Source organism: Leptinotarsa decemlineata, unplaced genomic scaffold (genome assembly GCF_025532065.1).
Source record: "Leptinotarsa decemlineata unplaced genomic scaffold, Ldec_3_MD MMD2_P_RNA_scaffold_5, whole genome shotgun sequence".
In the NCBI taxonomy this organism is placed as follows: domain Eukaryota; kingdom Metazoa; phylum Arthropoda; class Insecta; order Coleoptera; family Chrysomelidae; genus Leptinotarsa; species Leptinotarsa decemlineata.
This window is the reverse complement of record NW_027412532.1, coordinates 8,172,545-8,238,743: the sequence shown is the minus strand read 5'-3', so window position 1 is coordinate 8,238,743 and position 66,199 is coordinate 8,172,545. Positions and strand designations below refer to the sequence as shown.

Here is a 66,199-nt window from a genome sequence, read left to right as displayed (position 1 = left end):
TGTAAATTTGTTTGGCCAAAAACAGCCATCGTGTTCGCCAGATTTAGCTCCCTTCGACTTTTTCCTGTTCACACGATTGAAGAGACCCATGAAAGAACGGCGGCTGAGACGATTGTGGAGATAAAACCCGAATCGCTGAGGGAGCTCAAGGACATATCAAAAAGTGCATATCAGAACTGTTTCGAAAATTGGAAAAAAGTTGGCATAAGTGTATTATATCTGGGAGGGACTACTTTGAAGGGGAAAAAATATGAATCGATGAATAAATATTTTTTCAGGACAATTAAAATTCACCTTATTTTTTGAACAGATCTCGTCCAGTTCACTTTTCGTTATCATGTAGGCGAGTGTGTTTTGGCATTGAACAGTCGACTTATGGTTTATACTAATTTTATAAATTAAGGGAATATGCGTAATTTCTCAACGCGTATGAATTACACACGAACATTTTTAAGACATTTTCTGAAGAAATGAAAAGATTTTTTTCGAATTCCGCTCGAAGGAATCGATTGTTCAAAAAGTCATATATATATATATATATATATATATATATATATATATATATATATATATATATAACAGATTTTAAACAGATTTTTAAACAGTTAGTTCTATGTGCAATATTATTTTCGAGTGAATCAAAGCTGTTGTTATAAATATAATCAAATATTAAAAAATTTTAATTAGTCAAACCACTCACTACAGTTGCATTTTTTATCAAGACCTAAAAATATCAAAACCAATAAAAAGTTATTCAGTGTTCACAAGATTGAACTAGCTGCATTCCTAACTATGAAAATAACTTAAGAAATCCAACTCCAATATTTTGAAGGGCTGTGGAACCACAGATAGCTAGGTACGGTCCTGGCTAAGCTACGAATAAACTCCAAAATTCAACCTCTCCAACCAAAAATAATGATGTCATTTGCATTTTGGGATATTTTATTTGATACAACTAAATATTCATTAAAAAAAAACTGGGAAATATTTAATTTAGATGTGCTTAAGAGCCACCAATAGAGTCTCATATTGTAAATCACTGTCATATCCACTAATTTGAAAAATATGCTCTACTTTTGAAACACATGGTATATTATCATATCTACATCCTCAATTTCAATTTAGGCAAAATAATATAGCCCACTTCAGGTACAAACAATTCTTCCATCAAATCACATTAACTGGAAATTTGCTAGATTTGTCATGTTTACCTAACCCCGAAAATTAATCCCTTTTCAATGCAGATAAGGCCCCCTTTTTCCGAAATCCCACAACAGGTACCAATTCGAACGTTACCGCCAATAGGGACAGCTGCAGTAGATACCCGGGAGCACCCGAGAAGGGGGCCGGCGCAAGTCTTCGCATTCGCCCTCAGTTTGTCTCAGTACTCGTTTGTCGGCTGTGCCCCACGTAGTGACACTCGTTGCCAGGTTGATACATTCAACAAAGCACTGGTAATCATTTAATTTGGTTCGTGGCGTTTTCAAATTCTCATGATCGCGATGGAACCTTGGAGGACTTATGCAACGATATGTCGGTTGTGTTTGCAAAAGGACGGGTACATGTTGGGCATCTTTAACCACATTCAAGGAAAAGACAGGAGCATTCACAAGAAAATAATCGATTGTACGGCACTACAGGTAAGACAGCTTTTTGACGTTTGGCGTGATTTGTAAAATGAAATTTGTTTACCTATTTGTTCGTGAACGGAGCATACGTTGAACAGTTCCGTTGGAACACGGTGGTAAGGCTCCATTTTGTCATATAATTTTATTATCAGAACAGAATGTTGGTTATTCATTCATCTATACAGTTTCCCGCTTTACCGACAAATTGTCATGTCATTCATGTCATATACGCGTCACCTGTCTGTATTTTAAACATCATTGTCAGATTTATTTTCCAAATTTCTTTCATTTCAACTCACGATCAGGATGTTGGCCATCGAAAGTGCATTTATTAATAATAAATCCGAACATAAGCAACAATTTGATCTTCCATTGTCCTAGGTCTCTTTTTTTACCAATTTCATGGAGTCAGGATTGAACTAGCCATGAAATTGGGAAATATTCGGCAACATCGTAACGTGTAGTTATACTGAATATTGAAAAACTAATTTTCCATAATATAATGTACCAACAAAACTTATTCTTATCTGCATCTAATTTTCTACTTCCGAGTTGTGGTTGAACGTGTAAGTAACGGCTTCCGGCTTCCCAAATATATCACAAAAACCGATCTTAAACATTGTTTATAAAGCTTTTCAGAAAATAGATTTTTCAGAGGTTCGGCGTGACTACGAATCCGCTAGGCTTGCACTAAAAGCCTTTAGATTACAAAAGAGAATAAAAACTTGAGATGTAACGAGTTTTACCATTTTCGATAACTGGTTTATAAACTACTGTCTTAGAAATGTAGCATACATTAAAATTTTCTTTAACATTGAACTGAAAAAGTGTAGCTAATAATGATTGCTTTTTTCCGAAAATTTTTGAAAATAATTCATGTTCTTATGTATCTACAAGTAAAACAATATGTGAAATTGACGTGATACGAGTGTTTTTATTATGCATGTAAAGAAAAAAATTGTTTCATAGGTTTAAGTATAGCAGAACTGTTTTAAGTAACGAACAAAAGTACTCAAGTATTAGATACCAGTTAGTACTTCATATACATATTTAAGAAATACTCCATATGTCAGAAATGCCAAAAAATACTCGGCCTTTATTTACTCAAGTATTCAGTACTAAATATTGATTAACAAGATTTGAAGTATCTACTTAAGTATTGAAATTTAAAATGCCCAATACTCTGGGTATATTGTGCTCAAATGTGTAATATACAGTTTTAACTTGAGTATAAACTAATCAACCAAGTTGATATTCAAGTCCAATAATCAACAATTTGAATGTTGTAAATCATATTAATAATCATATACATCCGACTGACATGAATGTCTGTCAAATGTAATTCAATATCCAGTGTGATATTAGCCGGAGATATAGGTAGTTGGGAGAGATAAATACCTCTACATTTCATTTTGAAATATTTATTTTCTAATGATAACACTTGAGGCTGTTGTACAATGAAACACGTGTTGCGGTTTTGTGAACTATCCAGAAAGTCTTACAATAAAGTGTTACTTGAATAACATATAAATAATATTGAAACTTCAATTATATCACTGTTTGAAACACAACAGATTTTCATATACAAATTCTAATTTATAATGCATCAAATGACAAAAAAATGTAATTCAACTTCTAATGAATGAAACTATGGGGCCTTCTTGAATTATACAGTTTCACTGAAAATATGACTACAAGTCATCGAATACTATTAGAGAAAGTTGATTTCACATGTGAATTAATAAAAATTCTTCTGTAAGGTAATATTCAATTCATGAATAATTCTAAAATGCATGATTAAAATACATAGTTATAAATAGTCAGATTTTAATGTGTTTGGAAGTTTTCAATAAATTGACAAGAATAATGAAAAATCTATAAAACAATTTTCTTGAAACCTCAAAGAAACTTTCCTAGTTCATTAGGTGAATTCTCATATTCTCAAAAAACTGTTATTCATTTTTACTAACATTTGTTAACTCTTGTTTAAAATTACATATTTGTTTCAGATTTCTCAAGGAGACGGACTTCCCAACGTTATCTGTCATCGATGTCTCTACAAAATCGAATTCTGTCTGGAATTTAGACAACTATGTTTTATGTCAGATGCGACACTTCGGCAGATAGCTGGTGTTGCTAACAAAGAAAATGGTTCTGACGCAACAAACAACTCGCATCTACCCCTGTATAGACAGTTGGAAGCAGCAGGTAATTAATTCATAATATTCAGTATCTATTGGAAAAATGAGGGAATCTTCCAAAGAAGGGAAGGAAGCAATTAATTTCAAAAGAAACCTTTCACAAAGATGTGTAGATAATGCAAAGAAGTAACTTTCAGACACAAACTGGAAGAAAAATTCCTTCTGAAACAGCTACTTTCATATAAATATTGCATTACAAAAAAAATACTTTAAATAAATACTTTCATATGAACATGAATTATACTTCACCATACATGCCTGGTTACCAGATATTTGTCATCCATCAAAATTGGCATTGTCTCTGAAAAATCAAAAATTAGTGTTTGAAAACCTGTTCGTTTTGCAATTTCATGATCAAATATAAAATTTCATCAAGTAAGAACAAATTCTAGTTATTTTGGAATGTTAGTCAAAGAAAATGTTTATTTGTAAATAAATATGTAATGGATTTAAATTAAAATATTATGGCTTTCGTTCCTCATTCTTTGAGGCTTTTGTATAGGTCATTTTCAATTTTACAACTTGCAGTCATGTTATGTTTATAACAGACAACTGATAACTAGCGGTTATAACTAGCAGTACGAAGTTTGCCAGGTCAGCTAGATTATTCATATTTTTATGAATAACTCCAGTTGAAAAACATGGTGCATCTACCTTTCAGAATATTAACATTTGAAAACATTGGAACTTGAAAATTAAAGTTTAATTTTAGTTATAAAAGTTACGTAGTATTATCAGCTGGGACTAAGGTATTCTCAGGGATAATAAATGTGATATAAATCATCACGAGGATTATGTCATCAAAATGGGGTTGAAGCCCCATATTGCAAATGTTACTTCTAGAGCACTAAAAATATTAGGTTTCACTCTTTCTTTCTTCCTTAAAAATCATATATTGCTCAATTGTTAGACCAATAATAGAATACAACTCCACAATTTGGAGCCCTTCATATAATGTGCTATTGTTCCTTGAAAGTGTTCCAAACAAGTTTATATGGTACTATGCATACAAACTGGGATATCATATCGGTGAATATAACTATAAAACTATATTAGACATTCCTAACTTGAATAGAAGATTAGAATCTGATCTGACAGTAATTCACAAACTAATCAATAGTAGCATTAATTCCCCATAACTTGTTGAACTTATAACTTTAAATGTGAATTCAAAGAGAACAAGAAATACAGAAATCATACTAACTATGGTCAGAATGAGTCTATAGGTAGAATTTTAAGACTTGCTAACACTTACAATGTAGATTTTAAACTTTTAACTTCTTTTTTGGAATCATTTAAAAAGACTGTCAAAAGATTGTGATTGATTGGCTTGTTTTTGCCTTTGTTATTTCTTTAATAAATTATCCTTATATTTATCTGATAGTTATAGTACAGATGTGTAAGACAAATTGCAGTTTTATGGTACCCGTGGCTCTGCATTGAATTAGGTTGGATTGTAGTCAGCTGGTCTGTGAATGGAATGAATTCTGAAAGAAAATGTATATCAAGAGGGGTACCTCGAGGCTCTGTTTTGGGACCCCTTTTATTTTTGGTTTTTATAAATGATCTTCCGAAATTTTGTTCAAAAGCTTTCATTACTGTTATTTTTGTGGACAACACTAACATCTTGGTATCTGTGGGAACAATGTCCGAAGTAATTGTCAAAGGTAATGAAGTAACTCATCAAATTTCTGAGTGGTGTTCTATAAATGGCCAGCTGCTAAATTCAACAAAATCTCAAATGTTCAACTTTGTTACTAAAAATACAACAATTGATAAAACTATTTGGTTAGATTCAATAATGAAATTTTACATCAAGTTAATTGTACTAAATTGTTATGTGTTGATTTTGATAATAATATCACCTGGAAGTTCCATGTTGATGGTGTCAAACTAAAGCTAAGTAAACATATATATTTACTTCGTCGGTTAAAACAGTCTCTCTTGATGTTCTCAAGCTTTTATACCACAGTTTAATTCAGTCAGTGATTTCCTATGGTCTTGAATAGTGGGGATTAACAGCTGAAGCTGATGAAGTTTTTGTTATTTAGAAAAATCTAATCAGAATTCTGGCTGGTGCATCTTCAAGCGCACACTGCAGGTCATTATTCATTCATTATAGTTTATTAACAATGCCTAGTTTGTATATCTACTATATATATATATATATATATATATATATATATATATATATATATATATATATATATATATAAAACAATATTTCAATTATTCCTAGAAATGAGCAAATCCATGAACATTTCATCAGAAATAACTATAACTTCATCAACCTTATAGTAGATTGACAGTATCAAAGAATCACCCCATGTGCTGTGGGGTTAAGCTATATAATAAGCTTAGTGAGGACGTTAAATCCTCAAATATCAATGTCTTATGTTTGTTTGACCTGTTGAATCAGCCAGTATTTTATGATGATGTTATGTTTTTTTGTCTAATGTGATTGTGAAGGAAAACTGATTCAGTAAATGTTTGATTGATTAATTGTGCGAATTTGTTAATAATTTTTTTTAAATAGGCAATGCCGTAAATAAATAAATAAATAAACTGACATAATCCACTGCATCAAAGATATTACAAGAATCAGCATATATTCAATCTACCTCAGAGCAACCTTATCACGTACACTTGGATGAATTTCTCAGCTGGAAAACTCATTGTGGAACATTTATATCAAAATTGAACTCCATGAATTATCTTCTGAGAAACCTTCGTAATATTTTAGACCAGAAACAGTTGATTATGCTGTATCATGCTCAAGTTGAATCGCGTCTTCGGTATGGTATTACTTTCTGGGGAGCTTCCTCTTCATGCAAAGATGATTTTGTCGCCCAGAAAAATATTATAAGATGTATTGCAGGAGTCTCAAGGAATACAAGTTGTAAAAGCATTTTTTTTAATTTTGAAATACTAACATTGCCATGTCTGTATATATTCGAATTATGTGTTTTTATATATGATAACCGTAACTGTTTCATAAGAAATAAAAATGTGCATTCTATTGATACCAGGAACAAGACAGACTTTCATATGCCATATTGTAAAAATGCACTGACTTACAATTCCCCCAATGTAATAGGGCTCAGATTATTTAATCTGTTACCACTTGAACTGAAAAACTCTAGTACTATCCACAGCTTCAAAATTACACTTAAGTCTTTTCTACTAGAGAAAACCTATTACTTCCTTCAGGAAATTATTGAATAATAAAATGAAAATTTCAATGAATGCATTACTCTTAGTAAATTGTATTATTTTTAGTTATACTTTTAAGCTCTTTTCTGACTAATCCTACACAATGTACCTTTTTGATTGTCTTACAGGATAATAAAAATTATTATTATTATTATTATTGAATCTATTTTTTTCAGCCGGCGACGATGAAAATGTCATCATGGTCGTCGATCCCAACGCGTTAGATTACGAATCAGACTATGAGTCTGAGAAGGAACCCCAGAGTGATAATGAAAACTGTGAAACAAATGATATCGAACCGGAAGGCAGAGGTGTCTCCATGTGCAAGTTTTGTGACCACGCTTTCACAGACAGCAGCGAATGTGCCAGCCATGAAATGTCAGTCCACAGCAGCGACACCCCGTACACTTGCAAAAGCTGTCTGATGAGTTTTGCCGATCGAGTGCTTTACTCTGCTCACCTGAAGAGCGTCCACAAAAACGACAAGCCCTATAACTGCCCCCAATGCGATAGGACCTTCGCCAGGCGGTCTGATCTAAGGAAGCACACCATAGTGCACACAGGGGTGAAGCCCTTCACGTGCACGGTGTGCTTCAAGTCCTTCTCGAGGAACACCAATCTATCCAAGCACATGCGTATACACTCTGGAACCAAACCGTTCGTTTGCCCAAAGTGCCCCAAGACCTTCACATCTAAGGCGGATCTTTCCCGTCATGCCATTATTCATTCGGGACAGAGACCATTCAACTGCAACTACTGCCATCTGAGCTTCGGTAGGAAAGATAAGTTGCAGAGGCACGAGAAGAAGCATTTCCCGCAAGAGAATTCGGAGGACAAGTCGCAAGAGTTGCAGATGCTGAGAGAGAACCTTTCCATTTACTCGAACGCTAATGACAATAAAGAAGAAGAGGATGGTAAACATTATGGTAAGGATTCTTATATAATCTAGGAATAGTTGTAAGTAAGTACTGAGAAAACTTAATTAACTTGAATCAAGTGTTCAGAAAGAGATTGAAGAGCATGTACAAAACATTTGAAATACAAAGAGATGCAACAAATGGCATGCTCAAAATACAAACAATTTATATATTATAAGCGTTGAATTGATAACTGTTCACATGACACAAGAAAAATGCAGCACTTTTTCAAAACTCTAATTAAGGCAAATGGGGCGATATGGGATATTGATATGATGAGAAATGAAAATATTTTGATTTCATGGCTGACAAAACTTTGGATTTGAAAAAACACTTCCAATACAACTGCAATACAATTTATAATTTTTTTTTCACACAGATCAGTAGTCATTCAGTATACGATTCTTAATTTAACTTTGCAGTAGTTTGCAGTATTCACAAAACTATTCAAAGTGATCTTTTTCTATTCCTAGAGCATCTTCTGCAGAAGGACTTTCGGATCAATATATCCAATCAAGTATTGCGAAGGTATTAAGTCTCTGGCAAGCTAATTGTGTTGATTCCTCATTTGTTATATAGGTTAGGTTAGGTTAGGTGTTATATAGGTTAGGTTAGGCTCACTATCCGAGCGTATGGTTTTAATTTGACTATTTATTTCCTCTTTGGTAAAAAGCATGAAATCAAGTTTAATGGCATACCTCTTATGCCGTAACTCCCCAATATCTTCATCAATTTCTGATGCTTCACACAATCAAAGGCCTTACTCAATCCGCATCATCGTGAAACTTGTAACTAGTTTTTCACAGCATGTACTAGGTTAGGTTGGGTTAGGTCGTAAGTCAGTGGGTCTATCCGATTCTCCACCACAACCCGCAATGATTTACTGTGGCTTACACCTATTCACAATCGACCAAATAAACCCAGCCTCTTGACAGAACCAATTAGTTTAGAAAGATTTGATCTTTTTCTCGAAAAATAATTTAAAACATTTCGATTTTTTTTCGGATTTTCCATTAATTTATTGATCACTTGCTAGCTAAAACAAGAAATTTCATTCTAGGTTCTGAAAATATGGTGATAACGCTGGATCCCTTTAATCACGACAGCTATCCAACAGAAGCAACTCCACAGAGAGGGGAAGAATCAGAAAACGAACTTCAAATCGAACATGATAGACCCCTCCCGGAGGATGTCCAAGAAGATGACATTAAAGAACAAAAACCGGTTCTGGAATCTTCGCCGGAAAACATGGACGGGACCGACAATGGTCTGGACAGACTGGAAAGATTCTGTTGCAGTCAGTGTCCAAAGAGGTTCTCGAAGGAGGAGAGCTTGATTAAGCATCAAGCGATTCATTCGACTCACTCAGGCAATAGACCTTTCAGCTGCCATATCTGCACCAAGGCTTTCATTCGAAAAAGGGAACTCGATAGGCACATTGTGACCCATACTGGTATGAAACCATTCAAGTGTCCTAGGTGAGTTTTTGTTTTTTTTTATGCAGATGAACTGGAAAGAAATTTTATTCTAGTCATCATTTACTTCATCTTTCATAGAATCAAAGTCAAACCACAATAAATAATTTTGCTTGGTCATTTTAACTTCAACAATGGAATCGAGTTAATATAAATAAAAATACACAATTCCAAAGATAGACACGGTTCATTTTTGTTATTTTTATGGTTTTTGGTTCCTCTTCCTGTTGCTTCTTGTCATACTCGCTCAATTGACTGAGGAATATGAAATCAAAGATTATTTGTAGAAATGAAAACGGATATCCGGTAACTATCCGGTGGCCTAAATACTATCCGGCCGAATACCGCATTTACTAAAAAAAATTATCAGGTAATTGATTGCCTTATTTGGTTAGTATTACTTGAGAAATACAATCAGTAATCACACAATAATTCTACAGCTTAGGAAATGAATTAGTACTCATACTGCACTAAAGGCAAATTATAGTGAATGAATACTAACTTCTCTGCATTGAGAGGTAGCATGAGGTTTTGCTTTCTTCATAAATAAGGCCAGCAAAAAAGTTAAAAGTTGTACACACTGCTGCACAATTGTGATCAATTCACACTACCTGGCTATTGTTTCCATTTGCTGCCTCATCAAAGCAATCCCTAAACCTTTGAGAGATACAGCTGACTCTGTCTCTTCCTCCCAAGCACCTCTAAGTACTCTGTTTTGAATCGCGAGTCTAGGTAAGTTGCAATCAAGTAGATCCAAATAGTATCGAGTCCACTCTATCGTTCGCGCGCCGCCTTTGTAAGCAGCCGGCTAATATCCGCCAGATATTAGCTGGCCAAAAATCCGGCTGCAAAGTTGGCTGAACATTCAGTATCCGGCTAAACTGATATCTATTTCATTTCTAATTATCTGTCCTAATGATTGTCAAAATTGTTCATTCTATTCCGTGTTAGGAATCACACTTTAAAAGATAAGACCTCGTTAATCCTTAGCTCGCACACGTTTCGACTTCTGAGGGTTGTCGTTCGTAGGGATGCGACAGCTGGTTAACGGAAAAACAGATTTGTGTTATTCGTGACTTTTTTTAGAATAACTAATTCTAGCTATTCTACCAATGCATTTTGGATACAGCTACCATGTAGTGAAACGCATTCTTGATAAAATTCATTGCTAAAAATTCTATATTAATTATAATAGATAGTGTTATTGATTTTGAACAAGTAAAGGGACAAGAGTATTCATATTAGAAATATCACTTGGTAACTGAAATCTGGAACACTCCGTATATGGTTTTTTTTTCAGTCACTTATTCAGCAACGTCACTATTTATTTACAATTCCTAAGAGTATGCCTTTTCTTAATGATATGGTCCTTTCATCTCCAGATTATAATGCTGATAAATCATTTCAGGTGTAGCAAAAGCTTTGGACGTAAGGATAAGATGATAAGGCACATGCGTATTCATGATATCAATAAGAGCTTCAACTGTAATATATGTGGAAGTACTTTCAACAGGAGAGATGGTTTGCAGACCCATCTGAAGACTCACGCACCCAAGGAGACTGAAGACACAAATAATTTAGAATAGTTGAGCATGATATTTTGTTTTGTGAATTTAATTGTTGATACTGAGAGCTTTGTAGTATAACTTTTGATAAAATTTTGTAGTTTTGTTTTTGTTCAGGTTTTGAGAAGAAATAAAAGGTTGAATGTACAACAAGTGCACGCACTTGTTGTTTTGGATAGCTGTAAGTGTTTCCTTAGGTTGTTTTACAAGTTTTATCTGTTTCATGAGTCTTTTTTGAACTGTAATATCTTGGTGAATAGATATTCAATCTAATTGAAATGAGCACCATTTAATCAGTGCACTTTTGCCAATGTAACACAATTTTATTAATTCCGTTAGCATAAAAATGGTGTACTCGAGATTCGATGAAGTCGAAGAAGGCAGTTTTTGCCTGGTCCTGATTGGGGAAGGTTCTACCGGTGAGAAAGTTATCGAAGTGCTTGAAAAGATGATAGTCAGTTGGTGTGTGGTGAGACAGAACTTCGAAACCAAATTTATTTAATTTTCGGATGGTGATTTGTGAAACGTGCGGACGGGTGTTGTCGCGCATTACCCATAAACCGGGGATCAAATCTCTGGATTTGGTTCTTTATGAAATGTGTATTCACCAACCTATCTTAAGTTTCTGCCAACCACAGTTTCTTGATCACTTCTGAGCACAGCTTTGATCAGAGAATCATTCATACTAGAAATAGTGCTACTGATACCATTCATGCAGGCATCCTTTTTTAGATGAAACAACAACTATTTTATGTTTGATAAACATTGGACTACCCTGTTCATAAATTACATATTACTGACATTTTTTATTCCGCTGAGGCCAGGAGGTGTTGGTACCTAGTTTGCCTCCGCTGACTTCTCTCAACAATAGTTTAATTTATTTTCCTCTCCATTGTGGTCATTTTCAATGGGAAAAGCTGAAGAGAAATCTGTTCGATTAGAACATTTAGATATATTGGACAAATTTGATTTGATGCAGTTTATCCTTTCGGAATTGCAATGCTGATTCATTGTATTAAAATTGATCTTGATCTTGAATCCCCTGTTACTGTAATTAGTTTTTGACCAATATCTCTCAGTAGAAATAAACCTTCGGTTCCTTGACTTCCGACTTCCAAGTGGTACAAACTGTTCACAGAAGGTCGAGACGATGTGAATGATGACGCTCGGCCTAGATGCCCCAACACATCAACAACCGATGAAAATGTTGTGAAAGTGAAGACAATTCTTCATCGACCTTTTTGGGGTATTTTTACTTTCCACAATCTGAAAAATATAAAAATTATAATGGAGAACTTTATATAATGTGTAGAAAGAGCAAACATTTTAGTTTGTTCTATTTATCAGTAATAATACTTTATTTTCCATGTAGGCAATATACATTGTATAGGAATAGTCAATAAAAGAAGTAAAAATTAAGACAGAGTATAAGAAACATACAAGTAGAAAACATCACCTTAAAACTAAAATACCCTACTTATCTAATCTAAAAATTCATTCAATGAATGAAAACATTGTTCAATTGAAAAACTCTTCAAATTTCTCTCAAACATCAGAAAATTATGTTCTTCCCTTAAATGATCGGGCAGTTTGTCGAATATTTTTATTCCAATGTATTCTGGTGTATGGTGATGAACATTTTTATTCATTTTGAAATGTGTTTTGTTTTTGGATATGTAAATGCATATTACAAATATATAAACTGATATAAGTGTCAAGATGTGATAATTTAGGAAAGATTCTCTGCAAGATTCTCTCCTTGAGACATTTGCAATACACCGTATAATGCGTTTTTGAGCAATGAATACATTATGAGTCATGGATGACCCGCCCCAGAAGCAAAACACCATACCTCAGTCTTGAATCAACTTGAGCATAATAAATGCTCATTAGTTGAGTGGTAGTTAAAACTGTTCGCAGATTTATGAATAGAAATTTTATTGAGTTGAGCTTAGAAATTAGATGTTGGCAATGAGCATTCCAGTTCAAGTTTTCGTCAAGAAGAATACCCAGGAATTTAACACTTTTATTCGATTTTGAGTATGTCGCATTATCAGCACTGAAACTGAAGTCTTCTATCCTGTTTTGCTTATTATGAAAACGAATAATATTTGTTTTATCCGAATTGCATGATAATTGAATAAATCTGATATTTGTTCAACTGCAGAAGCACATTTGTCTTTCAATATTTCGTCATATGGTGCTGAGTTGATCATAGAAATGTCGTCAGCATAAGCTGTATAATGAACTTCAGAAACAACAGAGTCTATATTGTTTACATAAAGGATAAGAAGGATTGGGCCCAGAATGGACCCTTGAGGTACACTCATACCTACGCTTAAAGGCTCAGAATTAATACTCTGGATTTTATTATTGACCGTACTCTGGAGAGATACATGTTAACTCCTACCTTCAAGGAATGAGAATATCCATCAGTTGAGAGAGGAATCTCTTAGCCCATACGTTTCCAATTTCAGTAAAAGTTTTTGGTGATTGACGCAGTCGCGTATTTAATAATTGTCGTATTTAATAATTTTCTTGAAAAAAGGTTGGTTGGATAACATGATCAATTTCTTCTTAAAAAAAACTTGTTTTCTTGCTGACATTTCGAATTTATTTAAATTCTTCTTCAGGGCTCTGTAACAATGGTTGGGAATGGGTAATTGTATGTCACCCATTTGTGCAGACTTGGTCATGGCAGAACTACAAAATATGTGCATAAAAATGTTGTCATTTTCATTGCCTTTTTTCAAAAGATATGTTGACGATATTGTTACTTCCATTCCAAAAAATAAACAAACTGAAATATTAGACATTTTTCATAGTTTTCATCCAAAACTAAAATTTACTCTAGAAATGGAAGAAAACAATTCGTAAGCATTTTTAGATACTAAAATAAAAAAAGATACAAATTTTAAAGGTAGACTGATATCATCAACCAACTTTTTTCTGAGAGATTTTTAAATTATTTTTCGAAACATAATTTTTAGAGTAAAATCAACATTATAAGGAATTTGAAATCAAGAGCAATTGCCATTTCCAATTTTGAATTCCATAAAAAAATTTCAATTAATTGAGACTTACTTATAGTAAAAAATAATTTTCCTAGCGCCCTCATTAGATAAAATATTGAAAACAAAGTTTCTCCTCCCAAAATACAGGAGTGAAACCAAAATATCACAAAATTCTATTTGTAGAAAATTTATCTGATAAACTTGGAATGCTACTCAGTACCGAACAAATCAAAGTGACCTTTTCAAATGAAAATACAGTTGGAAAGCATTTTTTCTGGAGAAAAAAAAAACAAAAACACATCAAGAAATACAATCCAATATAGTGTACAAATTGAACTGTGGAAGCTTTCATGAATGGTATGTTGGTCAAACCGGACGGTATGTTAAAACACGAGTTTCAGAACACACAAGAGACTCTAAGAAACTGAATATAAAAAACCCCACAGCTCTCGTTGATTTTGATCATCCAACTATTCTAGATGTTTAACCATATCTATCCAAAAAACTTTTGAGCGAAATGATACATATCCACAAACGCGATATTGTTAACACTAGAAGAGATGTCGATGGCTTTAATACTGCATATTTCAATTTGATAAGTAAAATACCGGAATAATTTACCCTTTTTTCATTTTGCAATTGATTAAAAAACAGACACCACCTTATCAGAATCACAGATGAAGCCATTCGTTTCTTTCATGTCGTTCTGTGTTGGTGCTACCTCGGAAATTTGAGTTGTTTTGCAATGTTTTTTATTTTTTCAAATATGTATAATATGTCTGATGGTTTTCAAAATAGTAATATTATGAACACGAAAAAACTACTTCTCGGTGAGTAATTTGATTAAGAACCCATTATTTCTTGTGAAATTGAATAAAAATGAAATTGAATATAAGTTTTGTGGAAGGTATGTTGATGAAAATTCATAGTTACAGAGCCCTGAAGAAGAATTTAATTACATTGAAAATAATTATTTTTTTTAAGGAAAAATTGATCGTGTTACCCAACTAACCTTTTTCAGAAAAATTAATGGATCACTAAACTAGTTAACTTAATTCAACAATATTGCCTATGAAAAAAATTTCTAAGAAATAATACAAGACTTATCTTTACGTTTCGGAAGCCAAAACTCCTTTGACATCTGTCGAAGAAGTTGAGAAATGAATAGTCAGCAAAGGAATAACTACAAATATCTTTGAATTTTTTTGTCCATTTCTGAAGACGGAGACAGATTTTGGCCTCCGAAACGTAAAGATAAAAGTATTGTATTATTTCTAAGCAATTTTTTTTGATAGGCAAGATTGTTAAAAACGACAAGTTACTGATAAATAGAACATTTTTCTTTGTTTAAAAAATACTTCGATTTTACGGGGGGTTAAACTGAAAGTTTGCCCGTCCTACACTTGTTAAAAATTCTCCATTATAATTTTTATATTTATCAGATTGTGGAAGGTAAAAATACCCAAAATAGGTCGATGAAAAACTGATTTTTCTCCACAAAAAAAACTCGTTGAATATTGAAAGAAATTGTTATGGAGAATCGTCGAACTACTATTAGAGGAGTTGCTGATGATGCCATGAATTTTTTTTTCGTAAATTTTAGGCATGAAGTGTGTGACAGCGAAATTTGTTTCGAAATTGCTGAATTTTGACCAAAAAACCGTCGCATGAGCATCGCTCAGGAATTGTTGAATGACGCAAACGGCAATCCAGATTTACTTAAAATGATCATAACTGGTAACTGATAGTAGGTATATGGTTATGACATCGCAACCAAAGTCCAATCGTAACAATGAAAGAGCCAAAACCAAAAAAACTACGTCAAATACAATCGAATGTCAAGGTTTTGCTCACTGTTTTTTTTTAGATTACTGTGGCGTAGTGCATCAGGAGTATTATCTTGAAGGTATGCGCCGTCCGAAATTGTGGAAAAAGAATTCATAACTTTTGCTTCGCGCTAATGCTTCTGCTCACTTGTCATTGCTTGTTTGTAATTCTTTGGCCAAAAACAATACTGTAATCATGCCTCAGCCACCCTATTCACCAGATTTACCTGCCTATGACTTTTTTATGTTCCCAAGATTGAAGAGACCCGTGAAAGGAGGGGGTTTTGCGACGATTTAGGATATAAAAACCGAATCGGTGAGAGAACTCAAGGACATACAAAAAATTGTTTCGAGGATTAGAAAAAAGCTAGCACAAGTGTACTATATCTGAGTGGCACTACTTCGAAAGGGGACAAAATAGAAATTGATGGATGAATAAATTCATGGATGTAGCCATTACTACGTGGTAGGAGATAATAATGAAAAGATTCATGAAAATATCTGTTTTTTACCACTTCAAATTATAACTAAGGTAACAGGTTGGTTACAATTAACTAATTAATTATTTAATAATTAATTAATTATTTTAATTTATTTTTGTTCAATTGTTCTATTTTACTTGTATTTTATTTCACTATTATTTCATTTCAGGTTTATTTTGCTTAATATAATTGTTATTTTCAGCTATTCATCTTTAATTCTTCTTTTTTAGTTATTTCAGGGATTTCAAATCATTTTATATAGTAGACAATGGAAGTCCGAACTAGTGAAAATGATAACTAATTTGAAAGATGAAGCTTCAACAAGATGGCCATTATCCATTCCAACCAGAAGTCCCGGTTGGAAAGCCCTAAATAATATTATCATTAGAGGAAAGACAAAACAGAATTAGCAATATTTTATTCGCCACTTGGCGAATCCCACCCTGAACATATAGTATGAACCCCACAGTCCGCGGATGGTGCAGCATTACCACAACTCGTTATTTTTTCAAATTTTTCGCAAACTATACATCTGTTATAATTTTCATCCCCCACATTCATTTCGTCATCACTGTCATCATCGCAAAGGTGCTCTTCATCTTTACTTTCTGAAGAACTTTCTTTCTCTTTCTCTAGAATAATTTTCAGATTATATGGTAGCATGTTGTTTTCGCGTTTTTTGACCTGGCTTATAAGATTTTTTTGGTCCCTTGAGAGCTTCTGACTTGTCCATTTAGTACAAGTTTCCAGAAAACACTGCAACCTCTTGGACTTATTGCATTTATTCTCCCATCTTCTCATGACACCCATCCCATCAGTCTCTTTCCCTGTACTAGTTTGTATAGGTTCCGTGTTGGATGTTCGTCATATTCTTCTGAACGTAATTTTGTACATCCATATATTGCCTGCCTCCTATGATTCAGTGCCTTACATTCGCTTCGTTACATTCCCTTCGTTGCATAATCTGCAGCTGAGGTCTCCGTTGTACAGCCCATTTTATTGAGGTGTCCTCTAAGCGGACAATGACCGGTTAGTAACCCTGTAATTATTTTGAGCCGATCCCTGCTATATTGAAGTAGTTATTCGGTTATTTTCTCGGACGGTTCCCTAATGAAGGTTCTACTGTATTTGTTGCCAGGTATTTTTGTCCAGTACTCTGTGTGCTTCTTATTGGTCTATGTCCTGATCTGGTTTCGTACCGATGATTTTGGTACCCCCAGAGCTGGTTCAGGACCTATATATGAAGTTGATGATCCGTGTCTAGCGCATTTATCAGCTTTATCATTACTTGTGATTCCTGAATACCGTGGCACCCAGTACAAAGTTAATTTGTTCCTGTTCGCAATTTCATTCAGTTCTTCATGGCATTCCCAGGCCAGTTTTGATGTCACCTTCAGGTCTGTCAGAGCCCCTAGTGTGCTCTTGCTATCTGTTGAAATATTGATCCACTCTTTGAGGTCTCAATTTAATAAGCCATGCACACTGCAAGATAGCATACACTTCCGCCTGAAAGACGGATGTGTATAGTCCTAGCGGATAACTGTAGTTTAAATTTCTATACGCTCGGTATATTCCAGCTCCCGTTCAATGTTTGGTCTTCGATCCATCTGTATACCAGGTATTTTTTCCAAACATGTTTTCGGGATGACTAATGGCTTATGATTTCGGCCGTGTAGTTTCTAAAGTGTACTTTCAGGAGTGTATCCAATGGAGCTGTTGGGGTAGTTCTCATTGTTCCCGTTATTCCCAAACATACAAGTCTTTGCATCTTGCCTAGTTTGTTGATAGCGGTCGCCTGCTTCATCTTTGGCCATCAGACCAGAGATGCGTATGTTATCATGGCTTTAACCACCATGATATGTGTAGCCAATATACCATGTCTGGTTTTAGCCCCCATGTTTTTCCACAGGTGCGTCTCGCGAGCATCAGTGCTACCTCCGCTTAGAAGATGGTGCAATAGTTGGTGTGTTGCTCTATCAGGAAAGTTCTTTGCTCATCAACAAGTTCTTGGTTACAAGCAACTGCCAAAACAGATTCAGAGCATTGATCCTTATTTGATGGACCTGTCAAAAGAGATGCATCTGCTGAATTTATGACCATACTATCATGCTGCGCATCTTCAAAATTTGGGACATTTGAGTCTTGTGTTTCAGTTATCGACAAAAATTGTCACGTGTCGAGGTCTGTTCTTTTTTGCTTTTGTGCAACCAAAACGATCCTTTTTTTGGATCGGATCGTCACGTGTGTTGAAAAGTTGAACCTCTTTGACAACAAAAGACCTGCAAAAAAGACCATGGTTACTGTATTCGCTATAACTTTCTGATACCGGGCCAAACCATCTGAGGTAGCAGTCCTATTGTGAGGAAACCGAAAATTGTTTCACGACACTAAAATTAAACTAATTGAGCGTCGATAACTTTCTCATCAGTAAAACCTACGCCAATCAGGACCAGACAGGAACGGCCTCCGTCAACTACATCGAATCCCGAGCACACAATTTTAATGCTAACGGAAACAATCAACTTGTCTTACGTTGGCAAAGGGACACTGATTCAAGTGGCGTTTATTTCGATTACATTGAATTAGTATTTACTTTGAAGTCCATAAAAATGGACAAAGCTTTCTAAACAATCTTATATATCATTTGAAATTTCAGCAATTTTCTTGATTTACGTTTCTTCAAATATAACAATTTCTACTACAATGTTTTCGTTCAATAGCAAAAATCTGCTCGTCATCAATAAAATATAAATACCGCAAATTTGTAAACGTAGAATAAATATCTCAGTTTTCAACTAGATCAATTGTATTCAAATTATTTGTGAAGCATTTTTTTCCATTATAACATGGAAAATATGAAAATCACTATTGTTTATTTGACCTCCGAATACCTTCTGTGAAATTAAATTTGATGTTAGATACGAAAAATTTAAAGCTTTCCCAGAGGGTGAGGATAAAGTGACCTACAGGCGGACGATATCATTGCACAATATTAAGTGTTTGCAATACAATTGAACGTGTGTTTCTCGTAGTGAAAGCTTGTGCAATGTATTGCACGAAATCAAAACGTTTTGAAATACAGTGCACTTCTTTAATGCTCCCCACCCCCTTTTATATTTTGAACGGATCAACTCGAAAAATTGAAATTTGGAATAATGAAATTAATGCAGGAATACTTTATTTTGAAGTGAAATTGACAGATGAAACTTTCAAGATGGCGACTGGGCGCCATGTGGAAAAAAATTTGATGGAAAAGGGGGTCTTGTGATACTTCATTTTGAAGCTCCTGAATATGAAGTCAATATCTTCACCTACTACAAAATGGCGGAACATTTAATAATTTCCTGAAGACAAACACATTAATATCGATATTTCTAGAAATATTCCTTTTTATCTGCCATATGGCAATTCCAACAACCCGATAAGATTTGTTTAGTTATTTTTTGTTTATAAAAACGACAAAAATTGTCAGTACGACAATGAACATCATTGTTCAGTTTTTGGTTTTACTAGTAGAAAGGTACCACGTCAACAATCTCTAAAATGGTCAATTCTCGTCCATTGGAAGGAAAAATTGAAGCGATTTTTATTGATGGTGCGATGCGTAACTTTCACGAGGCCGAAAGGATTTTCAATGAACCTTTTCCGAATCGTCCTATCTGTAAAAAATATTTGAGGGAACTTGTATCCAAATTCACTACTACCGGTAGTGTACCTATATAACAAAAACCCAAAGGCCATTCGTCCATTCTGAAAGAACAGCAAGTGCAAATAATTGGTGAGATGGTAATACATTCTGAACCAGTCTACTTATTCTGTCGCGAGTGTTTGTGAGTTGTCTCCTTCTATTTTGACGGAAACTATTGCAAGGCATCCTACCTATCTCCACAATATTTCTTTTAGTTACGAATGTACATTTTTTCGAACGGCAATGTTCACAGACAAAATTGCCGTTATTTGAGTGACACCAACCCTTAAGTTTTCCAGAAAACACATACCCAATATCCAGAAAAAACTAACATTTGGGCAGGAATATTGGGAAACCATATTGTAGGACCTCTATTTATTGATCAAAATTCAACAGGGGAACTGTATTTGAATATGCTGGAAAGTACTGTTGACCCTCTCATCACTGAAATCGTCGAAACGGATTCTAATGAATTCGATATGGATATTATATTCCAACAAGATGCAGCACCACCACATTACTCCAGACAAGTAAGAAACTATTTGGATACTACTTTTCCCGGTCGTTGAATTGGCCGTCGAGATCCTACAGAATGGCCAGCCCGCTCGCCAGATTTGACACCTTTGGACTTTTTTTTATAGAGCTATTCGAAGCAAAAGGTGCACGAAACTGAACCTGCTTCAATATTGAATATACGGCAGAGAATAATAAATATTTGTAGAGATATTGACGTTACTGTATTCGAAAATGTTTGGCGTGAAATATCGGATAGGCTGTTTATATATCATGAAGTATTCATGCATTTATTTCATTATCCCAAATTTAAATTTTTTGAGTTATCCCGTTCAAAAAATAAAAGTGGAGGGGACATTAAAGAAACGCACTGTATATTGCACAACCTGGAAAATATTGTACCATCTGAGGGTTATATAGTGCAATATTGCCTGTCGGTATCAACAAGTAGAGAATGTCTCAATAACAATTGTTATTGAGACTTCGAGATGTAACTTTAATCCTCATAATCAATGTATATAACAATGGTAATGTCTGCTATGGTATCAGCCGAAACGTTTGGTGCTTCATGTTCCACTCCACCACGGCCTACTAACCCGGATTTTGTTCTCTTCAATTGGAAATCCAATGTTCTTGAATAGGGAATGTTCCTCAATTTGGGTTATTACAGCAAATGCAAGTTTGAACAAAATAAAGTTGAGTTCAATTCATGAGTTTTTCAAATTCACTTCGAAAAGTATTGAAATTGATGTTTCAAATGTTGGGTTTTAATTTTCAGAGGGATTTGTTTCTAATTCACATATTGGTAACAGCGCCTATATCAAGTTGAAATAATTTATGCGTACCTAGATATTCTACTTCAAAAAAGGAAAATTATCTTTATAAATCAACAATTAAGGCAAAATATAAATTATAGTTCAATACCACCTCCACAAGCCACATAAAAAACAGTTGTTTTGTTATTTATTTATATAGAGGAAGATAGGTTAGGTGCACAAAATGTCATATGTCACAGAATGTCTCGGAACTCGGAACATAAGTAAACAACAGATTCATTGTCCTTTATTCCTCTTTTTTAAGTATTTAAATTATTTTTTAAAGAATAAGGTTGAAATGATAAGTTTAAAATGCGTCGTTTTAGAACTCTTGTATAAAAAGTTAATTTTGGAATTTACTGGAGTTAACTTCCGGCTTCCTTCAAATATACAAATCGCTCTGGAAAATGAAGGCAATGTGACATGCTAATTGAGAAATAACGAGCAGAATACTCGAATACCGACAAGTAATAAGGAGCCGAAACAGATTTTTTCTAAATAATTTTTGTTCTTAAGACTTACTGAACGAAATACCAACGGAAACTAATAATATAATGCGGATCAGCATATTATTAGTTCCCGTTGTTATTTCGTACAGTAAAACTGTAATCGTTATTGAGCAAAATATTGCACAATCGTCAATATATCGAAAAGGGTGTTTTTAGGAGAGACTCTATTTTGGAAATAAAGCTTCAGGCTTTCTACTTCTTTATACAAAAATTGTATATCCTAAGAACCGTGGAAACATATGGAAACATTTGTTTCCAGGAAGTTCATTCCACATAAACGCTGTTCTCCAAATGAAAGGATTCTTAAACAATGAAGTTCGAGGTGTACTGAGTTGAACCTCGAAACCGCTCTTGGTAGAATCAAATGTGCCAAGTCATTTGAACAGACTATCAAGGTTGCAAGTGATGTTCGTGTCTCCAATCAGGCGAATGGCTTTTTTCTGGATGAAATTCAGCACCTTGGAAGCGGAGCTCCATACATGAGAAGACTACTCCAAAGGTCCGATCTGATCTTTATAATGCATCAAAAGTTGCTGAGGTGTGTACAGTTTTCTGGTTCGGAACAGTGTTCCAAGCTTTTGGGAAGCAGTCTTTGCAATTCCAACGACATGATTGTGCCAAGACAAATTGCTGTCCATTTTAACCCCCAAGAAACTTATCGAAGTAGTAAGCGTAATTATCTGTCCTGAAATTATTATATCCGGTTCGGAGACATTTATCTTTCGCCGATCTCGTGGAATCCAAATGAAATGACAAGACAGGTGTATTGTCATCAGCAAAGCAAAATATGGAATTCTTGGTTTTTCTCCAATAAGTCGTTGATATACAATACATGTCCATAGACATCTGTGAAAATATTGTGCAGTAAAGAAGAATAGCTTATCATGGTATCTCCCGAAAGGAAATTTATCGACTGCTTGAAGTTTCTTGACCGGTGATACTTCGAATTCAAAGTCGTAACGTTGAGTTTGAAGTGAAACTTTCTAAATTAAAGTAGTAGTTGAAATTCACCAACCCATCAGACATGTAGACATGTAACAGGCCATATTTTGATGCCGGCCAAGTAATATAAAACTAGTATTGATCCGTTAAGTAGTTCCCCTCTTTTTACGTACTTATGGTGTTTGTTAAAACTCAAAGGGTGGAAAATTTTACAATGGTTTCTTGGTCAGAATCTCTCTTTAACAAGCGAACTTGACATGTTGGACTGTTGACTTGGATTGTTGTTAAAAGTTTTCTCTTTGGCACATATGATTTGTTCCACTCGCCATATTTTATGATAATGCTTTTCCATTTCAGATAATGCAGAACTGTTCATTAACATGTTTGTTCTCCATTTCTATAAACCTTCTTGAGACACTGAATATTAGTACTTCAGATCACTCCAATCACTCCGCCACTGATTTTCATACTTCAGCTTATCTCAAACATAACAAAAGCGTAATATTACATTACATCACGGACAGTGGCTCTAATGGTTCTTAAATCGAGACCAATAGTTTTCTTCATATAAAGTAAGGCCACGCCATGGTTTGACTCAGGCATTTTTCGCGAATTGAATCGTACTTTGGAGCTTCGCTAGTGAGAACGTTGCTGACAGACACACTGTCAGGACGGTTTGTGGTGCAGTGCAGTGTTTACTGGAATTCTAAGTGGTCATACGAAAATACATACAGTTTGCGCAGTTCTGTTTGAAAGTTGGTATTTTATAGCGGGTGTTGCGATTTAATGTTTGCTTTAATGTGAATTCTATTTTTGCTGGTGAGTAGCCTCAAAAACTAACCTCTTAATACTGTTGGTTCAGAATTTCAGAAATTTCTGAAGAATATGTTTAATAATTTTGAGACATGAACGCAATAAGGGCTCGGCTGAAATGTAATGTTACTCTGGTAAATTTTTGATTCATTGTATTTAATATATATGTTTAATATATTTCCAATAAGAAGAAAAATATAGAAGTGATTTGACAGAAGCTGTGTTTACGTTTGATACCTATTGTCAAAAATTACGAGTTTGAAATACAGGGTTGCCAAAAGTGGATTCAACCAAAGTTTTTTTCTGATTCATATTTTTTTCTTTTTACTGTGATCTCTGCAATCTTTCATCTTGATTATTTTATTTGTTTTATTATATTTTCATTTCAGGGTTTATAGCTTAATATAATTGATATTTTAGCTATTCATTCTAATTTTATGAGTTCTTCCATAGATTTCCAATAATATTGGAATACCCAGTGCGCGTTTTAGGACTGCCAGCGCCCTGGGCGAGATTTATACGGCGCCCTAAACTGCAATTCAAACCCAAATGAAAAAAGGAAAAAGATATAATGAAATTACCATTTATTAAAAAAAATAACCATTTATAAAAAAACCTAATGAAATTTGACTTTTCTAGCCTTTCAGTCAGCGAACTCTTTTATTATTTTATCAAAATCAAGGTTTCAGCAATTTCATTCTCGATTGACAAAGTTGCCAAGTTTGTCAATCGGGATTGACAAAGTTGTCAAGTTTGTTAGTCGGGATTGACAAAGTTGCCAAGTTTGTCAATCGGGATTGCGATATTGTCGATCGTAGCTTAAGCTTAGAAAAACTCCTCTTCCCTCTAGCACCGCGCGTTACAGGTACCTATATACAATAATATGCTCATCAAATTTTGTCTAAAATTGAATTAAGAGCAAAAAAACACTTGAAATGTTGACGCTGACATACGGTGATGGCATTGTGAGACAGAAAAATGTTTACAATTGGTATAGTCTATCCATTCCCAATTGGAACGGCAATAAAAATAAGAGTACAGTCATAAACATTTCTTGCCTGTGGCCCCTAGTCGCCCAGATAGTTAGTAAACGTGCTATCAAATGTAGTTGAGGAATAAAGGCTCGGCTACCTGGACTGGCTGAATACTAATTTTTTGTCCGTTTAACAATATTTTTTTATCAGTGCCGTGTGTTCCTGGGGTTAGGTGAGGTAATGAGTGGTTTTGTAAACCGATTTTTGAAAACTTTTTCTAGAGATCAATTACCCTAACACCAAACTGATATTTTTGACCTCGACGCGCGTTTCGCTAACAAGGTTAGCATCTTCAGAAGAAGCAAATTGATACTGAATCTAAAGACAAGGGTTAGCTGTTTATATACCTAAGTTAAATGATGATTATCCTAATTGATTTCTCGGTAATTAATTAGTGGAACCACTACCTGCAAATTAATTTGTCAACAGTAGATTAAAAAGCGGACATATTGATTGGCAGGTAGTGGTTCCACTAGTTAATTACCGAAAAATCATTTCGGATAATTATCATTTAACAAACAAAGTCCACATCGGACCAAAAAACTCTAGGTATATAAACAGCTAACCCTTGTCTTTAGATTCAGTATCAATTTGCTTCTCCTGAAGATGCTAACCTTGTTAGCGAAACGCGCGTCGAGTGTAAAAATATCAGTTTGGTGTTAGGGTAATTGATCTCTAGAAAAAGTTTTCAACTTTTACACCAAAGGTTCCAATCTCATCGTTTAAACCGATTTTTGTGAAAATCTTTATGTTTTTGGGTACTTTCATCCATATGGCTTTCTGGAGACCTTTTGAAATAAATGATAACATTAAGTGTGAGGAATCTGTGTCAATCAACAGGGATCCGGAATTTGAAAATAAGGACTTACATGTTCAAGTTCAGCGAGTAATTTTAAATATTCATTATTGCTTGAAGAAGGAAAACTGTCACACTTCACAGAATGCTATTGTGAATAGAATATGCGAGTTAACGAAACTATCTCGTTCGACAGTTCTTCAAGTCATTAAAATAGGGGATATCATTGACCATGCAATGAAACGAAAACAAATGAATAAAAAATTCGCAAACGTTGATGGTGCTACAAAAGATTTGATTCGGCGAACAATTTATGGTATATATCAAAAAAATGAAGTACCAACCTTGGAAATATGGTATAAATTACTCGAATATCCCGATTGAAATTACAAATCTTTAGAAACTCTATGAGGTGTCTTATTGTCTTGTGGTTTCAAATATAAAAAAATTGAACAATCGGATGGTTATAATGGAATCGACACGCATTGTTCAACTCCGACAAGAATATTTGAGGCGAATGAAAAGCTACCGAGAATCCAGCAGACATATAATCTACCTCGACGAAATTTGGTTTGACACCCATGATGTTGTCAAATATGGCTGGGTAGACGAAACCAAGTATTGTGCTTTGAACACACCTTCTTCAAGGGGAAAAGGTGTTATAATTTTGCATGCCGGGAATGAAAGTGGTTTCGTACCTAACGCTTTGCTTCTGTCGTCCAAAAATATAAAAGATTCGTCTGCTGATTACCACGAAGATATGACTGCGGCTTTATTCGAAACCTGTTTCAGTGAGTAGCTTCTCCCAAATATTCTTCCAAACTCGGTTATTGTTTCAGATATAACGCTTCGTATCATTGTCGGTTATTAACTTACCAAATAATAACACAAAAAAGCAGATATTGTTGATTTCATGCGAAATCATGACATAGAAATACCCGAAAAGATTCCCACGAAAAAGGTATTACTGGCGACCATAAACCAACGTAATTTCAAAAAAGAGTATATTATTGATTCGATGTGTGAAACACGTGGTCATATTCTCTTACGTTTGCCTCCATACTATTGTGTGTTCAATCCAATTGAAATGGTTTGGGCCACAATGAAAGAAAGCTTGCGAAAATGTTATCAGTCACCGACTTTGAATGCTGTAGTGCTTGACAATATAAGGCGAGTGGTGAATGAAGTGGATAATAGTGATGTGTGGAAGAACTGTGTGGCCCACGTTATAAAAGAAGAGAACAAATATTATGTGCAAAGTTCCATAAATCCGATCGTTATTCAACCCGATGATGATTCCACCTCATCCGAATATAGCGAAGAAGAATTTTGATTTTTCTAGCAATTTTGTTAGCCTCTATTATTTTGTAAATATATGTTTGACGGGAATTCGGTGTGATTATTTGTGTTTTCATTGTATTTTAGAGTTTTCAACTCGGAAATCAACTACCTTAAATTTGGAAGTTTTTCATAATATCCATGGTGGAAAAAGTCAATTGAGATAACTTTTTCATGGGGTGATCAATTGCTATGATTGTAAGAATAAGTAACTGAAAAAATACCACTGAAAATTAATATGCCGACGCCTATGTCGAGGCGGGAATTCCTTCTCTGTGCTGTTCCAATTGGTATTGGAAATACTATACAAGCTTTTCACAGAAGCTGAAGAAGATGCGGAAAAATTTTAATGAGGTCCAGAAAAAGCAACTGATAAAAATTAAGTGCCACCTGTGTATTATTTTAGTTTCAAATCAAATTCTGAATTATAAAACAAGGTTTAAAATTAGTGTGAGAAACTACTTCTACGGTCTTGAGCCAGTTTTTTGTAGTTTGGTTCTCGAGAGGGACGGCAAATTCGAAGTGTGTCTTCTAAGTGGGCTTCCTCAAAAAATTCTTCTTTTGGAAAGATATTTCACATACTTACGTATGCCGAGCCAAACAGTGTTTCTTGCAATTTTCATATTTTTCTGGGACATGTTTGGTCCAAAATTATTCAGTGGATACCGTTTTATATATTTGCAAAGACATATCTTCTTGCAAAACAATTATCTCTATTTGAAGTGATGGCTTTGATAGTTCAAACAACTTGGTAGCGGTCCATTCTGCCACTACATCAACTTCAATTGGCGATTTAAGAAACGGAGATAGCTTGCCCAGCTCTGCAATGTCTTGGAATTTTCTAGCAAATTCGTTTCTAAGATCGGCCAGAAATTAAAAAAAACTGCAATGTTTTCTTCAGAGTTTCTTATACTCAAGAATTGTCTGAAAATGAGTAAATTCTTTCAACTCCTCAATACAGTTTATTGTATGATTTTCACTATAAAGGGTTTTACAAAAACCGCGACACGTGTTTCGCTGTACAATAGCTTTCCCAAGCGTTAATAAACATTTAATGCTTGAGAATACACTGTATTAATGAGTTTAACTATGGATTTTCCATCGAATATCGGCCAGTTGTATTCAGCTTGCGACGGAAAGCAGACACGCTTTGTTCCATATCAATTTTATATTTTCTTTCAACTCTTCAATTTCAAAATATTATTTCAATTAATAAAGGTATGTTATACCTTACCTACGTATCAGTTTATACTTGGTATATAACACATTACAATATTTGACAATCCGAGGTTCAATCTTTCGCGGTCCGTAAACGGACCGCGGTCCGCCTGTTGCTGACCGTTGCCCCAGCATATCAACAACTGATGAGAAAATGAAGAAAATTGTAATGGAGCATGAGAACATAAGCATCGCTCAGGAATTGTTGGATGGCGTTCAACGCCGACCCAAATTTGCTTAAAAGAGTCATAAATAACTGGTGACAAATTAACGGGATATGGTTATGACATTGAAACCAAACTTCTATCGTCGCAATGGAAAAGCTTTGGAGAGCCAATACCAAAAAAAGCATGCCAAGTTCGATCAAATGTCAGGGGTTTGCTCATTGTTTTCTTCGATTATCTTGGCGTAGTGCATCAGGAGTTTTTGCTGCATGGTCTTACGGTCAATGAGGAGTATTATCTTGAAGTTACGCACCTCTTGTGAGAAGCAATACAAAGAAAACGTCCAGTAATGTGAATAAAACAATTTATGGCTTTTGCATCACGATAATGCACCTGCTCACTCGTCATTGCTTCATCATAACTTTTTGGGCAAAAACAACACCGTTATCATGCCTTAGCCACCGTGTTCACCATATTTGCCCCCCTGTGACTTTTTTCTGTTTCAAGATTGAAGTGACCCAAGAAAATACGAAGTTTTGCTAGGATTGAGGAGATAAAAATCAAATCGCCGGAAAAGCTTAAGGACATACCAAAAAGTGCATATCAAAACTGCTTCTAGGATTGGAAAAAACGCTGGCACAAGTGTATTATATATGAAGGGGACTACTTTTACTGGGACAAAATAGAAATTGATGAAAAAATGAATATTGTAAATGGATACAGATCTAATCCATTTGTGGTAACCTCGGGAGTCCCTCAAGGTTCACATCTGGGTCCGTTAATGTTTCTAGTATCTATAAATGAGTTGAAAGATTGCTTCAAGCGTTCACAAGTACTATTATATGCTGATGACTTAAAAATCTGCAGGAAAGTGTCGACGATTAGAGATTGCTCAAAGATTTAGGAAGACCTCAATGCTTTTTGGAGAACTGTTACCTCAATAAATTAAAACTTAATATTAATAAATGTGCATGTATATCTTTTTGCAGAAACAACATACCGATACATTTTCAATACTCCCTGGCCAATAATATCATTAACAGAGTAGACCAAATAAAAGATCTTGGAATCTATTTTGGTACAAAAATGACTTTCAATCCTCATTTGGATTATGTAATGAATTCCAGCAGCACAATCTTGGGTTTTTTCTGCAGATTATGCAAAGACTCCAACAACGAGACAGCAATCAAATCTACAAAATACAACTTCTAGAACAACGAACAATAATAACGGACTTAGTTTTTATTTATAAAATTATAACAAAATGTTATGACTCACCCAATCAATCATCAATTATTTTTTTTATCACGTTCCTCATAGGAACACTAGAAACAGAAAATTATTTGCCAGTCCGATTTCAACACAAATTTGGGCAAAAACTCCCGAATTACTAGAATGTGTTATTCTTTCAACAAATATTGTAGTAACGTAAATGTTTTCTCTATTACATTGAATTCCTTTAAAATAACTATGAACAGAATAATCATCACAAGGCAAAAATAATTCACAACACAACAAAGTTTTTGTTTCGGGGTTTTATGGTCACTTAACCATAAAAATTATATATTAGCTCTTGTTTTCAAGATATAGTATCATTATATTATATATATGTATATTGAGTTTTCAACAAATGAAATATTTCATCACCAACAGTTGGTACACATGTTTGTTTACATAACACCCCTCTCATCAGCTGTTCTTAAGTAGTAAACATAACCTATGTGAGTTTGTCAATTGTACGCACGTGGTTGCTATTGAAATTATCGTGTGAAGTTGATTTTTAAATTAATTTAAGTGCTGATCTGAAATGCCTCGAAAGTGTGTGAATTCTGTCGATAGCTTTTGCTATATATGTGGTGAAATAACATTTAAGGCTCAGAAACGTAAAATGACACCTATCGTTAAGACAGCCTATGAACATTATTTTGGTGTGAAAGTTGGGGACCAAGATAAATCATGGGCTCCTCATATATGTTGTAATTCTTGTTCCGTCATATTGCGAGAGTGGCTGAAAAATAAAAACCGGGCAAAGGCTTTTGCAGTACCTATGGTTTGGCGTGAGCCTACCAATCATACAGACGACTGTTATTTCTGCTTAACTCCTCCCATTAAGCAAGGTTTATCTATGAAGAAAAGAGGAACGGTTAAATACCCTAATCTCCCATCTGCTCTTCGGCCTGTACCACACTCAGACAATTTGCCAGTCCCTTCTCCACCCCAAAACTATGAAATTTTAGAGGAAGGTGATGAAGACTGTTTAGAAGGAGCAACCCATCCTTCTACATCCTATGACCCTGATTTTGAGGTAAGCGATAGGTCTAGTGATCCGCACAGAATTAGTCAAGCAGAGTTGAGTGACCTTATAAGAGATCTTCGCTTGTCTAAGGAAAAGGCTGAGCTGTTAGGGTCAAGACTATAACAGTGGAATCTTCTAAAACATGATGTGAAAATATCTCAGTACAGACAGCGACAAAAAGATTTGCTTCCTTTTTTTGAGAAAAAAGAAAACCTCGTAGTTTGTTCTGATGTTAATGGTTTGATGGACTGCTTGAATTTGGATCACACTCCATCTGAATGGAGACTGTTTATAGACTTCAAAACTAAGCTTAAAAGCTGTACTTCTGCATAATGGAAATCAGCTACCCTCTATTCCTATAGGTCATGCAGTTCACATGAAGGAAACGTATATAAATATGAAAACACTTCTCCAATCAATCAAATATGAACAACACAAGTGGCACCAAGTACTGTTGTTTTTTGTGTCTGTGGGACAGTCGGGATAGAAAATCTCACTATAGAAAATTTACTGGCCTACACGAGACCTAAACCCTAATGAGAAAAATGTAGTTTACGAGCCTCTTGTAGATCCTAAGGATGTTCTCCTTCCCCCATTACATATTAAGTTGGGACTAATGAAAAACTTTGTGAAGGCCATGGACCAGGAAGGACAAGCTTTTAAGTACTTGAGAGCAAAGTTTCCCAGGTTGATTGATGCTAAAGTCAAGGAAGGCATCTTTATTGGGCCTCAAATCCGTGAAATCGTAAATGATCCTGCTTTTGACATGATTTTAACAGGAAATGAAAAAAGAGCCTGGGAAGCCTTTAAGGGGGTTGTACATGGGTTTTTAGGTAACAAAAGAGATGATAACTTCACAGCATTGGTTAAAGAGCTTCCTCAAGCTTACCACCAACTTGGATGCAACATGTCCTTAAAAATTCATTTTCTTCACTCTCATCTTAATTTCTTTCCACAAAACTGTGGAGCTGTGAGTGACGAACATGGAGAAAGATTCCATCAAGACATTGCCTTAATGGAACAGAGATATCAGGGCCGTTGGAATGAAGCAATGCTTGCAGACTACTGCTGATCTGTGTGTAGGGATGCTCCAGAAGTGTTTCATAAAAGACAAGCTAAACGACAGCGATCTTACAATGAATCGGATGGACTTAATTGAAATTTGGTGGTACAAACTTCTTTTATTTGTCAAAACACTAAGAATAATGTTTTTTTTATTAATTTTGTACTTAAAATATTCTAAAAGAAACATAACAATATTGTTTTATGTACTTTCACTTTTCACGTATAGTATAACTACTCTTTAAGATTAAGTACTGTGTATCTCAAAAACCAGAGCTAATAAAAATTTTTCATTGTTATTTTCGTTTTTATCACCCCAAAATTAGTAGAAATTGACTAATTTAGTGTAGGAAACATTCAAAAAATATTTTTTTGTTGTGTTGTGTAATGAATAAATGATTAGTATGTACGAAATTTACTAATTAATTAATTTTTATTTTTTCTTGTATCTGTTGACACCGAATATATCTGTAACCAGTACTATCAGTGGATGCTTCTATGGGTATTTACCTGTTTGATTTCCCAAATTTTGAATAAATAAATAAATAAATTTTACGAGAAAAATGAAAAATCTTCTGCTCGGTAAACAAACATGCGCCTTTCAGAGCTTAGCTGCATGCAGTATAACATAGAGACTGTTCATCATGTTTTATGCGAATGTGAGGATCATGTTAGGTTATCAACTCATGGACAATCCAGAAGAAAGTGAAAACATTCAGATTCGCGAATCTGTTCAAATTAGTACAGACAACGGGCTTGTTGGAATAGATTAGGAAATATGGTGAGAAGACTCAGTAAACCAATGAGTCAGTGTTTAGTGAAGAATTGGAAAAAATGTTAGAAGATGGCTCCTACAATTTTTTTTTAAAACAGTTGAAACATTTTGAGACAATTGAACTGTGAACCTCTAACATTAAACAAAAAACATTGTCAAATACTATCACTTAGACATTATTGTATTCCACCTCAATTTAACTGGAGGTCACGAAGACCTTTGTCGTTTGGTGTATCAGCAAGTGTAGGTCATAATTATTAATCCAAGTATCGATATTCTTTTTGTTTTTTATCGAATTTTTTGCGAATTTATCCCATGCATTCAGCCAGTGATAAAGTCACCTTCAGGAAATAATAAATAAACAATATTTTGCTTACACGATATTCTTTATATACACGATAAGATAAGGTGAAGTCACACGTTTCAAGAAGCTAATAACGAATGTTATTTAAGTCACAAATTGGAAACCCTCACCGATACGATTTAAAACTTATGACTAGCTCATTGGCAGTTTTGCTGATTTGAGAGTGTGTTGCAGATATCAGATAAAGAATTACCCAATGAAAACGAAACATGTTACCAACCAGACTTAGTAATATATGTTGAAACACTATATTTCAAAAATAATCTAGAAATGAGATTTACTCTACATTAAAAACGGACGAGAAATAGTTTGAAATGTAGTTGTTGAACTTTCCTTAACTTTGAGACGAGGTTGATTTGGAATAAATGTTTAACAGTAAATATTTTATATTTTATATAGGTTTTTATATAGGCCATGAAATAATTCATAAAAATATTGCCGTTTGGTGCTCAATTCACATAAGAAATAAGACAGACACTGTAGTACTATCGAATGTCTGTTGTCACTGTCACCTGAGGATATTCACATTCTCAATTTATCTGAGGCCTAGGATATCACACGCAAAACAAGTCGATGTTGTTTATTTAGACTTTCAAAAAGCCTTCGATCAAATAGACCATTATGTTCTTCTCAGCAAATTGACAAAATTGGGACTCTCTAACCAACTGCTTACTCTAATTGAATCATATCTACTTAACAAAAACAATTCGTCGAATATGATTCTTTCAAATCGGCTCAGTGCGTAGTTACATCTGGGTACCACAAGGTTGTAATCTTGGACCTCTTTCATTTTTAATTTTTATTGATGACTTGGCAACCTCTTTGAATATTCCTAGCCTACTATTTGCAGACGATCTGAAACTATATTATGAAATAGAGGATATTACTGACTGCCAACGTGTAGAACATAAATTAGATGTAATCAAACTTTGGTGTGATAATAATCGTCTACAACTGAATGTATCCAAATGTAAAATAATATCATTTACAACAAAAAAGCGAACTTTAATGTACGATTATTCAATCAACAATACTACAATTAACTATGTACATGAATCAAAAGATCTTGATATAACATACGACAGTAAATTAACATTTACAACATATATAAGGAATATGACTGCTGATGCAAATAGGATGCTTGGATTCATTTACAGAAATGGCAAAAACTTCAAAAGTATTGCCACTTTAAAATTGCTATATTTTGCGTATGCCAGATCTAATTTGGAGTATGGCTCTGTGTTATGGAATCCAGTTTACGACTCCCAAAAACATCGACTGAGAGCGTGCAAAGGAAGTTCCTTAAATACTTATGTCTAAAAGTTGATGGACAATACCCCACGAGAGGCATCGATCAGAACATTTTGTTGACACGATTTGTTATCCTTGGTATAAAATTCTTGCATAAATTACTAAACAACAATATTGACAGTACGGTTCATTTACCCGAGATCGATTTCTTAGTACCGAGAAGTGAAGGTCGACACAATCTGAAATTCTGTTGCGAAGCATCACGCACAAACGTTATGCTACGATCACCATTGACTTTTATGTGCAGTAGCTTCAATAAAATCTGTGAACATTGCGAAATTCATTTCGACTCTCTGAACGCCTTGGTATCATGTATCCACAATCACTTTTAATAATACAATAAATAACATTTGTGTCAGTACTGCTACATTGCATGATTTGTAACTTTTTGTGTTATATACTCAATTTTTCATTCCTCTTTTGCAATTCTACGTATATGAATATTTTATATATACTTTGTTTTAGCATTTACTTCTATACATTTCTATATTCCTATATTTTCAATATTTATTTTATATATACTCTGTAATGATAGCATTTTTTGTAACTGGGTACTCCTGTTGGAAATAAATCGCTTTTTTTATATCACGAATTGGTTAGGAAAATTCATCACTCGGTGTGTGTAGAACCGAATTATTCTTGCAGGCACTAAAATTAAAGAAAAGAAATCATATTTTGGATAGAAAACTTTTTCATTTCAGATATATAAATTGTAATGATTATGGCTGCATTTTGTCAATGTCAATAACGATATAATGAATCATAAATGTAATGGTGAGCACAATGCTGGTTCTGAAACATCAAAAACCGCATAAGAGCTAATGTCAAGTTTTTCCGCCATCTCTCAGATATGGAGCTACGAGAACACATGACCTTATACCGGGTGTCCCAGAGCTTTTAGGCCAGCAGATATCTCAGTCACCTGCAGAAAAAAATTGAAAAAAAATATGTATATTATAGAAGACCACCAGCACTTTCATGTAGCAGAGCAAAATCCACCCCCTCGCGAGCAACCCCTGCGAAACCACCCCTAACTTTTGTTTTTCAAATGGCAACCCCATGTTGTTTGTCGTTCAACTGACAGCTCTTGTTATTTCTCAACCAACGATATATCATAATTGTTCGAGAAAATTGAATACGTTAGTGGGTACTATTAACTGGACTGATCGAATTGTTCTGCATTGTAGACACCAGAAAAAGTGGACGCTACGCAGAAAAAGAGGCGATAAAATGTTAGAACTTTTTGTGCTTCCTTTCATTCCTCTGATATCTGGATGACACATTGCCATCAGTCGTGATATTGTTGTTGTATATCAAAATGCCTTTTACCTTCACTCCCAACGAATACGTTGATATGCTTTTAATTTTTGGTGAATGCCGAAAGAATAAACGTGCTGCGGAGAGGCTGTATGGGCAGCGCTTTCCTGATCGTCGACAACCAGGTCGTAATACGTTTTCGTATGTAGAAAATACCATGCGAACGGGATCATTTCCAGGAAAAACAGATCAAGTACATCCTACTCCCGTGCGAACTGAGGAAAATTGCATAAATGTGTTGGCCTACGCCGAAGCATATCCTCATATTTCGGTTCGTGCATTGGCGGTAGAGATTGGGATCAGTAAGTCATCTGTGCAAAGAATTTTCAAACAGTACAAGTATCATCCCTTCAAAATTCATTTACACCAAGGACTCAGACCTACCGATTTCGAAAGACGAACGGCATTCATTGCTCACATTCAAGTTTTAGTCCATGACAATCCAAACATCCTCAATCAAATCTTGTGGAGTGACGAATCCCGCTTCCATAATAATGGTACTGTTAATCGACATAACATGCACTATTGGTCACAGGACAACCCTCACTGGATTAGAGAAACCAATTTCCAAACAATGTGGGGTGTGAACGTGTGGTGTGGTTTACATAATGGACGACTCATCGGGCCCCATTTTTTCCAAGACACTTTGACGGGCCACCGATATTTACATTTCTTGGAAAATTGTTTACCTGCCCTCCTGGAAGATATTCCACTTGAAGAACGACAACAAATGTGGTGGCAACAAGATGGTGCTCCTGCACATAACCATAATGTAGTTACTACATTCCTCAATGATACTTTTCGAGACCGTTGGATTGGAAATAGTGGACCTGGCGATGGCCTGCACGTTCTCCAGATCTCACGCCACTGGACTTTTTCCTGTGGGGATATCTGAAACGAGTTGCCTTCGAAACACAACCAATGAATATTGACGATTTAACCCAAAAAATTTTGGAGGCTTGTCATACCGTTACTCCGGAAATGATTAGGGCTTCCTGTACTCGCGCGCTGATTCGGCGACTTGAAGCATGTGTGGCAAGTGCTGGCCAACATTTTGAACATTTTCTGTAGTATCATGTATCAAAATACAGATGACCTTAAACATTAATATTTCATTTGTGTTTTTATTTTCTTTGATTCTGCATGTCATTCTACCTACCATGATACATCATTGACCGAGAAATGAAAAAGACTGTAAGTTGAACCAAAACAAACATGGGCGTGCCATTTGAAAAACAAAAGTTAGGGGTGGTTTTTTGGGGGTTGTTTACCAGGGGGTGGATTTTGCTATGCTGCATGAAAGTGCTTGTGTTCTCCTATGATACATATTTTTGTTTTAATTTTTGTTCTGCAGGTAACTGAGATATCTGCTGGCCTAAAAGCTCTGGGACACCCGGTATATGAGAGAGCATATTGTGTAGTAATCCTGTGAATGATATCTGATTCAATTCTATGACGAATGTTTGGGGTACAAACTGAATGGGAAAAAGTGTTTTGTATAGTTCAATGTCCGTATAAAAGTAGTTGTTTCAAAAGTATTTTTTCTTTCGTGTATTTCAATGTTTAAATGAAAGTAGTTGTTTCAGGAGGGTTTTTTCTCCCAGTTTGTGTCTGAAAGTTATTTCTTTGCATGATCTACATATTTTTGTGAAGAGTTTCCTAGTATTTTTTCTAACTTTCTAAAGTTAATTTTTCAAATTTTCAAATTTTTGCTTCAACTTTATTGAATTCTCATCCAGCATGATATTCAATGATATTCTGAAACTTCTTATTCTTAATAAAATATGAGACTGTCTGATGAAGTGAATCAACAGAGAATTAATAATTTCTTTCTCCAGATATGTTAGTAGGTAAATAAACATTATCATAATACTTTGAATTATTGACAGTTTACAGTCGTTCCTTATTGGTTCTCATGAATATTCGTGCTTTCTTCGATATTCATAATATTTACCTAACACATTTTTGAACATATTCCAACTGTTGATGACAAAAGCGAGTTTGTAATCGTATTGAAAATGAATTGAAATGAGAATCTTTTATTTGAAACCTCTTCACGATATCCGATCACTGTAGGTGATAAATATTTGTAATACAGTCTTCTGGTTTACTAGTATTGGCAGAAACTCAATAGAAGGAAAATTGTCAGACCTATTAGTGGTTTTCACTATATTTATGTAGGTACACTATGATTTCTCACTTCTAATAATATCTACGCCGCTATTCTCAGTCTGCAATAAAAATGACTCACTAAGTACATATCGCCGTGGTATTACAAAGTCTAAGTTAAGATAATGTGATGAAAGGGAAACGAATGTGTACGTTAAAGGAGATCTGATACCTTTCTGTTCATTTGGAATATTCATATCAAAGTAATAATAACAAATCATATGGTCAAAAGTACATCATCAGCAAGGCAAAAACTCTCGATACTGTTTCCATTCCATTGCAAACCTTAGAGGATATGGGTATAAGAGGTACAGTATACAATCTTATGAAATCATATTCAACTGGAAGAAAACAACAAGTGCGAAATGAAACCATATTAGCAAGGAACAAATGAAAGCATGTGGTGTACCACAAGGTACCGTGTTAGGGCCCATACTTTTTACTGTTTACCTGCACAGTCTCTTCATCACAGGAGCTGAATGTGAAATTATAAGTTTTGCGGACGACACTGTACTGTTCTATGGAAGTGCCACTTGGCAAGATAATAAAATGGCAGAATTATAGATTGCTGTCAATTAATTTCGGAAAAACCATTTACTTGCCTTTCAGCAGCAATGAAACATATTCACCGCACTTCAATCAAATGTCTATCGGTAATAACTTCACCATTACGTCAGCAGTATCAATCATTATACCAAGTATCTTGGTATATTGATTGATAAGCACTTCGAATGGAACTCACATATTGATTATCTAATAAAAAAACTATATAGATTCAAAAGAATAGCAGACATATTTGAAACCAGACAGCTCAAAATAAATTCTTTACCAAAGTTTGATAGAATCATATCTAAAATATGGAATAGTCGGATGGGGAGGGGTTTCCAAAACCAATTTGAAGACACTTGAAGTAACGCAAAAACGATTCCTGATAATGATACTTTTCAAAAACAACAGATACGCGAGTGATGCTCTCTATGAAGAGTCTGAGATTTTTGATTTCAGACAAATATTCTTTTATATCATCGCTACAACTCAGTTCTTCAATAAGACCGAACTTATTAAATCTTCTCATACCCATACTACGAGACAAAAAAATGATTATTTAGCACCTTTCGCTTCAAAATCACAATAATGCTGCATTTGTTGAATTATACTCTGTAATTATTTTTCTTGTATGAATAAATATTATTATTATTATCATTATTATTTGAAAGATAATCATGGGTTGGGATCGACAGTACTGCTCAACAATTCACCGAGACATGGAGAGTACACACAATCGGAAGTGAGGAAGGCTGGTGAGAAAACAATGAGGAGAAAACATGAGTTACTGTCCGCTCACGGGTAAAGAGAAATTCTTGCACGGAAAATGTATACACTTCACCATTGCACGGATATCTGTGCTCACATTGGAAATAATCATCGCAGAATAGCCAGTATAGGCAGTTCTCTCATTGATCAGACCAAAGCAGAAGGATCCAAGTGATAAACCCAAGAGATAGGTATGTCCAAAGTTAGTAGGTCTACTCAAACTAGTCTACCCGGTAACTGAGACGCTTACAGGTGAAATGATGTTACATTAAGGTTGAGGGTCAGTTGGGGTCAGTTGGGGTCGTTGAGTCGACATCCATTTTCTCTACAGACTCTACATTCTTCACTTACTTTAGGATCCACGAAGGGTACCCGTAGTAGCTAGGGAAAAAGGCCATCACAACAGAGCTGCGTTTGCTACCATGTGCCCACAGAACTGGCAACGAAACTTAAAAATAACAAGGTGTAATTGATTAAGTGAATGGCGGTGAAAGAGTAAACAAGTCGAGCATCAATAAGGTCCCAAATCAAATACTATAGTTAAAAAACGTCCATCTTTCTATACGAAGCCACAGATCATTTCGGCATGGACATACGCCTTAAGATAAAGCTATCTTTGGAATGTTATTCGGTTGGAAAATGACAGCACCACGAGTCATCTCGTTGTTCCCATATCCAGCAATGGAAACTGAAAGCCGGTAAATGAATTTGCTAACCATTTCACAACCCAAGCTGACGTACATGCAAAAAGTAAAGTGGTTCAAAAAGTGAGACAAAAGGGATAACATTACTGTTGTAATACCAATACGAACAAGACTAAATACGTTCAAAGGACAATACAAAAAATTGCATGAATCTCACTGCATCTATAGAAATGAGTACCAGCCTACTCACTTTAGGAACTTTTGTTAGATTTTGTCAGAATATGCTTATATTCCCTCCCCCTAAGTTACTGATACAAATTTCAACTTAAATTCAACAGGAGTATAGTTAATCTTTTATTTGTTCCAATTCTACCTATTGAAATTATTGACCTTGATTTCTTCCAGATTATTGAAATATTAAACCATCAATTAAATGGATTAACCCAAGGAGAAACCTATTCATTCTATTTGCTAGACTGAATATATTGAAGATATGCTTTGTAATAGAAAAACTATTTTACATGTAACTAAGTCTTGGGTCATCTATCTTTTACAATAGTTTTTGGATAAATCTAATATAATATCTAATCAGAATTTAAATGAATTTCGTAATTGTGCCCTCCCACTTGAGGATTATCCAAATATCTGCAGTATTACGCAATCAATCACATTATTGATAAATTGAAGAAAATATGAATTGTCCCAGAAGTACCTAGTAAAACATTTTAGGATAGGTTTTTTTGTTAATCGGTAATGATAATGAGAATGATTCTTGCGTAGATATCTTAAATGAAATGAATAAAAACACTTTTGTCTAATTTCCATTACTTATTTCATTTGTACTACCGGTTTCGTGTTTTACCCCATTATCAAGTATAATATTATACTTGACAAAGTGATCATAAATTTCCACAAAATAAACAAGTCATCAATCACACAGATATCATCGAATAGGTACTCCGAAACTAGCATAAATCCTATTTTATGAATTGAATGTTTTATTTTTGTTATGTTATCCGTATTTGCTACTGAAGAGTCAATAAGGCAAGTGTCTTACGGCAAAACATCGGATATCGACTAGTGAGGATGACTGTGATCCATGTACGTGAAATTTTACTTCTTTTATTTATTATATTGTGTAGGAATCCTGTGAATGATATCTGATTCGATTCCATTACGAATGTTCGTGTAATTCAATGTTTATATGAAAGTAGCTGTTTCGAGAGGGCTTTTTCTTTCAGTTTGTGTCTGAAAGTTACTTCTTTGCATGATCTTCACATCTTTGTATAGAGTTAATTTTTGAAACTGCTTCCTTCCTTTCTTTGGAAGATTCCAACATTTTTTGTATCAAGATGGAGTACAAAGCCAAAATCTTTCTTTCCCAGTTTTTCAGTTATTTTGAAGAGAAAGCACTTTTTTCAGTATTATAAAAATGCTTGAGTTGAAGGGGTTATTGTTTTAGGAGTGATTAATTTTTGGGAAAGAAAGTTTTTGGCTTTCTACTACTCCATCTTGATATAAAAAAAGGGATGAGGGATTCTTCCAAAGAAAGGAAGGAAGTAATCAATTTGAAAATAAGTAACTCTATACATGGATGTGTAGATCATGCAAAGAAGTAACTTTCAGACACCAACTGAAAGGAAGTCCTCCTGAAACAGCTACTTTCATATAAACATTGAATTACACGAAGGAAAAAATTCTTTCGAAACAAATACTTCTACATGAACACTGAATTATACAGAAGATACTTTCCTCTACTCAGTTTGTATTTTAAACATTCGTTGTGGAATAAAAATCAGATATCATTCACATGAGTGAATGATATCATTCACACAACGAATGTTTGAAATACAAACTGAGTTTTTTTAAAACTGAACATTTCAAACAAGTCATACTTCTAGCATATCTCAAGTATACGAATAAAATGAATTGTAAAGTGGTAAAAATTATTATTTTCAATTGGGGTAGTAATTAGAGAGTGATTTTTCCACTTTGTCGCCGAAAAAATAGGGGCCAGCATTATTTTTGTCATAACTTGCTCATTTTCATTCTGAGAACTTTTATAGGAACATAAATGAAGGGTTTCTCAATCACTTCAAGAGTTGCCCCAGAAAAATGCGTTGTTTTTTTGATTAAACTTTCAATTTAGGCATGCCAAATTCGGATAATTTGGAAGACTGAATAATTTTTCTTCTGGAACGTTTTTTCACTTTCTTCTGAACATCCCTGAGGATACCACAATCCTTACTTTTTCAGCAACAGATCTTTATATTTGACATGCTTTTGAAATGGATATGAAATTGTACTATCACTTGTCGCCTAATAAATCTATTTTGAACTCATCGTTAAGGTAATTACCACTTCTAAAGATTTTATTACATGTCAATGGAACGCAACCAGTTGTAATTGACGACTTGGTAATAGACCAAAGAAATCAGACCAAAGAAATCAGAACAAGGTCTATTATTTATATTTATCATTACTCATTCATTGAATTGTATCTATTATAACCTTTTTTTATTAAATTATTTCCATTTCAAAAGATTCGTAGACTTCACAAACTTTGACCGCCGGATATAACTGGACGAAGTAGTATATGCTAAAATGACTTAGAGAACACTGCGTCTGTTACCTCATCGCCGTTAATAATGTACACCGCAGTGGTGAACGAAACGGCAGGCTCAAAAACTTGCAGACCACCGCCAATAAACCCGGAAAATAGCTCAGACACACTTGACTAACTGTTCAATAGCAAAATCACTGTTCAAAGGGTACGTCGATAAATTTCACTATATCATCAAGAACACCACATTGGATATGATGTCAGTACAACCTGCCTAGGAACCTATGCGACTGTATTTCAAGCGGAAATCTACTCTATTGAATTGTGTGCGGAGAGACTGGAAGAATCCAATCTTATACACATGTCAATAAAAATATTCTCGGACAGTCAAGCGGCGTTGAAAGTTCTTGGATCCTACCGAGCAACGTCTAAATTGGTAGCAAATTGCCAAAAACGACTCTCCTCGATAGGAAGACTTAACAGATTGTCTCTGGTCTGGATTCCTGGCCATACTGGCCTGGAAGGCAATGCGGCTGCTGACTTCTTTGCAAAGGAGCTGCAAGCAGCTTCATTGGACCAGAACCTGTCATTGGCATCGCTTTAGGGTTTACCAAACAAACTTTGAACACCTGGATGGCAAGAAGATTTATGGACTTCTGGCAGAATCTTCCAGGATTGGCTCACTCCAAGGCGTTTATTCACCCTTCGAAGCTTGACACCAAACAGTTGTTGGACTACAGTAGGAATGAACTACGATGTCTAACAGATCTTCTTACACGTCACTGTCATTTGAATCATCATATGGAGAGACTTGGACTGTGGGAAGGCAGTGTGTGTCGCCTCTGTTAGGAAAATGATGAAACAGCAGAGTTCCTGCCCCGCTGTTGACCGAATCAGGTTTTTAGAGTTCGGCAGAGCCGTACTATTACCATCTGACCTGAAAGACCATTCACCATACAAACTAATCGGCTTCGTTAAAAAGCCGGGTTTATTTGGTCGAGTGTTAATATGTTTGAGCCACAGTAAACCCTTGCGGGGTGCAGTGGAGAATTGAATAGACCCACTGACGTTGGACCTTACCTAACCTAACTTAGTACATGTTGTGAAAAACTAGTTACAAGTTTCACGATGATGCGGCTTGAGTAAGTCTGGCCGTACACGAACCACATATTTGTAGTTGAGGCAACCACAACATTGTGGCCAAGTTGACTGCACTTCGCGGTCGACCCAACCACATTTTTGTGGTCGACTTGCGGCCATATAAACCGCACTTGCAGTTGAAGCGACTGACATCTATATTTTGTGGTGTCAGAGTTTAGTGCCAGTTTCAATATGGATTTCGAAGAAGAAGCACTACTACTTCTTATTTTGAGGAGAAGGAGAAGACGTAGAAGTGGATGTACCCAAAACGATCGTTTTGGGTACATCCACTTCTGATTGCGCGACAACAGGAAGGAAATTTTTATATTTTGTTTGGAGGTGGTTGACATATTTCGTGGTACATTTAATCAGTTTGGACTTACATTGTCTAATATGATATAAATTGATTTGAAATCCCTGACAGAATCTGTAAAGATTAGGTTAAAAAACAATTTTATTGTCGCAACTCAGTTCTCGCTTGGCTATTTACGAGAGGATTTTTATTTGCTGTTTCACCCATTCATTCATTCATCCAAAATAATGAAAAAACTCATTAAAAACTTAATTAAATATTTATTGTAACAGAAACGGAAAATATATTTTAGATTAACTCACACTCAAATGTTAATGAAAATAATACATTGAAACAATCAAAAACTTACATTATACTGCCACCCAGCAGGATCGAATAGAAGGAGGTGTGCTGCATTGCTGATGATTAATCGATACTCAAATGAATTCTGAATACTGTCTGTTGACTGTTAACTGTCTTGACCTCCCTCAATATTTATAAAGAATTATACGCTGACATTGCGACTTTGATCCGGTCACTGTACTGAGGTAAAATGCACAGCATACAATTTGTGCCAAGTTTGCGTATTTGGAGATTGTTGTATATTCCATATCCTGTGATCGGATCAATTTCGATGTCTATGAACTTGAAATATTAAAAGATGGAATCCTCAATACTGAGTGTTCTTGTGATAAAATATTGAAGTGAGGTTGGAATATCTTCCAATTCATATATTTACTCAAATGAATCTGAATTATTTCATGTTTATTTCCTATATTTGACACATCTCCCTCCACGTTAAAACTGGCCCCCAGCTTTTTGGGTGGTAATGAAAAACAAAAAAAAACGGCGCCTCCACCACGTGTCGCAACTCAGTTCTCGCTTGGCTATTTACGAGAGGATTTTTATTCGCTGTTTCACCCATTCATTCATTCATCCAAAATAATGAAAAAACTCATTTAAAACTTAATTAAATATAAATATATATAAAAAAATAAAATATATAAAAAATATATAAAATTATTAAGCAAAAAAGTGAAATTACAATGAAATAACATACAAGTAACAACTGGTAAACTCCGCGAAAAAGACGAAAAAAAAATGTAATTACTTCAGGATGTCCATTAGTTCTTTTGATGAATTTATTAGGATTTGGAATCAAAAATTGAATGCTGTGTGACCAATATGAGAAAAAGTACACGACAGTGTACGCGGTTGGGTAAGACTGCAAGTTTGTGGTTCGTGTACGGCGGATGCCGCGATGACATCTCGGCGGAGATCAGCAGCAAGTTGACAGCAGACGCCCGTTTTGACCTTTGTGAACGTCCGTGTACGTGTAGTACAGTATGTCTTATGGGCGGCTTGAGTTCGCTGAAAAGCGACTGCAATTGTGTGGTCGATCCGACCTCAAAATGTGGCTCGTGTACAGGCGCTCTAAGGCCTTTGATTGTGCGAAGCATCAAAAATTGATGAAGATATTGGGGAGTTACGGCATAAGAGGTATACCATTAAACTCGATTTCATCCTTTTTACCAAAGAGGAAACACATTTTAACACAATAGCCAAATTAAAGCCATACGCTCGGATAGTGAGAAAATCGAATTGGACGTTCCACAGGGATCACTCTTGGGTGTAGTTCTATTCATTTTTTATGAAAACCATCTTGATGCGAACATTTTAATAAAAAATAAATACAATATAATTTTTGCGCCTCGCTGTTAATCAAATGAACTGAATTTTTAACGGTTGACTAGTTCAGTTTGTTTCATGTAGTTTTCTGTTGGTGTTGTCTCGGAACTTCGGTTGTTACAATTTTTTTCTTATATGTATCTAATATGTCTGATGGTTTTTAAAATAGTAATATTATCAACACGAAGAAACTACTTCTCGAGCCCTGAAGAAGAGTTTATTTGAAATCGAATCGTCGGCAAGAAAAAATTGATCCGATTCTATCTTTCTTCAGATCCATTTTTAACATCGTTGGTAAAGGTGGATCATCTGTTGATATTATGTTGTTTCTGCACAATGAAAAAATCAGGTAAATATAGAATAGGATGTGGCGAGTGCTCTGCAGTATATACAGGCCAAACCGGTGGAAATTTTGACATAAGGCTGCGTGAACACCTCTGTTTGGACAAAAAATTTACAATGTACGAACATCTTCAAGAATAAAAACACAAGATAAATAAAGATAACCTCAATCCTATACATATGTAATAAAGGGAAGAAAATGAATTTGTTGGAAGCCATGGAAATTAACAAATCAATTAAAAACCAGAAATATATACCCCCAAATGAGCAACTCGAGTTTTCAAACTTCACATCTCAGTTTTATACTTGATAATGGGGTCAAACCCAAAACCGGTCGTATAAATAAAATCAACTATTGGTAATTAGACAATCGTGTATTATCTCGTTACGTTCATTAAAAACTAGGTGATTATTTTTTGTATTAAAATATTATTTTCTGTTATTGTTTGAAATTATAATGCAAATGTGTCGATAACTCTTATCTATTTAGCGTACTTTGATCGTTAGAACACGGATGGAACTCCTTGCGTTCATTAGATCGGAAACAGACGTACAAGTGTGGTTCAAAAGGTGTTATATTTGTTTCAGTTAAAAATGGGATTGCTGCTTTACTCACTTGCGTTGGTGACACTTTTGGTCATATTATGGAAAATAAGCTCTGCGGCGAGATATTGGATAAAATACACTATATTCTTCTTGGTGTGCATAATGAGCGCGTGTCTTCCAATTCCTTTGATGCTGCTAAAACCAAGAGATAGCAGAAATGCACTGTAAGTGAACGACCTATGATAATTATTATTTTCTTGAGAAACGATAACGTGAACATTTGCATTTCTGATGTAATGCGTTTCTTAAAATGATATATTTTTGATTTTGACGTTGCTTGAGGGCTTTCTGACCAGTGCAGTTCCTCCAAATCTCCAAAAAGCACTACAACTTCATAGGGTAACTGCATTGTTTCTCCAAATGTTTCTTCTATTGTTTCTCACATTGTTTCTTCCATTGTTTTTCACATTGTTCCTCCCGTTATTTCTCCATTGTTCCTCCATTGTTCTTTCCATTGTGCCTCCCAATGTTCCTTCTATTGTAAAGTTCCTCCATTGTTTTTCCCAATGCTCACTGCATTGCTCCTTCTAACTTTTCAGACACCCATTGCAACAATCTTCTTCTCGTACTAGTTTCGTACGTTCGCAGTCCAGAGCAGTTTTTGAAGTATATTCAATCAATATTACTGGAGTTTTTTCCAACACCAAACCGTTATTTTAACACCTCGACACGATCACCAAGTAATCGAAACACTCCTAACCGGTTATACTTTTTATTTTTAACAGATCCAGTTTCCATAAATTTGTTCAATAATTCCGAAACGTATTTGTGTCGTACATTTCTTCCTGGATGATTATCATTGAACATACGAGCAGCAGGTCTAGGAGTATTTCCATTCTGGTAGTACAAACTCACTATTTCAATTCGTTCTCGAAACGTATAAACCATTGCTTCTCATGAATTCACAAAAATAGAAACACCATTTGTAACTTCACCTGGTAGGTAGGTAATCGTTAGCGTACTGAGATATAGGTACGCTGTGTCCAAGATAAGAGTGAGCATCATGGAGATATCGAAAACTCTAAGTGATACGGGGTCGATTTAATTAGAAAAAAGTAGCGTATTTATGAGCCTAACAATATGCCATTTAGAAAGTTTTCAAATTCTGAGTAGTTTCGGAGATATCCGAGAAAAACCGAAATTTGAGAATTTCGTTTTTATTTTCTCCTAGCTTTATTTTAAAACCAAATGTAAAACAAATAGCAGAATTTATCTGCGACGTTTCGTCTTTTAGAAAACATCATCAACTTTGTATTTTGAAATGGGCCGGAACTGAAGTATACCCGGTATACGACTCCATTTTTCATTGTGAATACAGCAACATATCACTCTATATGATTTCTTAACCATTTCTCGCGCAAAATGAAAAGTGATTACATAACCTGCTTGTCTTCAATTTCAGATAGTACGCACTGAAAAAAATGTTATATTCTGATATATGAAGCAAATTGATTAGTTTGTTTGAAGGTGGTTGACAATGTTTCGTAGTGCATTTCATCAGTTCGGACTTCCATTGTCTAATATAATATAAATTGATTTGATAACCCTGAAAAAAAAATCAAAAAGATTTAACCGAAAATAACAATTTTATTAAACAAAAAACTGAAATTACAAATAAATAACATACAACAACAACCAAACAAATAAAATTGAAATATTAATAAAAGCTGACAAAATTGAAAAAAAAATAAAATATTATTAACAAAAAATGAAAAAATGAAAATTAAAAGATTTCAAACCAAGTTATGTCACAACGTTTCGATTTTTAGTATCATCAATCGTCTTCGGGTGATAACTGGACTTATTCCTCCGAGATCTGACTATTTATAGGTCATTCGAGTGCTTTCACCTATCCCCTCTTCCCTCTTTCCGCTTCATTGGTTTTGGCAGGAGATGACTGTTTGGCGGGAGTTGGTCGTTTTTCGCTTGATTAGAGGTTTCCATATGTTACGTATCTCTACGCTAGCTTGACTAAATGCGTTGTTGGACAACATATACGCGGCTTCTTTGAATTTTCTCCTAAACCAGTGTTCCTCTTTGTGGATGATTTCAGCTTGAGCCCACTTGATGTTGTGTTGTTGAGTCCAAACATGCTCTGCTATTTCAGATTTGCTGGTTTCCCCTCGCTGTGTGTGTTTCTTGTGCTCAGCAATGCGAACTTTCAATGGCCTCTTAGTTTCACCGATGGATGATTCTCCGCACTCGAAGGGTATCCGGTAAATGCAATTCTTGGAATCGCAGCCTGCGTTTGGTGGCCTATTTTTCGTGAGGCTGCTACGGATAGTGTTCCCAGATCTGAAGCGGGTCCTGATGAGTTCTTGCTGTCTTCTAGCTAAGGCCTATTCTTTGGAGTAACCATTCCGTTTAAGGTCATTTTTGATGATGCTTAGTTCCTTTTCGAGACCTTCCTTTGTATTACAGAGTCCAAAAGCACGGCCCAGTAGAGTCTTGATGATTCCTCTCTTAGTCGATTGATGGTGGTTGGATTTCTGGTTCAGATACTGTAATGTGTGAGTGAGTTTTCGATATACAGATGTTTCCCATTTTGTGTCAGTCCTTTTCACCAATACGTCTAAGAAAGGCAATTCATTGTGGATTTCCTTTTCCATTGTGAACGTGATGGAAGGCCTTACGTAGTTGTTGTGCTTCAGGAAAGTGTCTAGTTCTGCATTCCCATGGATCCATATTATGAAGGTGTCGTCTACGTATCTCAACCAGACTCGGGGCTTCTTCTGGGTTTCTTCAATGACCAAAGTTTCAAACCACTCCATATATAAATTGGCTATAACAGGTGAAAGTGGCGATCCCATTGGCAGTCTCTCATCTAGCATAAAGAATTCGTCCTTCAGTTGGAAGTAGCAGTTTCGTACACAGCATCCTAGTAATTCCATGATTACTTGTATCGGTAAGTTTGTTTTATCTTTCAGGTCCCCATCTCCGGATAGCTTCTGTATGATTTGAAGTGCTTCTTCGACAGGAACGTTGGTGTAGAGGCTTTCCACGTCGAAAGTGATCAGTTGATCCTGCTCTTTGACTTCGATTTCCCCTAGTAGTTCAACGAAATGCCTTGAATTTTTCACAAAAGATGATGTTTTACCTTGCAGTGGTTTAATTATTGGTAGTTAAAATCTGGTAGACTTCCTTTCAATTGATGCAGTAGGGTCTCTTACGGTCTTCGTGTATTTTCCTTTCTGAAGCACCTCTTCGATCTTCTGTTCATAGAGATCAGTGTCCATCACAACAGTAGCGTTTCCCTTATCTGCAGGTAAGATCTTGATGGTGTTGTCTCTACGTAGCCCGTTCTGGGCTCTTCGTTCTTCATTGCTGATGTTAGAAATTGGAACTGGTTCTCGATCTAGCTGTTCTCTGATTTTCCATCTGAATTCTTCTGCCTCGATCTGATCAATAAGGGAACTGGTGGATTCTACTGCAGTTATTATTTCCAAAGTGGGCCCAGATGTTGGTGCAATGGCGAAGTTTAGACCTTTCCTCAACAAAGATTTTTCTATGTTCGTGAGCGGGCGGGAACTCATGTTGATGACGTTGGCGGCTTCATTGTTGTCCTGCTGCAGATCTGGGAACACTATCCGTAGCAGCCTCACGAAAAATAGGCCACCAAACGCAGACTGCGATTCCAAGAATTGCATTTACCGGATACCCTGCGAGTGCGGAGAATCATACATCGGTGAAACTAAGAGGCCATTGAAAGTTCGCATTGCTGAGCACAAGAAACACACACAGCGAGGGGAAACCAGCAAATCAGGAATAGCAGAGCATGTTTGAACTCATCAACATAACATCAAGTGGGCTCAAGCTGAAATCATCCACAAAGAGGAACACTGGTTTAGGAGAAAATTCAAAGAAGCCGCGTATATGTTGTCCAACAACGCATTTAGTCAAGCTAGCATAGAGATACGTAACATATGGAAACCTCTGATCAAGCGAAAAATGACCAACTCCCGCCAAACGGTCATCTCCCGCCAAAACCAATGAAGCGGAAAGAGGGAAGAGGGTATAGGTGAAAGCACTCGAATGACATATAAATAGTCAGATCTGGGAGGAATAAGTCCAGTTATCACCCGAAGACGATTGTGGATACTAACAATCGAAACGTTGTGACATAACTTGGTTTGAAATCTTTTAATTTTTATTTTTTCATTTTTTGTTAATAATATTCTTAATTTTTTTTCAATTTTTTCAGCTTCTATTAATATTTCAATTTCATTTGTTTGGTTGTTGTTGTATGTTATTTCTCTGTAATTTCAGTTTTTTGTTTAATAAAATTGTTATTTTCGGTTAATCTTTTTGATTTTTTTCAGGTTTATCAAATCAATTTATGTTATATCAGACAATGGAAGTCCGAACTGATGAAATAAATTGATTAGCCTGGTTTATAATAAATTTCAAGTCACCACTTGCCGGAATTTTTGGGTTGTTGAATACAAAGATGAGTCGCAATATCAAAAGTTTAGTTTATAAAATGTAATCGTAATGTAAAAAACAAGATGCTAATATGTGTTATAAAAGGAAATGAATAGAAGCTTACAACAAGTGTTCAAATAACCCGCCGTTATTTTCTAAGCACAAGTACGCTCGTCTCACACACGAATTTAAAACTTGAGTTAACATATTCAGAACAATATTGTTATAAGATGCAGTAACCAATCTTAGCACATCTTCTTCATTTTGAAAATTGTGAGAGGTTAGGTCGGGGGACCTTGCAGGCCAAGATGTATCACTATGAGTCCTGGGAAGCGACGGTTCAAATAATCACAAATAATTCTAGCGTTGTGCTGGAGCACACGGTAATATGTCAAAAATTCTACCAAACAACAGTATTATTACGACAACAGAACATTATGTGTCATATTTTCTAGCACGTACTATCTAAAATTGAAGAAAAACAGGTTAAGTTATCACTCTTCATTTTATGCGAAAAATGGTTATGAAATCATATTGTGTGATACGTTGCTGTATTCACGATGAAAAATGGGGTCGTATACAGGATATACTTCAGTTTCGGCCCATTCAAAAATACAAAGTTGATGATGTTTCCTAAATGACGAAACGTTGCAGAAAAATCCTGCTTACTTCATCGTATAGTCCTCAAAAAATGGCCATGGCAAAACACTATTTGTTTCACATTTCCTTCGGAAATAAAGCTAGGAGAAAATAAAAATTCTCAAATTTTTTATATTCTCGAATATCTCTGAAACTACTCGGAATATTAAAACTTTCTAAATGGCGTATTATTAGGCACATAAATGCCCTACTTTCCTGTATCGACCCCGTATCACTTACCATTTCCGATATCCCCATGCTGTTCATTCTTATCTTGAACACAGTGTGTATACAAAATGAAGAGAATATCGAATTTAAACGCAACTAGGTAAAATAAGACTTTTTTGAAGTATACTTCACAACAAAAACACCTATGAAACCTAGGTAACAGATTGTACAGAATTTCATTCAGGGTGGCTCGTTTTCAACTCAAATAATTTTTAGCTCCCAAAACTATGAGCTTCAGACCACAATGTATTCTACTTAGTTTGAAATCTGTTCTTCATGGAACATCTGATAATGCAAAACAATTGATCCATTAAAAAAAATATGGTGACATACTCTGGGGGTGCGAAAGTTAGATCAAATGTGAATATGTCAAAATGTGTCAGCCCTGTATACTATTGTCAAGGTTTATTTTTATTTTGCCTCAAAATCATTGTTGCAAAAGTTATTCAGGGTTTTCAACTCAAATAATTTGTAGCTCCCGAACCATAAGCTTCAGACCATATGTTTCATACTTGAAATCTGCTTATCATGGAACATCTGATAATGCGAAACAATATAGGGTGATCCATTAAAAAAAATTGGTGACATACTCTGGGAGTGCGATAGGAGAAGTACCATCAAATGTGAATATGTCAAAATGTGTCCCCCTGTGTACTATGGTTGATTTGTTTTTTATTTTTCCTGCAAATCATTGTACCGAAAGTTATTCAGGGTGACTCATGTTAAATGAAATGCACTGTATTGAATGCATGTTAACATTAGATCATGTCTGTAACAATTATACAGCTTCACCTTACAAAAATGCAGCACATTGCAACTCTGTTTTTGCCTTCGGAATATATTACTGCAAAACCGGTGCTTTCTGTAGACAATCATCCAATTTGCGAAATTATTTCTGTTCAGTGTCATTATTTTTCGGCTAAGAGGTTTATACACCTTACTGGATAGTACGATTGCGTAACGCGTATCAATTGCCGATGAGATCGCCACTTTCACCAGTTATAGCCAACATATATATGAAGTGGTTCGAAACTCTGGGCATTGAAGAAGCCCACAAGAAGCCGAGAGACTGGTTGAGATACGTGGACGACACCTTCATAATATGGCACCATGGGAGTGCAGAACTAGACACCTTCCTGAAGCACATAGAAGTGCTCACCTCAATCTAAGGTGGTGGCTGACGATGAACAGAAATATCCACCCCAATCTACCGCTTGGAATGCGGCTGGACATAGCAGATCACCTCGTGATGTAATACAAAGGCCAAGGCGTAAGCACATTTACGGTGCCAGGCCCAGAAGGAGAAAGAGAGCGGAGAAAGCAGAAGTGGCAGAAACTATAAGTGCACCCTTCTCCTTCCCTACTCCACCTCTAACAGCAAGGGCACTTCCTGCAGCGGGTGCCAAGAGCTCCGGCTTGAATAAAGGCAAGGAACCGGCCGCCCCGCAGGAAAGCTTCCTCACTTGTGCACCTTCACGGAGGGAACCCCAAGAAGGTTGAAGAAGCCGCGCTACGAGAGTAATGTCGCTGCACCTTTCAAAACCTTCGCAGAGGCCACCGTGAGACATCTCAAGGTTGCCAAAGAGAGTGTGAGTTCGGCGAGTCTTAGCCTACACATGCCAATATAAAGGAGATGTCTCCTAGTGACCTGTCCACTTTCCTGGAAAGGACAGGATGGACGATGACCTAGGAGGATGTACCCGCTTTCCCCTCGTGAGGATGTACAATGGGTCACATCTGGCTTAAGTGCTCTGGGTCTACACTAACCCTCCCTACTCTACAGATAAAGTTAGGTAAATTGTCAATTACGTTCATCGTCCCTTTCTACCTGCTGTCATGCTTTTTTATATCCTTGAATGGGACTCCATATTTGGTTGAAGTTCACCGCTTCTTCTTTTCTGTTGGAATCATCCGTGTGTTTGTGGATCTCTATTGCCTCCCGTACCAGTCGGCTATGGTATCCCTGGTTGGGGGCAATGAGTTCCGTGTTTTCAAACATAATCCTGTGGTTTCTTTCACTGAGTGCGTATTTCGCACTCTGCAGTCTGCAGTTTCTTTGATGCTCCTTCAAGCTTTTCCCCATGGATCTATTGGTGATTCCCACAAGTGCGTGGTATGCGATATACCCCTGCTGCTGATGATGGGTCTCTTTGTCTGAGACTTTGTTGTATCTTCTTGGTTGGTTTGAGAACCGTTTTAATGTTGTGTTTCCCCAAGAGTTTTCCAATTCCGTCTGTGACCCTAGGGATATATGCACGTTCATATATCCCCGTTTTGAACCATGAAACTCTTTAGTTTCAGAAGTTTGATGCAATTTACCTAATCCAGGTTCAGGTATTAGCACACCAAACTACCTACGTCAACATAAATACGCTTTACGCAATCGTAATATCGAGACATCAGAGATAACTCAGGAAGCATAAACCTATGAAAAAAGTAGCCACTAGAGCCAGCGAAATGTCAGGAAAAAAATCCAAAAACCGACGGTCTTCTAACCCTGAAAATAATGACACGACCGCGAAAGCCTGCATCATTTTGACATTAATCTTGTTGTTTCTGCCTCCAGCAAAACTCAACATCATTTTTGATCAAATCAGATAAAAATCTTATTTGATTTAGATTGGATGATTCAGTGGGGTACTTGACCACTGTTCAACTCCTCCATTAGACGTGTTTTTTTCTACTTAAGTTACCCCACATTTCAAGCAACAAAATGAGACAGTGTCTTTTGTTCTGTTCAATTTTTCATTGATGTTCCAGAATACCAGCAGCAGGATTAAGAGCATCCCTCAGCTTCCTTGGATTGAAATACACTGTAGAAGGTCATGAGAACATCGTAAAAAATAGTGGGAGTGTTATACTTATCAACCACCAGAGCTTTCTGGATCTCATAAGTAAGAATTTGCTGTTTTACTTGTCGTTGATGAACATACATTTGAGCTGGTTTATGAATGGGAAGTAAGATTTTTTTTACGTAAGGTTTGCCAAGTTGTTCTCTGTATCAGACATTTCTAATGTTTCAATGCTATTTCAACCATAATTTTGCTGCGAAGAGGCAAAATCTCAAATAGATGAAAAAATGTCCGTTCATGGAATTTGTATTTTTTACTAATCAATCTATAATGAAAAGTACTTCTTTTCTGGCTAATATCACGATTGACATTGAATTATATCCGACAGCCAGTTGTGCAAGTTTCCGTCATCACAGAGGAAAGTCTTGCAGATGCTTCTTGTTTTTACAGCAGTATGACTTCCTGAATTCAATTGGATGATAACCTATAGACCGGTTTCGTGATATCATTCCTCATCTGTGCAGGATAGATCCCGCCAATACACTAGTGTGTTCAGGACTCGACTGAATTCATCGACATTCTTCCACATATTCGAAATCTTCGTCTGGTAATAGTTTCCCCAAGCGCCCCAAGCGAAGAAAGAGTATCATGTGGACTAATACTCAAACAGAGATTACTCTCAAGTCACATGACAATGTGTCACATGACAATGACGTCAGTTCCTCACAAACATTGCTGTTGGAAGTTGCACTATTTCGTTAATATTATTTTATAGTTGTAGAATAATATCGGCTCCTTTTATATCACTTTCTTGTTTACTTTTTGGACCGAAAAAAATTACTTTGGATTTGGGAGAGTTTAACTTAAGATTATGCGAGGAAGACATGTCAAATATCTTCTTTAAATTATCATTAATTGCATACATTTTCTGCAACATGAATTCGGTTGGTAAACTGATATATAAGTGAGTGTCATCTTCTTTCTGATGCAAGGTACAGATCCCTAAAATCAGTTACGTATATTAAAAAGAGGAGTGGACTAAGTATCGAGCCTTGGGGTACTCCGTAGCGTCTCAGTAGATGACCAGAAGTACTATTATTTAGATGAAGATACTGTGAAAGATAAGTGCCAGCCGACAAATGTTTCAACATCAAAATTCCAATCTTCATCTTTGAAAAATTGATAAATAGTGACGCCTACTATTGAAAAATAGAGGAATACATTTTAGGCTGTAAAGACAGCTAAGAGATATCTGCAGGCTAGCTGAATCCCTACTTTGAAAATATGAAAAATTTAGGTACTTTAATTGAAGTACTTGCATACTAAGGCACTTGTTAACACTTGAAAGTATTTTATTAGAAAATCACGAAAAAACTTGATACAGCTTTATTAGTTTACCAGTGTTTGGGAACATGTTACGTTACAAAGGTCATTGGATAAGTGGCATTTTGGAGTAAAATTTGAAATGAAATTTGAAGACCGTGGTTTTGAAAGTATTAGTTGTATTGAAAAATTATTTCAAATATTTTGGTCGAGATTTGGTACCTTAGAAGCTACGCATGCGTGTTTTCGAACACTTTCCCAAAAATAATCGAAATCTCTCTAATTTAACATGTTGTATACATTCTCGAAAAAACACCCCATTGCAAAAAATAGATAAATATATCAAAGTGAAAGTGATAACTGATAGTTGATCAATGAGGAGGAGTTATTCCTGAACGAATAGTAACTTCCTATCCCTAACTCTACGAGTGTTGTAATCACAGAAGGTTCTTACCTGACTTTCAATTCAACAGAAGTACCCGGAATCTGTATGAATTATGGTGATTTTGAACCTGAACCTGGGATCTAATCCATCCATAGTTGAACCAATAACTTTTTAAGTGAGAGATACGAGAAGGAAAGTTACTCCAATGAAAACTATAAAATTTCTCTGATTGTTTTTCAGATACTTGGGATTAATTCAGCTTGAAAATTTTATTCACCATTGACAACTGAATTTTCAACTCATTCTTGAGAAAATACAGATGCCTACAATTATATTCTTTATATAATATCCGGAAAACATCAATGGAGCGATTTTACTTTCAGTTCTGGCATATATTTGGCCCATCATGCCAAACTGCACTGTGATCTCTAAAAAAGAAATATTTTACCTGCAACCGTTCGGTCTGGCGAGTTGGTTATGGGGAACTATTTTCATCGACAGAGTGAAACCCAAAGATGCACAAAAGGCTATCAATAAAACGGGAGAAACCATCAAAACCAGAAAGGTAAGAAGGTTATTGTATCATCAGCAAGGTATGGAAATTATCTTCAATGTTTTAATATTAACACTTGTTCACAAAAACGATTCAATGCTTTAATAACTTCTAATTATTATATGCGAGCACTTTCGATGGCAGACTGTGCTATCATCTTCATGACTCTACTTCTTTATTTAGTTGAATAATTAATTCATTTACAATAGTAAATACATTGTCGCATTATAAATAAAATTAAATTGACATGAAAAAATACCAACAGTTTGATTGAAAATATACAGGGTGTAACTGAATAAGTGTGAAACGTTTGAGGAGGTGATTCCTCATCGAAAAAAGATAGGATCTTTCCTTGTTAAGATACAGTCCCTCAAAGAGAGTACATAAAATTTGTATAACAATTTTCTTCAAAAGCACTGAAAAAGTGACAATATTGAAATTAACCTGACGTTTTGTACTACCAAAAAGACATTTAGCTAGTAATGTATTTGGTAAGGGGTGGAAAATGCAACCCCTAAAATTTATTTCCAATGTAACTTTTTGTCTTATTATTTGTTTACCATTCAAAAATATATTTCCGATAGCCTGTTTCATTCTGAACAAAAAATAACTCTTGGGTTTTTTGCCCAAAATGAATCAGTTCGCAGCAAACAATTATTTTACGAACAACTATAGAGATACATTGTCATAAATGCGAACTGGATTAATTGTTATTTTGTAGTTAGTACCTGCATTAAACGAATAAAGGGTAATAAACAAAACTAATTTATTAATAACAAAACACACAACATGTAGAAATCATAGTAAATGTTCAATATGTCTACCTTCAGACATTACGCATGCGTCTAGACGTCGACGCATTGAGCCACGTACCCTGCACGCATCGATGACGCGGTTTCTTAAGTCCTCTACATCGCGAACAGGAGTACGATTAACCAAATGCTGTAAATTGCCCCAAATAGAGAAATCGAGAGAATTGAGATCCGGGGATCGAGCGGGCCAGTTCTGTGGTCCTCCTCGACCTATCTACTGATTTGCATCTGTTTCAGTTACATGCTGACGTGCTACTTGACTAAAATGGGCGGGAGCCCCATCATGCATAAAAAACATATCCCTTCTGACGCCCAAAGGAACTTCCTCCAGCAGTACTGGATGCACTTCTCTTAAAAATTGAACGTATGTCTCACCATTTAATCGAGGAGGTAGAAAATGAGGCCCAATTAAATCATCCCCAATAACTCCGAGGCGTTAAGAGAAAACTGTTCTTGATGGTTGGTTTCGACAATAGCGTGAGGGTTTTCATCAGCCCATATGTGGTAATTATGAAAATTAATGATCTTGTCCCGAGAAAAACTACATTCGTCTGTGAATTCTATCGTCTTCAGAAAGTCACAATTTCTTCTAATCATTTCCAGCATTCAATTGCAAAATTCAAGACGATTCGAAAAGTCTCGCGGTAACAGTGCCTCTACTCGTTGCAAATGGTAAGGGTATAAGAGTTGTTCCTTTAAAATTCGAAATACCATCATATGATCAACATTTAGCTGAAAAGCAATCTTTCTAGTACTGGTAGTAGGTTGTTTTTCGATCAAATGAAGTACTGCTTCCTCAAGCTGTGGTGTTCGTACTTCTCGATGGCGACCACAATCCTGCATTCCTTTTGTCGAATGAACCATATTCTCGTAATCGTTGATGAAGTCGAGCAAATATTCTATGTGAAGGATGCTGTCGTTGAGGATACATTTCAGCATATCTTCTAGAAGCTTCTAACCCATTCCCCTGCGACAGACCGTAAACGTAATACATATCAGCCATTTCCTCATTTGTGTGTGCCATTTTAATAACAAGTAAATTATTGAAGTAACAAATGAAGAACAGAACAATAACACACAATTAGTATTAATTCAATTTCGAAAATTCCCAAACTGACAGCGTCAAACCTATTTAATTGTCACTATCGCTAATAGCGACCTACTAGATAGATTAGTTTCGTATTTTCGCATTTATGACGATGTATCTCTGTACTTGTTCCTAAAATAATTTTTTTCTGCGAACTGGTTTGTTTTGGGCAAAAAACCCAGGAGACATTTTTTGTTTAGAATGAAACAGGCTATCGGAAATAAATTTTCAAAGTAAACAAATAATAAGACGAAAAGTTACATTGGAAATATATTTTAGGAGTTGCGTTTTCCACCCCTTACAACCATGGGGTAAACCAAATAAATTTCTGGCTAAGTGTCTTTTTGCTAGTACAAAACGTCAGACTTATTTCAATATTGTAACTTTTTTAGTGCTTGTGAGAAAATTGTTATAAAAATTTTATGCACCCCCGTTAAGGGGCTGTATCTTAACAAGGGATGCTCCAATGAAGTTTCTTTATATAAAAGATCCTAGCTTTTTTCGATGAAGAATCACCTCCTTAAATGTTTTATACTTATTTAGTTACACCCTGTATAAGTATACATAAATATTTATGCCTTTTTTTATATATAGAAAAATGTTGTGATATTGATTCCATATTTGGAAAAAGTTATGCTGATACACACCAGCCGATAGAAGCAACTGGAATTATTTTGGATGAGATCTGGTGAATTTTTTAGGGATATTTCTTCATTTGGCTACCTACTTGTATTGGCACTATATTTTGTTGAATGCCAATAAAACCCTTTTACTCACTAGTAGATATCAGCCAAACAAAAACATAATAGGTATATTTTCAATTCCTTCAAATATAATATTTTGTCAAATAGCTTAGTAATTAGTTGACGTCACAAGTCTATTATTTCAATTTAGTTTTAAACGTTGGCTTGTTATCGAAAGAAACTTATCAACTAATGAATGGAGATTGCTTTCCGGTATTGTTTTAATAAAAAAATGAGGGAAATTATCAGCTATAATATCCCAAGGACATTGATAACTAACGAAATAATTTTATCACAGTTTTCGAAAGCACGTTATTTGGTAACATCCCGACGCCGAAGGCGGAGGGATGTTACCTAAAATAACGTGCTTGAGGAAGTTGTGATAAAATTATGAGTTATTTATCAATGTTCGAGGGATATTCGGTGAGAAAATTTTTTGCAATTCGAACAAAATTATGTATTGAACAAACAGTTATTAAAAGAACAATTCGTATAATGATATTCCGTTGATCTTGCTGTATTTGCCTCGGTTACTGCATAGGTGTTTCCACGCATACTATTGATTATTTGGTAATGATGTTCCTGATCAATATTCAAATAAGGTTTTATGGAATTTCCATTATTGTGCCCAGTAATTTTCAACAATTGCTGTTCTTGAACTCCACTCTTAGCTAGTTGACTGACTGCAGTTGCTCTATTAGAGTGATTGGTTATTTTCCTCTGTTTCGTATCCAAGCCAATTGCTTCAGCAGAAGATTTCGTCCATCCGTTGATTATATTTCAACCCAGAGGCATATTGTCATACCAGTTATCGCTTCCTGTCTTCCAGTGACGATTTGGCCTTAAAAATAGTCTTTGATATTTGTGCCTCGTTTTGATAATAATTTAATGAATAATCTGACAGGACAAGCATTGTTATCACTATTTTGAACTAACCATTTGCTAGAGGCGCAGTTCTTTGAACCCCCTTGGCAGGTTTTACTGAAAATTGGATTATATTCTATCCTATTAGTTGGAGATCCATTGTTGTCCTTTTCGATATGAAAATAATCAACTAAGCAAGCAGCACCTTCACCACCTCTCCAAGCCAATTCCACCGCTGCTATGTGATAAAATTTGCGTAGGAGTCCTATAGGGGTATTTTCATCCCAAAAGTTTATAATTTTACTCATTTCATTTGAAGTTAATGGTACTGAGCTTGTTTTGCGTTTAGTGGGATCTGTTTGTAAATTTCTTCGTGCTGCGTCGCGTGCATTCCGCGCTTGTTTGAATGCAACACTTTTAAAGGGGTCTAGCATGATATTATACTCCTTGTAATACTTTTCTTGTAATAATTTGCTTGTTATATTCCATACGGTTTTAACAGTAGCCTCCTTAAACTCTGTGCTATCCTTTTTTCTCATATTAATCGCCCAATCCTTGAGTATTAATGCAAGCTCTTCGAGAGTACGATTTCCATCCAATTCACATTTTCTGGCGTCACAAAACTCCATAAATATTTTCCAAGTGTATTTTTTACTATTGACAGTATTTTTTGGTGTATTTTCTTCAATGATTTTGTCAATTGCCGCATCATTTTGAACACCAAAGCGAGGAAGTGACATTTTCGAAATAAATTGAATTACTGAAATGTCAAACAACTTTATTGTGTTGGTTGTTTAGCAATGTCATGACATAAGTGATAACTACCCGTGAAAACTATCCATGGGTAGTTATCAGTGTAATGATGGTTTCATTGGTTATTTCGACACACATGACTAGAAATAGACAAATTTGATAGGATAATTTTTTTGGCAAAAAATTTTCAACTTAGTTATGCTTCATTTTTATGCATGTACTGAGAAAATTTTTTGCCAAAAAAATTATCCTATTAAATTTGTCTATTTCTAGTCATGTGTGTCGAAATAACCAATGAAACCATCATTACACTGATAACTACCCATGGATAGTTTTCACGGGTAGTTATCACTTATGTCATGACATTGCTAAGCAACCAACACAATAAAGTTGTTTGACATTTCAGTAATTCAATTTATTTCGAAAATGTCACTTCCTCGCTTTGGTGTTCAAAATGATGCGGCAATTGACAAAATCAAGATCAACGGAATATCATTATACAAATTGTTCTTTTAATAACTGTGTGTTCAATAAATAATTTTGTTCGAATTGCAAAAAATTTTCTCACCGAATATCCCTCGAACATTGATAAATAACTCATAATTTTATCACAACTTCCTCAAGCACGTTATTTTAGGTAACATCCCTCCGCCTTCGGCGTCAGGATGTTACCAAATAACGTGCTTTCGAAAACTGTGATAAAATTATTTCGTTAGTTATCAATGTCCTTGGGATATTATAGCTGAAAAGATTTGTTTTTATTTGTTACAAAGTCATCACAATTTTACTTGAATTGAAATGTTCTACACAAATCTTGAGATCACTTCGTGCTACTTTCAATCCATTGTTGAATCAAGTTTTTCATAGGAAAAATGTTGATTATTGAACTGAAAGGTGTCAAAGAAGTTGAAATGAGGTATGAAGGTGATTGGTGGATAACTGCTTGTGATTCTATACTTAAAACGGACAAAACATTTGTAACAAACTAACACACAACTTCGGTTGGATTCGATATTCAATAACTCAAAACAGAAAGCACTAGAAATCAAGCATAATAACAATCCAACACAATAGAAAAATATCAAAATGGAATGACTGACTCTGATCCAGTTTCACTTGAGAAGTGCACGTTGACTCCATTAACTCCATTGACATTGTTTAAATCACTTACAGTTGGGCCAAGCCAAGATTTCACGTGCGTAATCAATAAAATAAGCAATAAAATACATACTTTCATATAAAATGCTTTTCTTTCAAAAGTGAAAAACGAAGACAGAACAGTTATCAACCAATTGATGAAATATTACATTGGTTTGTAATTTCAAAGTTTTGATTGCAAAGTTTCTATGGTTTCAAGTCTTTCATACTACCAAAATATGTTTTCATGTTGCTGACGAATTTCATGACATGAAATTGTGAAATTGGGTTACCTTTTATCAAATTTCAAAAAAGAAAGCATTCAAAAGAATAGCTGGTGGAATTTAGGAATGGCCCTTTTCAAAATTTTGAAAAAACCGGTCTTCTGAGAGTACCTATTCATGAACTGAGATGGATTTGATCAAGAATTTAACAAACTAATAATTTTAAGAAAAAAATCATTCTGAATAATATTTACATTTTTTAGGCTCGAGTATTGATGTTTCCTGAAGGAACTAGAAACAGCGGCAAGACACTTTTACCATTCAAAAAAGGTGCTTTTCATTTAGCTGTAGCTTCCCAGTGCCCCATACAGCCTGTTGCTGTTTCAAGATATACATTTTTGGGAAAAAATCGTTTCGACGACGGTAGGTTTATATAGATAAAATACTAGAAAAACATTATTTTTGAAGGTTCAATATTTCTTGCCGTTTTTTGGGTATATCACCTTCCATAATCAGAGAAATAAACAAAGCTAAATCAATGAAAATATAATAAAAAGAGATGTAATAAAGGTCAAGCTGAAACGTTAACCCCGAAAAGTTAGTGTGTAACATAAATCAATTAATGAAATAAACGGTTGAAAAAATAAAATTTCAATACTCAGATTATAGAGTTATATAGGTGAAACTTCAAAACCTCCTGAAATAAGAAAATACGAACATCGTGAATATATAAAGAGAAGACAGATAACGAGATCGGGGATAGCGTATCATATTTCGAAATCAACTGGTCATCACGCAATAAAATGAAGTGAAACAAAGATTGTTGCCAAAAAAACTTTGGAAAAAATAGCTTTGTTCACTTTCCAGATCGGTTAGATACCCAAAAACCAGTAAGAAATATAAAATATCGAATGTTTCAAGAAGGCCTTCAACGTTATTTCGAATTGAAACTCTCTTTTCTACAAAGTAGACAAGTACTACGACAAGGATTGGATTATATCTAACACGTATTTGTACAAGTTATATTATAGATGGTTGTTGTCTGCCCAGCAACATCTGGATCTCCTCTATAGTGAATCCCTTTGGGAGAAGGAAATATTAAGAGCAGATAGTTGTTGGTTCACAGATGGACCAAAAACACCTCCCGGTTCCGGTGCAGGTGTTTTCAGTTGCATACCTAGAATAGAGATATCAACCTGCCTAGGAACCTATGCGGCTGTATTTCAACCGGAACTTTACGCTATTGAATTGTGTGCGGATAGATTGGAAGAATCCAACCTCATACACAAGTCAATAAAATATTCTCGGACAGTCATGCGGCGTTGAAAGCTCTTGGCTCCTGTCGAGCAAATTGCCAAAAACGACTCTCCTCGATAGGAAGACTTAATAGATTGTCTATATGGTCTAGATTCCTGGCCATACTGACTCCATTGCAAAAGAGGGTACTGCAAGCAGCTTCATCGGACCACAACCTGTCATTGGCATCGTTTTAGGCTTTGCTAAACAAACATTGTACACCTGGATGGCAAGAAGAATTATGGATTTCTGGCAGAATCTTCCAGGACTGGCTCCTTCCAAAGCGTTTATTCACCCTTCGAAGCGTGATACCAAACAGTCGTTGGACAACACTAGGGATTAACTACGATGTCTCACAGGCCTTCTTACAGGTCACTGTCATTTGAATCATCATATGCAGAGACTCGGACTGTCGGAAGTCATTGTATGTCGCTTCTGTTTGGAAAATGATACTTTGTCCACATCCACATTCAATCTCGAAAACATCGGGAAGTCGTGTGTGTAGAGTAAATAAGATGTGGTGATGAGCAGAGAAACCTGCTTTGATTGGAAAATAAGTAGATGTGGATTGGTTCACCCTCACACGAATAAATAATTCAAGAATCTCAATTCCTTATGGAGGAATGCCGATTGCCACATTTTCGTGTAAATCCAAAGTTTGTCAAAGCCTCTATGAATGGCCGTATTCTTTCCCAGCTGAAAAAAGGTTTTTCCACAACCTGGACCATCCTCTTCTCTAGGCAAATGACCCTTCTCAGATGTATTTCGTCAGTTCGGACTTCCATTGTCTAATATAATATAAATTGATTTGAAATCCCTGAAATAAATATTAAAAGATTAACCGAAATTAACAATTTTATTAAAACAAAAAACTGAAATTACAAGGAAATAACATACAAGCTACAACCAGAAAATAAAAAATCGAAATATTTATAAAAGCTGAAAATTAAAAAAATATTATTAACTAACAAAAAATAAAAGTTAAAAGACTCCAAACCAAGTTACGTCACGACGTTTCGATTGTTAGTATCCACAATCGTCTTCGGGTGATAACTGGACTTATTCCTCCGAGATCTGACTATTTATAGGTCATTCGGGTGCTTTCACCTTTCACCTATCCCCTCTTTCCGCTTCATTGGTTAGCGGGAGAGGACCGTTTGGCGGGAGTCGGTCGTTTTTCGCTTGATAAGAGGTTTCCATATGTTACGTATCTCTACGCTAGCTTGACTGAATGCGTTGTTGGACATCTTGGAATCTTTCAACTTTTATTTTTCATTTTTGTTAATAATATTTTTTTAATTTTGAGCTTTTATTAATATTAAAATTTTTTATTTTCTGGTTGTAGCTTGTATGGTATTTCCTTGTAATTTCAGTTTTTTGTTTTAATAAAATTGTTAATTTCGGTTAATCTTTCAATATTTTTTTCAGGGATTTCAAATCTATATATTTTATATTAGACAATGGAAGTCCGAACTGATGAAATACACCACGAAACATTGTCAAACACCTTCAAACAAAAGCCTACTCAGGTGTGTTTCACCCACGACCTTCGCATCCGAACTGAGCCGCAAGAGCGAAAGTAAGCTTTCCAGCAAGTTTTTGGCCTTACCTGGTTTCAATATAGGAGTGCTTTAGATGTTCTTGATGATATTTTTGTCTTTTATGATAGCGTTGACAATCTGCACTGCTGTGCAAGACTTTTACGAGGCAGATTGTGGAGTAGAACTGCCTCAATCCCATTTTCTCACGGAGCTTTATTTTTGCTAGACTTTCGATGGTATCTGTTACTTCTTTGTAGTCAGTGATTTATTTAGAAACATTTGCTCCGGAATAACCGGCTTTGCACGACTTCTCGTAATATCTTGGTGTTCGGCTGTTTCATCGGGTCGTCTACAGTTGACTGGTAGAGTAATTTCCAAATATTCTCGCCACTGCGTATTCTTGGCCCTTTTTTGTGGTTGGAATTGACTCCAACGGGTTGTTTAACCGGGGTCATCCTCCATGTAGAATTGATATGGACACTGAGGCACTGAGATTTTCAACTGCACCGTCGATGAGTGGATCATTGTAAACGACCTCTTACTTCTTTCACACCCATTTACTGCACTACAAACTTCATTCTCATGAAAGTTAAGGCAATTTTGTATACATTTGCGTATCATTCGTTTTTCATTACATAACCTCATTTTTTCTAGGTCACGTGACGATGAGAATTCTTCCACCTATTTCTACAGAAGGTTACAAAAATGAAGACATTCCCAAATTGATGGAGGAATCCTACAAAATCATGTCGGAAAACGTTAATCAAATTTCAGCATCAGATCTTCAGAATGGCACAAGTGAAAAAGTCAAATAATTATATGTTATTTCCATTCATTTTGCAACAAATGGGTGAAATGATTGTGTAAATTTTATTTTGTGGGCTAGACTGTGTTGCAGAGAAATGTATCAATGTGGGTAGTATATTTGAATTCATTATTTGAGTTTATTAACATAATTTTTACAATTCTCGTGTGATTTGGTGAGAAGACTTAGAACGAATATTTGCATTCGTTAAACTATTCATAAAATAATTATGTTAAATATTTGATATTTATTATATTTTGTTATACAAATTTACGTAATTCAATTACAATACCCTGACAACCCGAGAAATCTTCATTTCAATCTAGGTACTTGGGAGTTGGAAATCATGTTCAAAATATCTTCGGTTTTCTGAATCTAGTAGATCCAGTCGACTTTGTCGGGCTTGCAGGGGACTTTTCACAAGGGTACTACGCCATATACATCTTTAAAGTTGGAGTTGCAAACTTTCAAGGTAAAAGAACTCCGCACAAAACAAATGAGAAAGGTATTTGAGATATAAGGTCCATAAGATTGGAAAATCTGAACGCCATGCATTAATA

At 35.3% G+C, this 66,199-nt stretch overlaps 2 protein-coding genes across 4 annotated transcripts; both read left to right on the top strand.

Annotated features, from left to right (window-relative positions):
• Window positions 1-1,000: 1,000 nt before the first annotated feature.
• On the top strand, window positions 1,001-11,092 carry LOC111513918 (uncharacterized). The gene is made up of 5 exons (XM_023170137.2): window positions 1,001-1,640; window positions 3,638-3,836; window positions 7,219-7,968; window positions 9,020-9,437; window positions 10,843-11,092. The coding sequence occupies exons 1-5, from the start codon at window positions 1,494-1,496 to the stop codon at window positions 11,018-11,020; spliced, it is 1,692 nt and encodes a 563-aa protein (XP_023025905.2). The 5' UTR covers window positions 1,001-1,493; the 3' UTR covers window positions 11,021-11,092.
• Window positions 11,093-23,299: 12,207 nt separating this feature from the next.
• On the top strand, window positions 23,300-65,908 carry LOC111511558 (1-acyl-sn-glycerol-3-phosphate acyltransferase alpha). 3 transcript variants are annotated; one of them, XM_074169465.1, is made up of 6 exons: window positions 23,300-23,607; window positions 46,018-46,199; window positions 54,085-54,218; window positions 56,208-56,389; window positions 62,261-62,420; window positions 65,489-65,908. In XM_074169465.1, the coding sequence occupies exons 2-6, from the start codon at window positions 46,024-46,026 to the stop codon at window positions 65,647-65,649; spliced, it is 813 nt and encodes a 270-aa protein (XP_074025566.1). In that variant the 5' UTR covers window positions 23,300-23,607; window positions 46,018-46,023; the 3' UTR covers window positions 65,650-65,908. The 3 variants fall into 3 exon arrangements, with proteins under 3 accessions (XP_074025566.1, XP_074025567.1, XP_074025565.1); XM_074169466.1 differs by lacking the exon at window positions 23,300-23,607 and adding an exon at window positions 38,812-38,950; XM_074169464.1 differs by lacking the exon at window positions 23,300-23,607 and adding an exon at window positions 40,475-40,504.
• Window positions 65,909-66,199: the final 291 nt, after the last annotated feature.

Coding starts and splice junctions, on each gene's coding strand:
- LOC111513918 (XM_023170137.2), top strand. CDS start 1,494: ATGATCGCGATGGAACCTTGGAGGACTTATGCAACGATATGTCGGTTG. Junction 1,641..3,637: donor TCGATTGTACGGCACTACAG/GTAAGACAGCTT, acceptor TATTTGTTTCAG/ATTTCTCAAGGAGACGGACT. Junction 3,837..7,218: donor TAGACAGTTGGAAGCAGCAG/GTAATTAATTCA, acceptor TATTTTTTTCAG/CCGGCGACGATGAAAATGTC.
- LOC111511558 (XM_074169464.1), top strand. Junction 46,200..54,084: donor AGAGATAGCAGAAATGCACT/GTAAGTGAACGA, acceptor TTGATGTTCCAG/AATACCAGCAGCAGGATTAA. Junction 62,421..65,488: donor AAAAAATCGTTTCGACGACG/GTAGGTTTATAT, acceptor CATTTTTTCTAG/GTCACGTGACGATGAGAATT.